The following is a 72,089-nucleotide window of genomic DNA, read 5'->3' on the forward strand; positions in this document are numbered from 1 at the left end:
GTTTCGTTTTTTGGAGGCTGCGTTTTTGGTACGTGGCATTCCCTGTTTGATATTTGTCTGTTTTTAAGCTCCCCAGTGGTGTTTTTGCCACTAACCGTTCCAAGGTGTCCTGTGTGTGTGTTTGTGAGTGGTGTGCACGTCTACGTGCTGTGGCTTTCGTTTGTGGAGGCTGCGCTTTTGGTACGTGGCATCCCCTGTTTGATATTTGTTTTTGGTTTGTTTCCTTTATTTGTTCGTTTTGCTTTCTGTTTTGTTTTTGTTTGGTTTAACGTCGCATAAGTGTGTGTGTTGGCAGTGCGCACATGTTCGTACTGTGAGGCTGCGTTTTTGTAACTTAACATTCCCTGTTTGATATTTATTCTCGTTTCTTTCTTATTGCCTTGTTCGCTGACCTGAGCACGAAGTCAAGATGAGGTATTGTGACCGGTCATTGTCCGTTGTCCGTCAACATTTGCATTGTGAACACTCTCCACAGTTGTGACCCAATCGATAAGAAACTTAGTCAGAAACATCCATGTAAAATGTAAAGAACACTATGAATAATGTAAAACATATCTGAAAACATCCATGTAAAAATGTAAAGCATACCTAAAATCAGTTATGTAAAAAAAATGTATCAACGTATGTGTTAAAATATCAGCTGCAAGCATAATAATATTGCAAGACGTAAATAAAAATATGAAATGTTAGATTTTTTTGATATATTCCTCCTATCTGCTTTAAAAACGATAAAATATTTCCGACTGAAACGTTTTCAAATAACTCTTTCAAAGATTGAACGTCATAATATGCACTGCGTTGTGTAGCAAAGTCCACACAGTCGATTAAAAACCCGCCCGCTTAGCTCAGTAGGTAGAGCGTCGGTCTACGGGTCGCGAGTTCGATCCTCGGGCGGGGCGTGTGTTCTCCGTGACTATTTGATAAACGACATTATGTCTGAAATCATTAGTACTCCACCTCTGATTCATGTAGGGAAGTTGGCAGTTACTTGCGGAGAACAGGTTTGTACTGGCACAGAATTAATGAACACTGGTTAGGTTAACTGCCCGCCGTTATATAACTGAAATACTGTTGAAAAACGGCGTTAAACCCAAAACAAACAGTCAATTAAAATATGTTTATTAGTTAGCGGTGTTTGACATGGTACACATTCGGGTTGATCTTCTTTATTCAAAAGATAAGAATGAGTCAAACGGGTATGACCTATTCGGCAGCGAGACTGCGAACAGTTCTGTTCCCTTGGTGCCATTCCGCTAGAGTAGATCTCTAGGTCAAATTCGAAACTTGATCATGTGGGTTCAAGAACTAGGTCACTAGGACAAATCAAAGGAAAAGCTTGTGAACAATCTAGAGGCCACAGTTGATCCAATCTTTATGAAACTTTGTCAGAATGTTTGTGAGGTTAGGTGCACCATAAACCGGTTTAAACTCCCCAGTAGTGGTTTTTGCAACTGACCGTTCCAAGGCGGTGCCCAACTGTGTTCCTGTATTTGTTTTTGTCCTTCTGTGTTTATTTTGTGTGCGTGCCTTTGGGGAGGCTGCGTTTTTTTTTTGGAACGTGGCTTTCCCTGTTGGATTTTATTCCTTGTTTTGAAAATCTCTAGGTCAAGTTTGAAACTGGGTTATGTTGGGTCAAAAACCAGGTCAGTTGGCTAGATCATAGGAAAAGCTTGTAAACACTCTAGAAGCCACAATTACACTCTAGAAGCCACAGTTGTGACCCAGTCTATATGAAACTTAGTCAAAATGTTTGTCTCGATTATTTCTAGGTCAAATTTGAAACTGGGTTGGGTGGGGTCAAAAACTAAGTCACTAGGTCAAATAAAAAGAAAGGCCTGTGAACACTAGAGGCCACATTTGTGACCCGATCTTTATGAAACTTTGTCAAAAAATTTTTCTTGATAATATCTTGGTCAAGTTTGAATCTGGGTCATGTGGGGACAAAAACTAGTTCAAAGGAAAAGCTCGTGAACACTCAAGAGGCCACAATTATGACTCAATCTTCATGAAACTGTTAGAATGTTTGTCTTGGTGATTTCTAGGTCAAGTTTGAAACTGGGTTATGTGGGGTCAAAAACTATGTCAGTAGGCCAGATCATAGGAAAAGCTTGTGAACAGGTCAGTTTTGACCCAGGCTTCAGAATATTTGACTTGATAATCTCTAGGTTAATCTGGAAACTGGGTCATATGGAATTAAAAAGTAGGTCACCAGGCCAGATCAAAGGAAAGCTTGATAACACTCCAGATGCCACGTTTATGATCTTGATGAAACTTTGTCAAAATGATGATCTTGATGATCTTTACCTCAAACTCGAATCTGGATCATCTGTAGTCAAAACCTAGGTCACCTGATAAACTCAAAGAAAACCTTGTGAATGCAATAGGGGCTGCATTTTTCATCTGATGTGTATGAAACTGGGAAAGCATGTTTATCTGCTTGAAATCTCGGAAGAATTTTTATCTGGGTCATTTGGGGTCAAGAACTAGGTCACCAGGTCAAATCAAAGAATAAGCCTGTTTTCAGTCTAAGGGGCATATTTTTATTCTATCTTCATAAAACTTCAGAATATTTGTTATCAAATATGAATTCTTGGATGATTTCAAATCTGGGTCACGTGGGATCAAAAACTAGGTCAAATTAAAGGAAAAGCTTTTATACACCCTAGAGGCCAATTTTTGCTTCAATCTTCCTGAAACTTTGTCAGAATGTTTGTTTTCATGAAACGGACAAGTTTGAATCTGGGTCATTTCGGATAAAAAAACTAGGTCATTAGGTAAAATCAAAGAAAATGCTTGTTTACACTCAAGAGGCAACGTTTTTTTTTTTATGTCCAATCTTAATGAAAATTGGTCAGAATATTTGTCTCTAAAACATGTTTCCACTGTTATGGTGTGTTACTCAGGTGAGTGACCTAGGGCCATCTTGGCTCTCTTGTTTTTTATGGCAGTACAAATCGTCTTTAAAATAGTAAAATATGGGAAGTAATCATTGTAGCCGATTTGATTTTATTATATTTTGGTTTTCAGTATTTCAGGGTTTCGTTTCAGACCTTAAAGGTTGTTTTAATATAAAACAAAAACAAGGGTGATTATCCAACGGAAGAGACGGTAATGGTGGTGAATTGAGTATATTCGTTTGTTTCTTGAATTTAATGCCAGTTTCATTTATAGATTTAATGCGGAAACCAAATAGTTTAATTTATTTTGATATTTTCTCGTAAGAGTGTAGGTATTTGGGTTTAAAGATGTTTAATTAGCAGGATTAGAAGTGTTTGCAGCTACTTTCAAAGCATATTGGAACGAGAGTTTTTCTCAACGTCTGTAGTGGGTTCGTTTACAAAGATCTTGATTATTAATAGTATCTTCAATTTGTAAGTAAGACTAATTTTCTTGCTAAACTTTTAACCTTACACTTTCTTGCGCCAACGTATCCAAATAACCCCCTCGGGAGTCTCAGCCAGTGCGCGGTTTCGAAATTATATTGGATCAATTCCCTTGCTTATATGTCGTTCGTGAATTATCGTCCGGAAAGAAAAAATATCAAATAACAAAAGGGTCATTGACCCTAAAACGCTCACCTGTGTACAAGGCTTCAAGTGTGTTTGTATAAGTACGGAGTTAGGTTTCTTCTATGTTAGCCTATATCATATACATGTCACACACTCTTTTGAACCTAGGGCAATAATTTGAACAATTATGGTAGAAGTTACAAATCTGATATCACCCGCAAAATATCAAGGCTCTAGCTATTATTGATCCAGAAAAGAAATGTGATCACGCCCCCTGGCAGCCATGTTTTTTGACAAGGACCATTTGTGTAAAATTATTCTAAAATCGGACTAGTAGTGTCACACAAGAAGATTTTTAAAGTTTCCAATATATACATATTGGGAAAAGTGACCACGCCCTCTGGCGGCCATGTTTCTTGACGAATCAAAATAATTTGAACAATCTTGGTAAACGGTCACACAAGGCCCATTTGTGTAAAAATTATTCTAATATCGGTCTAGCAATTTCACACAAGAAGACTTTTAAAGTTTCCACAATATACATATAGGGAAAGTTACCACACCCTCTGGTGGCCATGTTTTTTGACGAATCAAAATAATTTGAATCTTTTCTTGGTAGAGGGTTACACAATGACCATTTGTGTAAAATTATTTTAAAATCGGGCAAGCAGTTTCACACAAGAAGATTTTTAGAGTTTCCACGATATACATATAGGGAAAAGTGACCACACCCTCTGGCGGCCATGTTTTTTTGACAAATCAAAATAATTTGAACAATCTTGGTAGATGGTCACACAAGGACCATTTGTGTAAAATTATTCTAAAATCGGGCCAGTAGTTTCACACAAGACGATTTTTAAAGTTTCCACTATATACATGTAGGGAAAAGTTACCACGCCCTCTGGCGGCCATGTTTTCTGATAAATAAAACTAATTTGAACAATCTTGGTAGAGGGTGACATAAGGACCATTTGTGTGAAACTATTTTAAAATCTGGACCATCGGTTTAGGAGATGTCGTTTAAACACAAATGTTGACGACCGACGGAGGGACGAAGGACACCGAACACAGCGTGATCACAATACCTCACCATGAGCACTTTGTGCTCAGGTGAGCTGAAAACAGAAATACTGAGCAGATTGGCATATTTTTTATACTGCTTCTATTGGTCTTGTCTTTACTCGGTGATATTACCAAGATTTCGGTGTTTCCGTCCGAAAAATGCTTTTTGGATTGAAAGAGAACTGTGAATTGAGTACGTCACCTGTTTCCGCGACATCGAAATTAGAAATCGTCGTTATTTCTTTTTCTTTTATCCCTGGGCATGTTGTTGCATTTTGATAGTGAATCAGCATGACAGGTGTTCGTCATGGGTGTCCAGCCCTGTGTCTTATTAGGATTAACCCTGATATGGTAATAGCCTTTTTGGTATGGCATTGTTGGTGAAATGTGTCAGACCCCCAGGGCAGATGACATAATGTCTGGTAAAACTCAGAAGCAGAAGGTCCGGTTAAACCTTTGGACATTTTTCATTTAACAAATGAGGAAATAAATATTCGGTCTTTCAAAGCCCAAACCTCTATGGTCAAGTCTGTTATGGCTTGGTTCGTTTTGAGGAGGCTGCGCTTTTGGTGCGTGGCACTCCCTGTTTGATATTTTTCTTTGTTTTTTTTTTGTTACGAACATTTCTGATACGTCATTTATATTTCTGGCTGTCGTACCAATATAAAGCAACACTATATATCTAGCAGATAAGGATAATTATTGGCGTGACGGTCGTGAGGATAGCCTCATCCCGTATTGCTACATTGTCATTGAATCATTTTTTTCATTCGGTTTTCACGGAATGTTGTATTTTCAGGGTTATGAATCTCGAATTAGATCCAAGCCAAGACTTGTTTCAGGAGAGTCAAACTGTGAAAACTTCGAGACCAAGTGGCAGTGCCAGTCCAGATTTGTTTGTATCCTCTGGAGAAGAAGCATCCGTTATCGTGATAAGTGATAGCGATGCAAGTCCTCAGAACTGCTTTGAATTCCAGAATTTGATTTTTATGAGGTAAGCAGGGATATAGATCGAGTAACCATTTCCATTGCCAAAAAGATGTTTAACGTAAGATAGATGGGCATTTACTCCAAAAAATTAGGGGCCCAGCCTAAATCTAGGGGCCACGGGCGACTTGTTCTTTGCTAATTTATATCTCTGGTAAGCATTTACGTTATAAATGCTGTTTTTTTTTAAAAAATATCAAGAAAATTAGCATAATACCTACAGTACAGACTGTTGGAATTTAGCTATTATTATAATAATGAAACCTACTTTGTTGATATGGTACATTGTATGTGTTCTAGTGGTCCAAACAAAAAATAATACAGGCGCACTACAGCTGTAGGCAAAAAGGAATGAACATAGACAATAAATGAGTCACTAACTGTGTCTCAGTGCTGTAAAACTGTAGAATGTTTGGGGGAACTCTTCGGTTAATTGATTCAGCCAGGTAATTGTCGCCACTTTTCCAAAATTACCATAAAACGTGGCATTACTATAAGAAAAATTAAATCTCAACAAAAATTATTACGCAGCAAAGTACGGTGTTAAAAATTATTGTTATTTTTTCGCAGGCAAGTCCAGTGTTTACATCTTGCAAGAAATTGAAAAGAAAGCACTTTGTAAGTAGACCAAAATAAATATGAATTATTTTACTGGGGGTAAATCATGTACTGTAAATGGCAAATATTTGCAAGAAAAACTGACATTGCGAATACAAAGCGGTTTACACTATTTGGATGTTCATGTAGCAAGCGATGTATTCAGAGATTATTCAACTGATCGGTCAATTTGTAAGGAAAAGGGATAGAAGATTTGCTCTGCATAACTTTAATTTTTTTTTTAATTTTATGAACTGGACTGTCAGTAGTTTGCTTTGTTTGAATCTGAATTTTATTTAACTGTTCATCATTTGTGATTCTTGGCATATCACAACGGACATCTTTTCCCGTTAGGTTGAATGTTCTAGTTTATTTCTTTCCTGTGTTTTTAAACGTTGTTACAGACACTTTATTCTTTGGATGCCTCTCTAGTACATGCCTGACTGCTTCAAATGATGAAGTAAATGTTGTGTGCCAGTATTTATATTTAACAATAGAATCCTGAAGAAGAAATAAGTATCATCCTAAATCTATTACACATTCAGAAGTAGCACTCCACAACTGTAACATATCCTGCTAAACTGTAATGTTTTATAAAACCACGAAAAATTAGACCCGCAGTAATTTTTCTACCTCGTGTTATAAGTGCATGCCTGAAGACGGTTTTTATCGATGCAAATGAGCATAAAATACGGTTGAAGTTTCTTGTATTCAATTTCTTTTTGATAATTTTCAATCAAAATTTCGAATTTTGTCATAAAACGCTTGATAGACATCAGTATACTGTGTTTCGCATGTTAAGCCATGTCTCAAATGACGTACCTTTGATCTAGAAATACAGTTTTAATTTTTGCAAAAAAGAGATAAATTTTTACCATTTCTTTGGCAACCAAAACACCGCGATTATTATCCTTCAAATGCTGTAACGTTATCCAGGAATAGTGTAACAGTAGCATCCTAAATCTGTAACATGATATCCTCCATTACCGAGTCTCGTGTAACAGTTCATCCCCCGTATGTAGGTTCAGATATTGTAGAAATTTCTACATAGTAGTGTAACTTGTATACACTCTAACCTGTGCTAATGGTCACCACTATTTAACAATTTAGCATGCTAACATGTAGTTTTATTTGTAATAGAAATTACTGACAAATATATGCACTCTTTAGCTAGATTTTAGAACTTCCACATCATGACCTACTGTATATGCTTGATTGGTGATGGAATTAGAATATATTAACATCTGTAAGAAGTTGCAAACATACAAGCGGCAGTAATTAACTCAAGTGAATATGAAAATTATTCATTCCAGGTCTTTTATCTTGGCATATTCTAACAATATTTGAATATAATAAAAATACTCTTTGACACCAGCATAACACTGGGAAACCCCGCATTCATTACCAATGTCAAGGTCAATTGTATCAGTCAAAATTCAGAACTGACTTACAAGTACGTTTGTATTTTGCAACTTCTCCATACCATTAATATTTTGCCATAAGTCTATCAAAATTATTTGTAAAAAAAGGATGGGTAGTATGTAATATTTAAGGGGGACTTTGAAAGATTTATATAGCTGTCCGGTGTATGTGCGTCCGTCCATGCGTCAATCCGGATTTGTTTGTCCGGGCATACCTTCAACATGCATGGAGTAATCTTGTTTTGTATTAATGTTAACCTCAGTGAGACGGAGTGTCATGTGCAGACCCAAGGTTCAAGGTCACAGTTACGGGTCAAAGGGCGGGCTAGACATATTACCCGTGGGAATCTAGTTAAGATATTGGAGCTGATAAATGTGGTCGACTTATGGCTGGGTATTTACCATAATACCTACACTGCAGGTATAGTATCTTGTATCCATTCTTACAGGTATCTGTGAAGTCAGACAGAGATTTCACTTGCTGAACATGAATAAAGACTGTTTAACAAACTTTATAGAAGGAAATTCACTCGTTGTTGTTCACTTTTTACATGTAACACGCAGGCAGATGATGACACACCAGTTAACATAGATATGAATACACAGACAATTGAATCGGGTGGTTTAGTTATTGAAACTGAAATGCAAACTGAAAGTGATGAAACCTGTGTTCAAACTGTTTAATATACACAAAACATCATTTCAGTTACTGAAATGCATTGCACATTACCAAGTTTGAATCAGATACAGATTTTGAATCAGTAGACACTGTCACATTAAGTGATTCCACTTCAAACACAATCATAACTTTTGTTGAGATTAATAATATCATGTCCAGCCTAAAAGTTAGTGATTTACTTGAACGTATATGTAAGCCGGTAAGTCTGAAGCCGCTGCATTTTTATTTGAACAAGCAAAGGCGCTACAAATTCCATTAGCATCAGTTTCTCAAAATAGTGTGCAACTATTCATAAATCATTCAAAAACTTGAGAAAGAACATAAGTAAAAAATATGGACTGTCAAAATATGAAGAGTTCATGCTGAAGGAGGTAAAATTTTCTCAACCAGCTGCAACTAGTTATGTAAAGGGGAAAGAAAAACCTCAAAATATTGTTGCATTACAGAATACTATGGACACTTGGAAAGATATAAGTACGTCCCTTGCTGAAGAATTAAATAATAGCTTAGAGGGAGAAAAAAAGTACAAACAAAACTTCAGTTGAAATTAACGAAATCAAAAGGTATTGAAATGCTGACTGCTGAATTGAAAGCCACTAAATATAAAATGAAAACGTTGACAAAACTTAACAATGTATCAAATAAGAGAATACAAATTGAATTGCAGAACTGAAAAGACTTCGATTCCAGTTATGTTGTATGAATAAAGTAATAAATTCGGAAAGAGAAAAACTGAGGCTTTAACAGGTGAAAAACAATGATCTAGAAGCTCAAATTCAGTTGCTCAATGATACATTGTGTGAACTTGATGAAGAGTACAAACGTGACCTCAAAACATATAGAAATGTTAGGAAAGAAAATGGCTGATTACATATTTTTCTTGAATAAGAGAACAATGTGGGTGTTCGCCCCGACTTCATCTCGGTGTTGTTATGAAGACTGAATACTGTTTAAGCCGGTGCTAGGGGGCGTAGGCAGTGTTGCATTTTCCATTACTGCTCATGAACAGACTCAGTCAAACTGAGTCTGCAATTTCCACTTTTTGCCTTGTTCTCGGTGCTTCCGAGGGATCCACTTTCCAGATTTTGTTTTATATGATTCAAATAGGAATGTTTATACTGAAAAGCTTCTAAGATGTGTTTATTAGTTATTAGAGAACCATGTAGCTTCCAAACATATTGGACCTGTTATAAACACAGTTCTGTCATTAGTTAATAAACATGCCAATAGACTTCCTAGTCCAAGTACAGTACATAACATGAATCTTCAACGACTAGCTTTAACTCACAGGCATGTAGGTGAAACTGTTGCAAACCAGAAAGACACATATATACACAGACGAAACGTCTAAATTTGTAAATAAGGTTTGTGGATACCACGTGCCTGATAAAGATGTGAATTATTTTACATTGGGATTGAGAAATCTTGTTACAAAATCTGCGAGTGACACTTTGGATACGTTCAGAGAAATATTGCAGGATGTTGGCCTTGCCGCTAAAATGGTAGCAAAGCCTCACTTAAAATACTGACGAGTATATCCGCTACAATGTCCGACACAGAAATAAAGTTTAACTTGCTGTTACAGGAGTATAGATCAGCAATTATTCCATACACTGTCGAGAACTACGATCAGCTGGATGATGAAGGAAAGCAACGTGCAGAAGCTAATGAAATGAATTTCTTCTGTGTACTGCACTCATTAGTGTACTTTGCTGAAACCTGTGTAAAATCATTGTGTAAGTTTGAAAAAGAAATACTTCCTGATAAATCCCCAATATGCCAGGGGTCATACAACAAAGACGATGAATCTGGAACATTTAGACTTATTAGAACGGCAAGCAATGCATTTGCCCGAGGAGCCGATGAAAAGTCAGGCTGCAATCTTGCATTTGTGACATCAATCTCAGATTTCTTGAAAGAGAACAAGATATCTCAAGCTAGTACCCCTAAGAGGACAAAGATTTAATATTTTATTTCACAATGCTGGACAAGTCTACCTGCTTCATCAGAAAATGAAATAGAAAAAGTGGAAACTCCACAGGTAGTTCAACACGACAAGAATGAAAATGTTGCAGGAGTCTTTTCTCAATGGTATTACACTAAACAGATTAACTAAATCAGTTGCTTTGATCTGAATGTACCAACGTTCATAGTAGGATGCAAAGCACATGGACTCCTAAGTAAGTTAGTGAGCACCCCATTATGGAATCTTGTAGAGAATAAAAGTGTAAACATATTGGATATGAATAAGCATTAGCATTACTTAATGCTTAAGAATGGTCTCGAAGATGCTGCTTATTATGTTTCAGATTTTATGAGTGGGGAAACTTAAGCCGTTAGGAGATGTTGAAATAAAAGAAAATCATGTGAGTACGACAATGAATTTGAAATGTTTTATCGGTGATTCTAGTAGCTCTTGGAAACTATGTAAGTACAAAGTTCAAAGACTTTCTCCCTGGAGGAATTCACAGCGAGCCAACGGAATAGATGAAATCAGAAATGACAAGTGTCGAAAAAACAATAAATTTAGCGAGAGTATTTTCGCTCATTATGATAACCTGTTAAGCTTTAAACCACATATCAACACTCTAGCCAGTGGAGCATATGTTGCTTTTTCAATTGATAAGACAGGACAATGGCTAGAAGAAATGTGTGAAGAAGATTCAAATGCAATTGTTGCAGCTGCAAGAAAGGAAGTTGCAAACATACGGCGTAAGTTTAACCAGACAAATTATCATCAAAGAGAAGGGAAGAGAAAAACTACAAGAACAAAGAAGAGTTCATCAACACTCTTGTATTGTTATATTTTCTGGTCCTTCGGGATCATTGATTTCAACTCATTTAGATTTGAAAATTGAACACTGCTTAAGCCGGTGTTAGGGGCGTTGGCAGTGTTGTATTTTCCATTACTGCTCATGAACAGACTCAATCAAACCGAGTCTGCAATTTGCACTGTTTGCATTGTTCTCGGCGCTTCCGAGGGATCTACTTTCCAGATTATATTAAGGAGGCTGCAGAAGCCAGGAAAGTTCAGAAACAGGAAGAAATCACAAATGATGTGATATTTTATTGATTATGGCAGTCTGAAGAACAAGTGGACAGTATGTTATTAAGACATCAAATTCCGCAAATAATTCTCCCAACAAACGCTGTCAGATCTATGCATTTTCAAAAAAAGAAAATGGTAAAACGGTACAGTTGAGCGTTGGGTATTGAAGGAAAATGCGAAGGCATTAGTCACTCATACTTTCACTTTGCATAGAACATCGCATTATCTGAGAACCCGGGCATTGTCGGAAAGAGAGTACAAGTATGGTGTACATAAAGGAAAAAGTGACCACGCCCCCTGGCAGCCGTGGTTTTTGACAAATCGGAATAATTTGAATAATCTTGGTAGAGGGTCACACAAGAAGCATTTGTGTAAAATTGTTTTAAAATCGAGCTAACAGTTTCACACAAAAAGATTTTTAAAGTTTACACTATATACATATAGGGAAAAGTGACCATGCCCTCTGGCAGCCATGTTTTTTCACAAGCAAAATAATTTGAACAGTCTTGGTTGAGGGTCACCAAGAATCATTTGTGTAAAATTATTCTAAAATCGGGTTAGCAGTTTCACACAAGATTTTTAAAGTTTCCACTATATACTTTTAGGGAAAAGTGACCACGCCCTCTGGTGGTCATGTTTTTGACAATTGTTCTTTCCAGATTTTATTTGTTTGTTTTGGGTTTAACGACGTTTTTCAACAGTATTTCAGTCATGTAACGGCGGACAGTTAACCTAACCAGTGTTCCTGGATTCTGTACCAGTACAAACCTGTTCTCCGCAAGTATATGCCAACTTCTCCACATGAATCAGAGGTGGAGGACTAATGATTTCAGACACAATGTCTATTATCAAATAGTCACGGAGAACATACGCCCCGCCCGAGGATCGAACTCGCGACCCCGCGATCCGTAGACCAACGCTTTACCTACTGAGCTAAGCGAGCGGGTTGTTTGTTTTTTGTCAAATCAAAATAATTTGAATAATCTTGGTAGAGGGTCACATAAGGACCATCTGTGTAAAATTAATCTAAAATCGGGACAGTAGTTTCACACAAGATTTTTAAAGTTGTCACAATATACATATTGGGAAAAGTGACCACGCCCTCTGTCGGCCATGTTTTTTGACGAATCAGTATATTTTGAACGATCTTGGTAGAGGGTGACATAAGGACCATTTCTTTGAAATTATTTCAAAATCGGACCATCGGTTAAGGTATTAGGCCCCTAATAGAGTACCTCCTTTTTGAAGAATATTCAATTCCTACTATAACTCTACATTGACTGAAATTTTCAGGGAGAGGGGGCGTAGGTTCAAGCCCCATTGGGACCAAAATTCTTTTTTACTTCTGCCCAAGGTTATTTTTGAAAGAAGTGAGCAAAATTCAAAACAGACCCGCGGGTTTCGACCTTAAGTCATTAAATCCGTTTACTTGAGGCAGCCTAGAAAAATGATATTGACAGTTTTATTTTAAGTTTTATAATTGTTTACCAATAGTTTGATGTGTCTTTTATAAAAAATAATGGTATAATGCATTGTTTGCAAACGTTTTGTATAAAGGCCATCACTTTTAAAACTTTAAAAAGTTTATTATATTTTGTTGGATTCCTAGTCATGTTGGTATTCATGGAAACGAGGATGCTGATATTGCAGCAAAGAAATCCCTTTTATTATCTCCATCTAATTTGAAATTACCACATACCGATTTTAGGCCCAATATAAAGAAATACATTTTATCTAAATGACAATCGTCATGGAACAGTGCTTCATTCAATAAACTTCATGATATCAAACCTACTCTAGGGGAATGGCACCAAGGGAACAGATCTGTTCGCAGGGAGGAAGTTGTTCTTTCTCGTTGTCGAATAGGTCATACCCGTTTGACTCATTCTTATCTTTTGAATAAAGAAGATCAACCCGAATGTGTACCATGTCAAACACCGCTAACTATTAAACATTCTAATCGACTGTGTGGACTTTGCTACACAGCGCGGTACATATTATGACGTTCAATCTTTGAAAGAGTTAATTGAAAACGTTTCAGTCGGAAATATTTTATCGTTTTTAAAGCAGATAGGAATATATAAAAAAATCTGACATTTCATATTTTTGTTTACATCTTGCAATATTATTATGTTTGTATCTGATATTTTAACACGCACGTATATGCATTTTTACATGGCTGTTTTTGGATGTGCTTTACATTTTTACATAGATGTTTTTAGATATGTTTTACATTACTCATAGTGTTCTTTACATTTTTTCTTGGATGTTTTTGGGTATGCTTTACATTTTTACATCAATGTTTATGCTTTTCAGTTGGCGTTTACAATATGACTTCTTCTCGGCGATATATGACCGTTTTGTGTCGATTCGCCGTAAAACCCAACTCACTCACTCACTCACTCACTACTTGAGCTTGAGGAAATCTTGATAGAGGGTGACATAAGGACCATTTGAATGAAATTATTTCAAAATCGGACCATCGGTTTAGGAGATGTCGTTTAAAGTTTTTCGTGAGCAATGATCAGGTGAGTTTTTGTGATCGTTTTATGTCCGACGTCTGTCTGTCGTCTGTCAACATTTAGCTTGTGTATGCGATAGAGGCTGTATTTTTCAGTTGTATTTGGTCAGAATGATTGCCTTGGTGCAATCTAGGCCAAGTTCGAAAATAGATCATCTTGGGTCAAAAACTAGGTCACTATGTCAGATCAAAGAAAAACCTTGTGTATGCGTTAGAGGCTGTATTTTTCAATTAGTCTTCATGAATTTTGGTCAGAGTGATAACCTTGATAAAATCTAGATAGAGTTCGAAAATGGGTCATCTGGGGTCAAAAACTAGGTTACTAGGTCAAATCAAAGAAATACATTGTGTATGCAATAGAGGCTGTATTTTTCAACTAATCCTCATGAAATTTTGTCCGAATAATTGCCTTGATGAAATCTAGGCCAAGTTTGAAAATGGTTCATCTGGGATCAAAAACTAGGTCAAATCAAAGAAAAAACTTGTGTATGTGATAGAGGCTGTATTTTTCAATTGATCTTCATGAAATTTGGTCGGAATGATTGCATTGATGAAATCTAGGTCGAGTTTGAATATGGATTATCTGAGGTCAAAAACTAGGTCAGTAGGTTAAATTTTAGAAAAATATTGTGTTTGCGATAGAGACCGTATTTTTCAACTGATTTTCGTGAAATTGGTCAGAATGATTGCCTTGATGAAGTCTAGGTCAAATTTGAATATGGGTCATCTGGGGTCAAAAAGTAGGTCACTAGGTCAAATCAAATAAAAACCTTGTGTATGCGATAGAGGCTGTATTTTTCAGTTGATCTTCATGAAATTTTGTCAGAATGATTACCTTGATAAAATTTAGGTCAAGTTCGAATATGGGTCTTCTGGGTTCAAAAACTAGGTCATAACTAAGAAAATACTTGTTTAAACTCAAGAGACCACATGTTTAGTCCAATCTTAATGAAAATTGACCAAAATATTTGTTTCCATGAATCACTAGGTTAAACATGTTTACACTGTTATAGTGTGTTTCTCAGGTGAGCGACCTAGGGCCATCTTGGCCCTCTTGTTAGCTCTGGCGGATTCTGTGTTCAACCAAGCAAAACCGTTGAACAATTTTGGTAGAGGACCATTCAAGGAACACCCATGCCAAGTTTCATCAAAACCATTCAGTGGTTATGGTGGAGATGTCTTTTAAGCACAATTATTGACTACGGGCACAGCGTGATCACAATAGCTCACCCTGAGCATTGCTCAGGTGAGCTAGAAACTGAATTTTAGCATTTAAACATTTATTTTTTATTAACTAATTCTATAGAAATACACAAATAGCTGTATGCTCTTTATATTGCAAAATGTTCAATTTCTGGGCAAATCCTAAATCAAAGTATCAAAAAGCAAGTATTTCATTGAAATGAACTTTAATAAAAGCTATTTTTATCATTTAAGCCTGCTAGCAGTCCTACATGTTTTCACATCTTTTTCCCTTGACTTAAAAGGATTTTTCACTGTGATGATGACACAGTATCGAGTATGAGTTTTAGCACGATAATGAATATTACAAATGGGAAAAGATGGAATCAAGGAACAGCTTCTCTTTCTAGTAATCTGCTGTTTCACCGTTGATTAATAATTCAAGGACAAGGTTGAGATCCATGAATTCACGTAGTGTAACCTGTCCTCTAACTCTAGCTTTCTTGCTTGACATCCATGTTATATTTTAGAACTAATTTTATGCTTCGTCATAAATATTATACATTGTACACTTGTATACAACTTTACAACAAGGATGTATTGGTTAAAAACGTTCATTAGATTAGTACTGCCTTTGATAACATTTATAAACTTTCAGTAGTAATACTAAAGCAATCTTTTAAGTAACCATTTGATTGAGGTACCATCTCCTTATACGAATCATTATACTGACTGAATTCATCTTGCTATAGGTACCGCCTCGGTAGGCTAGTGGTAGAGCGTCCGCTTCGAGTGCGGGAGGTCGTGGGTTCGATCCCCCGCCGCGTCATGCTAAAGACGCAAAAATGGTACTAGCAGCTTCCTCGCTTGGCGCTCAGCATTAAGGGGATAGTGCTACGACTGGTCAGCCCGGTGTCAGTATAATGTGACTGGGTGGGGTATCATGCCACGTGTCTACGGCGCGATATTCCAGTGAATCAGCGCTATAAAGTTGGGCATTGTGCTCACTGCTACAAGCAGACACCGTCGTTTATATGACTGAAAAATTGTTGAAAAAGACGTTAAACTGCAACATACACACACACAAAAACATTATATCATGAGACATTAAATATATTCAATATAATTATTAAGATGTTCTGATCACTTGTTAAGTAATACTTAAAGACATATTCTGCTTAGCGAGCATTGTATTATTACACCTAACATTTGGCATAATATGTGTTACATTAACTACACAAACAAATTAAAATTGTTTAACATTTTTAGGTCCCGGGATATCCGTCATGGTACAACAATGCCTATGATGAAAACCAAGCCATATATTCATATAAGCTCATGGAAGATTACAGTGAAAAGAACTTGGAAGTAATAGTTTAAGGTTATAAACAGTTGAATTTAACAGATTGTGATTAAAATACCTGGACATCGGTGAACTTGTACCAAACCGTTAAATTATGACAGACACTTCGCTGACGGTTGTCATCTTTGAAACATCATAACTTCTTCTGCAAAAAAAGATATTTTCAAAAACAATACACCGATGTGTTTCTAATGAAAATACCTTTAAACTGGCGTATCCATTATGCCCATTAAAATAATTAAAAATGGCTAAGTTACCCCAACCCACCGTAAATGCAACGTGTATATAATATAAATTCAATCCTTAAGAACCTAAAACACATGTGTTCAATGCCTTTACAGAGGCTTAATTGTCCACCTGCCATTTTGTAGAAAAGCTGTATTATACCAGTATATCAGAATGATTTGCACGAAGTTAATGTAGGAGTAAAAGGGAGATCAATCTGGTGATGATGGATCTTTAAGCTGCAAGTATTGATAACTTGTCATATACAATGTATTTCATATATCAGTAACCTGAAATAACCCTTCATAACCAAACTAAATGCACATTACTCAGGTAAAGTATGATAGTCACTGGAGTGCTTTATAGTATAAATACAGCTCAACAATTTACCAAGACTATAAAGGAAATCATCAAGAAAAAGGTCAATCTTCAAAGAGGACCGGAAAACGCAATATTTCAAGAACGACTTGTACACACATTTCAGGAAAAACTTTTCTCATAAATGCATAAGACACCGATCCTGTAAAAATGGCAAGTCATGACTGTAAGACATGTTGAAAATTTCCAATCAAACTGCTGAATGGCAATCGTCATGGAACAATGCTTCATTCAATAAACTTCATGATATCAAACCTACTCTAGGGGAATGGCACCGAGGGAACATATCTGTTCGCAGGGGGGAAGTTGTTCTTTCCCGCTGTCGAATAGGTCATACCCGTTTGATTCATTCTTATCTTTTGAATAAAGAAGATCAACCCGAATGTGTACCATGTCAAACACCGCTAACTATTAAACATATTTTAATCGACTGTGTGGACTTTGCTACACAACGCAGTACATATTATGACGTTCAATCTTTGAAAGAGTTATTTTAAACCGTTTCAGTCGTAAATATTTTATCGCTTTTAACGCAGATAGGAATATATCAAAAAATTTAAAATTTCATATTTTTATTTACATCTTGCAATATTATTATGTTTGCAGCTGATGTTTTAACACACACGTATACACATTTTTACATAACTGATTTTAGATATGCTTTACATTTTTACATGAATGTTTTTAGATATGTTTTACATTATTCATAGTGTTTTTTTACATGAATGTTTTTAGGTATGCTTTACATTTATACATCAATGTTTATGCTTTACACTCGGCGTTTGCAATATGACTTCTTCTCGACGATATATGACCATTTTATGTCGATTCGCCGTAAAATCCAACTCACTCACTCACTGCGGACGAATACTTTAAAGCACAATTGTATACCAACAGTAAATCTACTTATCAATGTACATAACAGTATCTTTTTCGTACTTCCTTTAAATATTTAATACACACACTTGAAACATAATCTTGAAAGCTGAAAATTGTCAATATACTTAAGAACAGGATATCAGTCCTCTTGTACAAACTGACAAGTAAAAATAAACTTTGATAAATAGTCGGGAATACTTCGCTGAAAGGAACTGCTTACAGATTATAGTTGTGCAGTATGATTTTATTACTATCACACCTTTTACTGCTGCCAGGTAAGCATTTTTTATTAATATGAGTAACAACCACTGTTTTCAACTAAATGATACGGTTCTTTTTCGGTTTCAAAAAATATCCCAACATCAATCAAAATGCAAATTTAAAACCAGACTAAATGTTGAAATAAAAAGAATTATGCATATTCTTATTAAAGCGTTGTAATTATCACTGTAGAAGGATATAAAAAGGTCAAAATATCATAAAATGTGACTAAGTATATCCATCGAACTAACCAAAGCTGTTTCGTTTTCAGGTTCTGTTTATTGTGCTGATTCAATCAAAGGTAAATTATAAGTTTAATCTTATGTACCAATAAAACTATGTAATGATTCAGTCAAAAGGACAATATGGCAATGTTCTTTTATAATGTTCAGTTACGGTCGGAAATTAATTTCTTGTCGATTGCCTGTTTCTAAATCAGTGTGTAGGAAATAGGTAGGACATCAAATGCTCAGTCGTTTTCTCTGCTCTTCAATTTCATTTATTGTCATATTTCGCTGTGTAAAATTTCGTCTGATTTAGTTATGGTATTAAATGAAAAAGGTAAAATATATATTTACAAACAGGGTGATATTCTCATTATTTTTCAAAAAGCCATTACCCTAAGTGTGCCTTTCAACGACCTTTATTGACATGTAAGTCAATATCAAGTCAGATGAAAATGCGTTCTGTGAAGATAAAACCATTCTTCTAATTATAAACAAGAGGTGCGAGTAATCCACGGAAGCTGTTTTGCAAAAACAGTACCTTTTGAAAGCAAAATCTCATTCCTTATTACACGTATTTAGTTATTGAGCAGAAATCCGTTGGATAATTAGCACTAACAGCAGCTCAAAATAAATACAAATCAAAGTTATTTTTTCTTATAAGCCTGCTATACAGCAAGATTTGCGATAGTACCTTAAACATGACGAAAGGTTTACACCGGAAACCATCTTTGTGATGACCCTGGCGACTAAATATTCTATTTATTGTTACTATGGCCATGGACTATGACATCTTAAAGGCCTCCTATGCATACAAAACGAAAAACAATACCGGACCAGGACTGGAACCATTGCACGTCATCGGCTCTCCAACTTTTTTTATTCAAAACTGACCAATTGATCAACATATGTAAATAAAATCTGAAAAGTAGATCCCTCGGAAGCACCGAGAACAAGGCAAACTGAAAATTGCAGACTCAGTTTACCCGTCCGCTTAGCTCAGTAGGTAAGAGCGTAGGTCTACGGATCGCGGGGTCGTGCGTTCGATCCTCGGACGGGGCGTATGTTCTCCGTGACTATTTTATAAACAACATTGTGTCTGAAATCATTAGTCCTCCACCTCTGATTCATGTGGGGAAGTTGGCAGTTACTTGCGGAGAACAGGTTTGTACTGGTACAGAATCCAGGAACACTGGTTAGGTTAACTGCCTGCCGTTACACGACTGAAATACTGTGGAAAAACGGCGTTAAACCCAAAACAAATCAAAGCAGACTCAGTTTGATTGAGTCTGTTCGTGAGCAGTAATGGAAAATGCAACACTGCCCACGCCCCCTAGCACTGGCTTAAGCAGTATTCAATCTTCAAATCTAAACGAGTTGAAATCAATGATCCCGAAGGACCAGAAAATATAACACTGAGATGAAGTCGGGGCGCCACACAGCACTTAACACCCGATGTTGTGAAGTAAATAAAATTTGAAAAGTAGATTCCAGACAACTGCGTATCGGTGGAATTTTAGAAAAACTTATGCTGACGTTAAACTTTACCCTAATAACCCCATATTACAATCCAAATCTACGAATAAACCAAGTTTATTTTCAACACATCTGTCTAGACTTGACGCAATTAATTTATCGGCCCGTTCGTCCCAGGTTTTGAAAACCTGGTGTAAATGTGAATTAAGTATACTTACAAAGGGAGACCATGTTTTGGAAGTCAGGATTATGGGACATCATATGTTAACTTAATGTATAAGCTGATGGTTAATGTAAGTTCATATGTTTAATGTACATAATGTTTCCGGACAAGGTAAGTATTGTTTTGCCATTGAGATTATAAAATATTCATAATTTCTTTTTTCTACGTTTACTTAAATTTTCCACGTTTATTATGCCCCCTTTCGAAGAAGGAGGGGTATATTGTTTTGCAGATGTCGGTCGGAAATGTAGACCAATCCGTTTCCGGATGATAACTCAAGAACGCTTGGGCCTAGGATCATGAAAATTGATAGGGAGGTTGGTCATCACCAGCAGATGACCCCTATTGATTTTGAGGTCTGTATGTCAAAGGTCAAGGTCACAGTGACCCTGAATAGTAAAACGGTTTCCGGATGATAACTCAAGAACACTTGGGCCTAGGATCATGAAAGTTGATAGGGTGATTGGTAATGACCAGCAGATGACCCCTATTGATTTTGAGGTCAGTACATTAAAGGTCAAGGTCACAGTGACCCTGAACAGTAAAACGGTTTCCGGATGATAACTCAAGAACGCTTAGGCCTAGGGTCACGAAAGTTGATAGGGAGGTTGGTCATGACCAGCAGATGACCCCTATTGATTTTGAGGTCAGTATGTCAAAGGTCGAGGTCACAGTGACCAGGGACAGTAAAATGATTTCCAGGCAATAACTCAAGAACGCTTGGGCCTAGTGTCAGAAAAATTGATAGTTAGGTTGGCCATGACCGGCAGATGACCCCTATTGATTTTGAAGTCATTACGTCAAAGGTCAAGGTCACATTGGCCAGGAACAGTCAAACGGTTTCTGATCTTCTTGTCCCAAACCATAGGGCCTAGGGCTATGATATTTGGTATGTAGCCAAATCTAGTGGTCCTCTACCAAAATTGTTCAGATTATTTCCCTGGGGTCAGATATGGCCCCACCCCGGGGGTCACATTGTTTATTTAGACTTATATAGGAAAAAACTTTGAAAAACATTTTGTCCAAAACCACAGGGCCTAGGGCTTTGATATTTTGTATATGACATCATCTAGTGGTCCTCTACTAAGCTTGTTCAAATTATTCCCCTAGGGTCAAATATGGCTCCGCCCTGGGGGTCACATGGTTTACATAGACTTATATAGGGAAAATCTTTGAAAATCTTCTTGTCCAAACCACAAAGACTATGGCTTTAATATTTTGTAATGTAGCATCTTTAGTGGTTCTCTACCAAGTTTGTTCAAATTATCCCTCTAGGGTCAAATATGGCCCCGCCCCAGGGATCATATGGTTTATATAAACTTATATAGGGAAAAACTTAGAATCTTCATGTCCATAACTTACATCATTTAAATTTGGACCACATGTATAATGATCTTGACCTAATGACCTACTTTCACATTTCTGTAGCTACAGCCTTCAAATTTGGACCAATGCATAGGTTTGTGTACCGAAAAAAACTTTGACCTTGTTATTGACCTAGTGACCTACTTTCACATTTTTGAAGGTACAGGCTTCAAATTTGGAGCACATGCGTAGTTTTTTGTTTTAGAATAAAATTTGACCTTGATTTTGACGCATTCAAAAATGGCTCAGTGGATGGCACCAAGATCACTCTGTAATCTCTTATTAGGTTAAAAGGTTAAAGGTCAAGGTCAGATTAAACCAGAATGGTAGAGACTTTTGTTTACAGTGAGCATATATTTTCTGTTCCTTGTGCAATTACTGAATGCATCAAGGGGGGCATTTCGTGTTCGACGAGCTCTTGTTAAAAGATATTTTAAGATGATTTCAGCAAAAATCCCTCTAAGTACTGATTCTATTTTTAGGTAAGCAATTACATTAAGTCGCCTCCTATAAATAAACATTGGTTTAAAGTTTATGGAGAGATATGGTAAGCCCGAGATTTGTTGTTTCTTCTAAAAATTGATTAAAATATGTTTAAAGAGGAGAATTCTTTTTCTTATTTATAGTGAGTTTTGCTGTGGACGTACCGTTTCTATATGTGAGTCTGTTTGGAGAGGACGTTTTCATAAATGCCATTAAAACGGAAATTCCAAATTTGTTTGATGGAATTGAAGAGCATCATATCCACGATGTTTTCCTGTATGATGCAGATGGTAACATTTATTCTTAGCATATTTTAGGCTGGTCATTTTAACTTTCGGGTTGAACTAATTCCAGCGTAAAGTATTTAGTGTTGTATAAGTAGTATGTAAGGAAATAAAACACAGAAAAAAGTACTCAGAAATATCATTGCGCATTTCTGAAATTATTGCTACGCCGAATACGTATTGTGGCCTTTACTGCGGACCATATGTTGTATTGTTTTACTACTGGTATACTATAGCATTAATGTTTGCTTTAAATTATCAGACAATAAGATATTTTAAGATTTCTAGCAAGTGCTGGTACGCTACGTTTAATATTTTACCATCTGTGTCAAAAAGCGTCTGGGTGTCAAATATCAGAACAAAAGTGTCAAAAGTCAGAACATAGAATTTCTAATTAAATTCATACATATATACGTATTTCTGTAACAAACTCGTCGGCATTGGAGTTAAAACGGGTTGAACTAGTATCGTAACGTAATAAACAAGAGAAAAACGTTCATTAGGGATTCGTAAAACAAATACGTATTCACAATGTAACTGAAGGTGGGTGGGGTACTTAATAACGTCAGTATTTACTCAATATTCTAAAAGGAGTTACAGCAATTATCTAGAAAATGCTTCTTCAACCGCTATATTAATATGCGACGTAAGCATGCTAATAAAGAAATGATACTAATATCTCGTTTAATTGGTTAATTAAGATCTGAAGGTAACTACCGTTTAATACCACCTAATTTTCAGAGTTTTGCTTGAACTTCTTTTTTCGAGGACTTTTTTCTTGTATTGCGTATGATTACACGCTCTCGTTTAGCATTTCGGCATTCTTCGGTAGCTTAATGTGAATTTAACATTCCGTAAAGAAACGGAGATTGTCGAATTTAATACGAAGAATAAATAATTTGCCGAAGAGGCAATCCAAGCGACATTTCGAGCTCACAGGCGTGAGGGCCAAGTGATTTAAAGTCGGCGACCTTAATCACTAGGCAACAGGAGACCCACAAACTTTGTTTTGTAAGATTTAATTCATATTCAATCTGAAATACTATACTGACAATAAAATCTGTAAGAAGACCAAGCAAAATAATAACAGACTTGATTAGGTTGGATCAGTTTATGAGAGGTTAATGGAACGGAACAGCTCTCACGCCCTGTAGTACCGGCGTAAGTGCAATTCTGTTATACATATATTAAATGTACAATCTCACGCCCCGCAGCACCGGCGTAAGTGGATTTCTATTATATATACAAACATAAATTGTTTGTGATCGGGCCGTTTGGCAGGAAAATATCTACAAGTCTGATTTTATCTATTGTTGTTTTTTTTGTTATTGTTTTTTTTTTGTTGTTGTTGTCGTTGTTTTTTATTGCATTTTTTATATTTAAAAATGCTGAGTTTGTTCATATTACTTTCACAGTTTGGACTGACCAAAGCTCTTATTTTGTTGAAACTCGTGACCGGACCCTTTCGCTTTTCTATTCTTTGAATATTCACGCAGTTGTAAAGTTGTTAAGTTACTTTGACCATTAGCATGCCGGATGTGTATTTCTAGAGTACAAATTGAATAATTATTTATTTATTTTTTAATCCAGGGAAGATCGGGGCGACTATAGAAATAGATCCTTCCACTCCAAATATCAAGACTATACTCCTACTTGTAAAGACATTTGTCGAAAGTGGTGGAACAATACAGACAGACGTTATCGATGTAACAGCAATTCCAGGATCATACCAAGAGGAATTCCCAAACAGTAAGTCTGTAGCACCGATTTGTGACCTGTGTAGGCCCCTAGCCCTGTGTTATAGTGTGTGTGTGCGTGCGTGCGTGTATGTGTTCGGGTCTTTTTTTAACAATTTTTCAGTCATATAAACGACGATGTCTACTTGTAGCACTGAGCACAATGCCCGATTTCCTACTTTATAGTGCTTTCTCACTTGAATGTCACGCCCTATACACGTGGCATGATACCTCAACCAGTCCTAGCACTATGTGCTTAATGCTGAGCGCCAAGCGAGGAAGCTATTAGTACCATTTTTGAAGTATTTGATATGACGCGGCCAGGGATCGAACCCAAGACCTCCTGCACTCGAAGCGGGTGCTCTACCAATAGGTAACTGAGGCGGTGTGTTATTGAAAATGTCAAAGGTATGCAAACTACCAACATTACCATTAGCGAAGCAAACAGTATGTTTTGGAAAATTTTCATGGATATCATTCCATGATTCGATGCCATAGATTACTTCTTTAACTTGAAATTATGGCAAGACATTCCTTATTACTTGGGTAAGAATATTTATATTTATTTCATCGATGATCAATTCTCACTCCAAAATAAAACGCAAAATTTAAAAAAATCATCTTGAGATTTTCCAAGTTGACTGTTAGTATAATTTTCTACTTTTTTGCGGCCGTTTTACGGAATGGCGATGTCTGTTCGTCCATTCTCCCGTCCATCACCACTTTTCGTTTCCTGACTTTACATAGCCCCAGCTTTCAATCTTTACAGGATGATTTAAAACTATTTGAGGAGGTCCCAAATGTTTCTGGGGTCAACAGGTCTAAGGTCGAGGTCATAGTGACCCTACGACTGCAAATGGTTTCAGGGCACTTGTCACAAAATATAACAGCTACGGCTTTCAAACTTCACATAATGATTGAGTTCCGCTAGCGAAAGATTGGTCAGTAGCTCGAGTGTCATGGACACAGGGACTTTTTATTTGGTATTATTTTGTTTCCCAGCTTGAAGCCAAGAAGTATATTAGCTTTACCTTTTGAAGTTTACATACTGAACTATTGAGGAGGATCTTTATTATTCCCAGCCGAAGGCGGAGGGATAATGTTTTGGTGTTGTCCGTCCGGCTGTTCGTAATTGAAGAATTATTTCAGTTTGAATCACCAAACGTCACATAATTAACTTCCTTGATAACCTAGTGGTAGAGCGTCCGCTTCGAAGGCGAGAGGTCGTGGGTTCGATCCCCGCCGCGTCATACCAAAGACGTGAAAAATGATACCATAGCTCCCTTGCTTGGCGCTCAGCATTAATAGGGAAACTGGCTTCTCTTTGCTCATGGATTCCATCAGGAATGAGGTGTAGAACTTGCTTTACAGTCGACCTAAAATAAATTAGTATAAACTAACGTCGCATAATTATTAATTAGCACATGACCTTTGCTCAAGCTTAGCAGTATCCCCCTTGACCAAGTGAATCCAGAGCTTTCCCATATGATTTGTTTCAAAATAACTGAAAATGCTGATAATTTAAAAATTATTTCTGCTAGAGTCACCAAACCTCACATAATTATTCACTGGCACATTACCTATTGTCACATATAGTATCCCTTGACATAGTAAAAGCAGTTTCCCCCACTGATTTCTTTGAATAAAAAATGAAAAAGCTTATAATTCAAATAGTATTTCGATTAGAATTACCAAACCTCACATAATGATTAATTAGCAATAGATCTGAATAACAAATTGATGGGTCTTCATGAAACTTTACACACATATAGATCACTAATAAGCAGTGACGCATGCATAGTTTCGTCAAGATCACTTCATTACATAGATCTTAAATTATTTTAAAACTTATCAGTGCTCAGAAAACTCGCATAACATTGTACCCGTTACATGGTTCGTTTTAACATAACTTGTCTATAACTGGGAATTAAATATCTTTCAAAATACAGTCCCCACACTCATAAAACAGCTTTTTCGGCGGGGGATATAAATCTACCGAATTTACCTGTTTTCATTATTGTTTTCGGGTCATTAGGTCGAGGTCACAATAAGCCAGAGGCTTTGATTGAGAATAACTAGAAAAAGACCGCTATTGGTTTTAAGCTCAGTGGCTCAAAGGTCAAGGTCACAGAGACTTTGCTTATATTCTGGTATATTTTCCGTTTCCCGGGCTCAAATTCACGAAGTATGTTAGATACAGTGTTTAAACTTTACATGATGTGATTTTATTGAAGATCAATAGCTCAAAGTCACATTAACCCGGAGACTGAAAATGGTTTCTAAATGTAATTCATAAAGTCAAATAGTTACGGCTTTCATCAAAGTGCCACTAAAACGTCTTGAGGTCAATTGCCCAAAGGCGAAGTTTAAAGTTATCAAAATAGATTTTTTTTTCACTGTGATCACCAAAAAAGTGGTTTCTAGTTCCCATATATTTAGTAAGGATTGATTTTCACAAAACTTGATGTATAGTAAGCTTATATGAAGAACTGGCTTTTGATTGTATTTTAAGTCACTATTACTGAAAATAGAAAAAAGGTTAATGCTCAATATCTTGAGTTTGGGAATATAGCTTTTATCAAAGACAGAGGTTGGAAATATATTTGGGGATCATCCAGGAATAGGTCACTATTTATCTGCATACTTTGAAAATTCCACCCACTATGGTGCATTGGGCTATAAAGGGTTGGTCTAGTGTACCTTTTAAAATACGGAATGAACGGATCATAGTTAAAATCGCAGCCTGGGCCTTACTCTGTCATAGGGTCTTTGTCTAATGACGTGATTTACGTACTGCAAATGGCAATAGCACATCTACTTTTGTTATATCTGTACTTGTTAATGGCATAATTGGGGTCTCCATGGCCGAGTGGTTTAGGTCGCTGACTTCAAATCACTTGGTTTTGAGCCTAATTCCGGTCATTGAATTCTTCATGCGAGGAAGCCATCCAGCTGGTTTACGGAAGGTCCGTGGTTCTACCAAGGTGCCCGCTCGTGATGAAATAATGCACGGAGGGGCACCTGGGGTCTTCCTCCACCATTAAATCTGGAAAGTCGCCATATGACCTAAATTTGTGTCGGTGGGACGTTAAACCCAACAAAACAAATAAAATAATTGCATAATTGGATGCATTCAAATATGTACATTAAATATTAAAAATTATGTTTTAGTGTGTTACCTAGGAGAGTTCATTTCATTACAATTTCTGTATAACAGAACATGACCATTCTTAAACAGAACCTGATGGTGTGATGCAAACTTAAAACCTGGTTTTCGTGGAATTTCTTTTTTGTTTTCGTTTTTCTTTCCTTTAAAGTTCCGTTTCTTTACACTGCATCATACTATACCTCATCCTTATTCTGGCCAACTTCCCTACTCGAATGACGTATACCTTTATTTTCATTACTTTCAGTATTTTATTAATACTGTATCTTGGGATTCCATTGTCCACATTACACTTCCCTCTATTTCCCTGTATTTTTAACTCTCATATTGTTCATAGCAACCCTCTTCCACATACGTATACCCATCCTCTATACTTTTGCATACCCCTGTCCTCCTCTCTGCCCTGGATTGCTTTAAATCAAAAACATTTACTGTTCTGTCCTAATTTGATTGCGAAGGGAAGTATTATGCCCCGTGATGCGGAGCTCTTGTCTAATATGAAATAAGGCGATGCTTATCTGAATCATGTTGGCCATTGATTTTCAGATTTTATCGTGGAAACACGTGGTTTGAATACTGAGTGATTGGATAGTCCGTTCCTGTTTTTTTTTTTTCAATAAATTGGCTGTATGCTTTGCAATGATTTTTTAGCTAAAATTTTCATACAAGACCCGAAAACACTTCGGTGTTTGGGTTTCTTTGCACTTCTCTCTAATAATTATAGTCGGTTTGTTTAGTTTGTCGTGTCTGTAAAATTCCACAGAGAAAAAAATGCAGTGAAACACTATTAAGTATTCGGTCGGCATAATTGTCATTTATAACTAAGAATGTATATATAATTTGATTGAAGATAAAACTTACATAAATTTATGAAAATTGACTTGACCTTGACACCATTGTCTCCAAGAGTGTATATATAATTTGATTAAATATATAGACTTACGTAAATTTATGAAAATTGATTTGACCTTGACACCATTGTCTCCAAGAGTGTATATATAATTTGATTGAAGATAAAACTTACGTAAAATTATGAAAATTGATTTGACCTTGACACCATTGTCACCAAGAGTGTATATATAATTTGATTGAAGATAAAACTTACGTAAATTTATGAAAATTGATTTGACCTTGACACCAAGAGTGTATATATAATTTGATTGAAGATAAAACTTATGAAACTTGATTTGACATTGACACCATGGTCAAAACTTAACAACCTAAATTAATTTATAAATCTAAGATCAAAACTATTAATTTAGCATGGTTTTGCCAAAACTAGTACGTCTCATTTCACCATGATTAATACACTGTCAGAGTATATTTGTTCTGATTGAAAAAAGCTTTTATCTAATGACTTTTTATCGTTCAAATCATTTCTTGTGCTTTGATCTCAATCTTCACAATTTTGAAGATTTCATGAAAGCTTTTATTACATTATATTTAAAAGATCGGAAACCAAATCCAGGTCTATTTCAGTTCCAACAACTAAAAAGCCTGTACACAGTTCAGTGCGCACAGCATTTGAAAATATTGAGACTACAACTGAGGAGACAACACACAAAGCTTCTGCGGCCGGGAAAACGGAGAGGACAAAGCAGGTAGATAGGACAACCATGTTGATATCAAATATCTCAACGATCGAATCAAGCGCTACACACACAACACTTCGACAGAATGCTACCGATGTGTCAAAAGTGACAAAGGAATATACTAATTACACAGCAGCAACCACTGACACAGAACATTCAACAGAATACGAAAATGCTGGAAATTTGGGTATTTATATAGGCAAATAGGTTTTACGTATGTTGTCTAAACTATACGGAAATAGTTATACTGGAAAGTTGCTTCAAATTTCAATAACCAAATGCATACCAGAGTTATGCAAAACTATTTTGGCGTTTTCTTATTCCGTGATGTCAAGTTTTCATAAGATAAATGTCTATGCACAATTACAGATCGGTAAGCATCATCTTCGTAAAATAAATAATTTCTTTACAAAGCTCAATCTATTTAGTTTACTTTCTATCCACGCGTTTACTCATATCGACTATGAATGTCTATAAATTTACTCCCGATTACTTAACCTTTGTATCAGTTTATTGCAAGATCTGTTAGCAAATTATCTTTATTAATTTCAGGTGTATCGTCAGCAACATTGATAACGATGGCTGTCTTCACAGTGTTTGAACTGCTCTTCAGAATCAATATATATTAAAATGTTGATTTTTTTGGCTTTTCTAGTAATCGAGATACATGGTGACTCTACATATTATGTTAAGTAATCGTATATCCTAAAAAATCATGCACTATATACAGGTCGACAACTTTAACGTAGGCCTTTTTGTGCTCCCCAGATTTTTTTTCTTTTTTTTAGGTGGGGTCACTTAGAGTTGCCCTTGTCCGTCCATCATTCCGACCAACATTTGCATACTTAGATAGATATTGGAACAATAGCTAACTGTACCTCGATGTCATCCATTCCGTAAGGCTCTTATGTGGCTATTTTTCTTTAACGTGGAGCAGCCACATAAATACAAATATGTAGGAACGTCTGTCCGCCCATTCCAATCTGTGTTGTTCATACTTTGAAATGTATTTGACCCAGCCATCAAACCTTACAGGATTTTTATTCAGCACGGGAAGCATAGCCTGGCTCCCTGGCTGCATGGTTATTTTTATATAAATACTGGAAAAATTTTGTAAGAAAATTTTATGCCTCTAAAATAGCACAATTTTATCTGATGGCTGAACCTATGTTCGGAGCCAGGGGCAATAAAAAACCTCAATGTAGAAACAACCTTCTAGAGTTACTTCCCTCTTAATGAAGAAAACTGATATATGTAAAAAAGAACAAACATAGGGACGGGAGCCAGTCTACGTGAAGCTGTGCACCAGGAATTTTAATTTGGATCTGTCAGACCAGAGTTATGTTCCTTGACTTAGTCAAAAATATGCATCAAAAGGCGTAAGTTTGTGTCGCATGTACATAAAACGTTTTTGACCCAGTACTACGAAACAGTACAGGAACATTATTCAGCATGTGAATTTGTGCATCTGGGGTTTTGTTAGAGATATGACTTAGTCAGACCAGAGTTACGGCCCTTGACTTAGTAAAAATCTTGCATAAAAAGTTATGTCGCATATATTTAAAAGAATAATATATGACATAGGGTCATGAACACAGGTTTTTGTCACATTATCTCAAAAAGTACTTGACTTACGCGTCATAAAACATTAGGGAATGGCTACTTAGCATGTGAAGTTGTACACCTTGTGTTCTGGTTGTGATTTCAATCAGCAAGATTGGAGTTATGGTTCTTGACTTAGTGAAAAATATACATAAAGTGCAACAAAATCACATAGTCATGAAATCATGTAGGAATATTATCCAGCATGTGAATTTGTGCACCTGAGTTTTTTTTCACTTTGCAAGACCAGAGTTATGGCCCTTGATTTCGTCAAAACATGTTTGCATGTATGTCAAAATGTACTTGACCTAGAGTTATAAAACATTAAGCGATTGTTTTATAGCCTATAAAATTTTGCACCGGGTGTTCTCTGGGATTTTACTCAGCTAGGCCAGAGTTATGGTACTTAACAAAGGGAAAAATACACATAAAGTTCTTAAGTTTGTACTTCAGACATCTTAAAAATGTTTAAGCTCGAGTCATAAAACAATGTACAGTGATAAAAAGTGGGTGGCACCTGTGTCCTAGGGACAAACATCTAGTTAGTACTCTAGATATATGTGTTATTATTATTATTTCTGTTATTAAGAAATCGTGAATCTGAAAAATTAATGCACTATACAAAGGCCGACTTCTTTGTTGTACACTGTCTCCTTTTCCTCTCAACTGGTTGAACAAAAGTATAGAACGAAACGAAACCCATATAAGTACATATATGGAGTAACTTTGGCACTCGACGAGCAGTTATATATAACGTCCTGTATCATTTATTGCGAATTAAACCGGTTTTATTGCCAGTGTAAGATAAATGAATCCCTGTAAGAAGACATGAACTAGTGTTTTACACTTTCTGGTCCTTTCAGTTCACCCAATACATTGTATGTGTTTGTACTTCAATCGGTGCAAAGGGACGTGAGTGGCGAACATTCCATTACCTTACATGTGCAGTTACAATTAATCGCAGAGTAGGAATGATTATTTTTGGGGTACAGTCTTGGTTTCAAAGTATTTGATGTGAAGCAAATGTTTAAAATAAGATATGACTGTCACTTTATTGTTGATATCTTGCACTGACTAGATTAAATGTTCATTTCATTGAAGCATATTTGTTTGTTGTGTTTCATTGTTTAAACAAGAGCTCGTCGAACACGAAATGCCCCCCTTGATGCATTCAGTAACTGCACAAGGAACAGAAATTATATGCTCACTGTAAACCAAAGTTCTACCATTCTTGTTTAATCTGACCTTGACCTTTAACCTATTAACCTAACAAGAGATTACAGAGTGATCTTGGCGCCATCCACTGAGCCATTTTTGAATGTTTCAAACTTCAAGACTAGCTCAAGGTCTAAATCAATGTCAAATTTCATTTCGGTACAAAACAATGTGTAAGTGGTCCAAATTTAAAAACTGTTGCTTGAGAAATGTGAGAGCAGGTCACTAGATCAATTTCAAGGTCAAAGTTCATTTCGGTAGACAGAACTATGCTTGTGCTTCAAATTTGAAGGCTGTAGCGTAGCTTGAGAAATGTGAAAGTAGGTCACTAGGTCAAACTCAAGGACAAATTTTATTTCGGAACACAAAACTATGCAAGTGGTCCAGTTTTGAAGCCTGTATCTTCAGAAATGCGAAAGTAAGTCACTAGGTCAATCTCAAGATCAAAGTTCATTTCAGTATACAAAACTTTGCTTGTGGTTCAAATTTGCAGGCTGTAGCTTGAGAAATGTGAAAGTAGGTCACTAGGTCAAAATCAAGGTCAAATTTTATTTTGGAACAAAAAACTATGCATGTGGTCCAAATCTGAAGCCTGTACCTTCAAAAATGTGAAAGTAGGTCACTAAGTCAGTAACAAGGTCAAAGTTTTTTTCGGTACACAAACCTATGCATGTGGTCCAAATGTGAAAGCTGTAGCTACAGAAATGTGAAAGTAGGTCACTAGGTCAAGATCAAGGTCAACTCATGTCAAGGTTCATCTTGCCACTCAAAACTATACATGTGGTCCAAATTTGAATGATATAAGTTATAGACATGAAGGTTCTAAGTTTTTTATAAGTCTATATGAACCATATGACCCCTGGGGCGGGGCCATATTTGACCCTAGAGGGATAATTTGAACAAACTTGGTAGAGAACCACTAAATGATGCTAGATTACAAAATATCAAAGCCATAGCCTTTGTGGTTTGGACAAGATTTTCAAAGTTTTTCCCTATATAAGTCTATGTAAACCATGTGACCCCCAGGGCGGAGCCATATTTGACCCTAGGGGAATAATTTGAACAATCTTATTAGAGGACCACTAGATGATGTCATATACAAAATATCAAAGCCCTAGGCCCTGTGATTTTGGACGCGAGGTTTTTCAATTTTTTTCCTATATAAGTCTATATAAACCATGTGACCCCCGGGGTGGGGCCATATTTGACCCCAGGGAAATAATCTGAACAATCTTGGTAGAGGACCACTAGATTTTGCTACATACCAAATATCAAAGCCCTAGACCCTATGGTTTTGGACAAGAAGATCAGAAACCGTTTTAACTGTTCCTGGCCAATGTTACCTTGACCTTTGACCTAATGACCTCAAAATCAATAGGGGTCATCTGCTGGTCATGGCTAACCTAACTATCAAACCTAACTTTCCTGACACTAGGCCCAAGCGTTCTAGAGTTATTGCCTGGAAACCATTTTACTGTTCCTGGTCACTGTGACCTTGACCTTTGACATACTGACCTCAAAATCAATAGGGGTCATCTGCTGGTCATGACCAACCTCCCTATCAATTTCCGTGATTCTAGGCCTAAGCCTTCTTGAGTTATCATCCGGAAACCGTTTTACTGTTCAGGGTCTCTGTGACCTTGACCTTTGACATACAGACCTCAAAATCAATAGGGGTCATCTACTGGTGATGACCAACCTCCCTATCAACTTTCATGATCCTAGGCCCAAGCGTTCTTGAGTTATCATCCGGAAACGGATTGGTCTACATTCCGACCGACCGACCGACATCTGCAAAACAATATACCCCTCCTTCTTCGAAGGGGGGCATAAAATGTATGGGTGCAGGATCAATTAATTTCTACAGTTAAGATTTTTAAAATGGAGAAACTATAGTTATTTCCATACCAAAACCCGGGAAAGATAACGCAATCCCTAGTAATTATAGACCGATTTCCCTAACTAGTTGTTTATGTAAAACTCTACTGGTATCGAAGCAGTTTCCGTCATAAAATGAAGGTTTTTGAAATATATTTTTTCTTGAACGTTTCAGTTCTATAAAATGTTCCCGAAAAAAAATACCTTAGCTCTTCTGCTTTTCGAAAACATAAATATCGATAGTGTCTGGCGCATGTGATAACACACAAAGAGGCTCCAAAAGGGGTGTATAAATAGAGCTGAATCAGTCGACTACAGAAGCAGTTTCCGTCATCGATTTTTGTTTTATCATTTATGTACATTTTGACAGTGAATATGACTAGAAAAGCACCATCCGTGTTTTTTCTAATCTTTCTGGTGAAATTAATAAATACAAAAGAAGTTTGAAGGTTCACGTGTTTAATTTAGCGTGTTGTAAAACAACTCTATAAAATAAAATTCTTACCTGATACGATGAAAATGTCTTTACTGTTTAATATTTTGTATTGATGACAACAAATGATATGGTAACACTGTTCAAATTATATGTAACTATACTAACTAACATATGACTAGTAACAAGTTTAATAATCAGCCAGTCAACGGAGCTCTATTGACCACGATGGTGGTATTCTACAGTGCTGGTTTAAACTATAAAACATCTGTAACATTTTACAAACAATTAACAAAAGTCTGTCAAGAAAGAAAACAGAAACTTAATATCACAAAAGATGTTGTCAATTTAAAGATACACCACGGTGTTCACAGTTTAAAATTTGCGTAAAGTCTAAGGTACTGACATTCATATTACGTCCATTCAATAAATCTACTCCACCTCGTACAGACGAGGAAAACAAGCCTTACAGTACCACCTGACATATTCATCATCTAGACTTTCCCTTATCACTGCCTTTTCACTGTCAGACAAACATTCAAAGTGATACCAACCGGTTGTTTTGCACGTGTCATTGTCACACCCATACCATTCAATTCCATACATTTCATCATTAATTCGTCCTCTTACATCACAGACCCCACACGTGTATTTCTTCTCTGCCAGTTTTCCAATTTTTTCCTTTCTTTCCTTCTCTTTCAACTTCTGCTCCTTTTCAGCTTTCTCTGCCTCTTTCCTTCTTCGTTTTTCAGCCTTCATTTCATCATCCTCTAACTTCTTCTTGCGTCTAATTTCTCTCTCTTCATCACGTACTTTTTTCTCTTCCTGTTTTTTCATCTGGGCATCCTCTCTTTCCTTCAAATACATGTAACATCAAATATCGAGTCAACAGCAACAACAAGGAAAAAGGACAGGGTATGTGCAAGCTTCATTACCGCCCAATGCGCAGGTGCCCTCGGGACGGATATTTCAATCCGATTCGTAAACACATGGCAGATATTATTGATCATATACCTGTATAATTTTTGTGAAAACTCGATTTGTATTTCACAATTAAATATAACAGGCAGAAAAAATATCCGTATTATATCCTTTAAATTCCGTATTGTACCTTCTGTATTGTATGCTACAGGCCTACTTTCATTAATATGCATAACCTGCCACAGTTCTATAAACAGCGCACATGAAAACTTAACTTAGTTTCATTTTAATATCGATTAACATTGAAGATTCCGTTCCTTTACAAAGCAACAAACCCTGAAACAAAATGTAGATGTATATCATAAAAGAATCATTATAACTGTAGCCAGATCTGGGATATTGTATTCGGCCCTCGTGGATTTTGCAAAGTCGGATCACATTCAGCGCTTGCACGCCTCGTGAGATCCAACCTGGCAAAAATCCACTCGAGCCGAACAAATCCCTTTTCCATCTACTATTAACTCTATTATAACAGTCTCTTTATTAGTAACATTCATAATTTCCCGTGCTCCAGAGAAGCAAAAAACATGCGTTATTCATCTGTCTCTTGTAACCTTTAATCGGTACTATTCTCTTTCAGTAGATTATGAACTAGGCAGACTTTTGTGTTAAGTTTACTTCTATTGTTTGACTAAGCTCGGTTAGATTTTTAAGCAGTTCTATCTTAAAACATCATTCTATATAAAAATAGTGAAATTTCATCAAAACAGTATTTTCTGAGAAAATTACAAGATGCGCTCAAAGCTATTCAGTAAATTTTACTTAAGAACAGTGTGTGCGTTTTACTCTTTGTCATACTAACTTTGATACTCAAACTACCTTTAATACTTGCAACATCTCGTCTCCCGATATCACCCTGCCGCTTGTAACAACTCTGCCCATCTTTTTCTTCTCTGACAATGGTTTTGCTGGTGGCGGTACAAGAACTTCTGCCAGAGAAGCTGGCACGACTCCCCTTTTTACTAAATGATTCTGGCCGATAAACTGTCCACAGGTTTCGCACGTCTGAGTGGACTCTTCTGATTCATCACACACAGTGTCACCAGCAAAGGTAGACGGAATAAGTTGACTCACGTCGATTACCTCAGGGTTGACTGGCATTATGCCAGCAAGTCTGAAAGCTTCTTTGACTGTTGTCGGGGGTGTACTGTCAACTGCATAGCTCAGTAGTACTGGCAGTCGAGACTTACTAATGGTACAACCTGGCCGTGCAAAGCCAACACTTGAAGCTAGTGTGTCAACTTTTTCCTTAAGTGGTCCGATAACAAGGACATCGAGTGGCTGCAGGAAGTGTGTTGTATGCGAAGGTAACCCTACCAGAATAACACCCTCTGTTCTAGCTTTCTCAATCAAAGGCAGAGAGATGTGAGAATCATGACTGTCCATGAGAAGCAGCACCGGACGAGCTCTCCCGCAGTTAGGCAAGAATGCTTTCTCAAACCACTCAAAAATAATTCAGAATCCATATATCCACTTTCTGAAGTAGCAAAAAGCCATGATCCTGAAACATTAAAACAGCGGGATAAAAAAATACTGACAAATTGACCAAAAGCAGCTACAAAACGTGTAATACAAAAAGGTTTCGTGCTAACTTGCTATTATTTGAAAATAAAGTTCAAAAATAAAGTGACCGGCCGGCTTACTGACACGTGTAAGTTTAGTAAAATTTGAGAACATCAAAGGTTACTGAGAAAATAAACGGGAAGATAATGTGTTAGTTAAGAAAATACTACCGATACCTGGCAAGCCATCCTTGTAATTGCGATGTGGCATTCCACCTTTAAAAATCACCATGGTTGGGATAAATCTCCCGTCTGCCGAAACACATAGCCGTGAGGTGATCAGCTGTCATTACTTTCTGCTGGAACACGTGACCTGTCCTTGGCCCTATAACTTTCCCGCGAGCAGTTTCCTTACCAGACCAGCCGGTTTCATCACAGTTGTAAACCTAAAATAGTTAGAAACGAAGAAAGATATAGATCTAATTTTCAGTTGGTTTTTTTTTTTCACATCGGAATCGAATATGTCACATAATACAAATAGTGCCACTAATATTAAATTTCGCTGGTAGTGAAATACATTTATCTGTAAAATGACGAATATTTAAATATTTGCGCACCTGTGATGGTTTATCTAGTAAACCATGCTTTTGCAGCGTATCAGACCAGAACTGAAAAAAGCCGTTGACGACCTTCTTATTGGACATTCTGCTCCTACCCCTGTCGCGGTTCTCAGGTTTTCTGAAGGCCAGCTGTGGACAGTCAGCTTTAAGTTTCCTGAACCATTCGTCACTTGGACCTTTTGCTAAGTTAAACAACGTTGTACGACCTATAAACCATTTAAACATGCGTAACAAACGAAATGTTATAAACATGCGTAACAAACGAAATGTTATAAACATGCGTTACAAACGAAATGTTATAAACATGCGTTACAAACGAAATGTTACAAACGAAATGTTACAAACTGTTAAATATACTTTAATCAATCAAAATAATCTTTAACCATTTGTGTTGAATTAGAGGCTGTCAGAACTGCAATAAGAGACAGGGTGTAACTGAAATCAGTTTTCTAAGTACAAAACAATAGAATATGAATATCATCAGGAAAATCCGTTAGGCCTAAGTATTGCATTTAAAAAGACGCTGTTTTTTTATTATTATTTGCCAAAATTGACACATTTTACATCTTCAAAAAAGTTTAAATGTACCGGAACGTCGTACGATCTCCTGAACGTAGCATCGAATCATTCGTCTGGTCATCGGAAACCCTTGTCCCGCCATGTAAAGTACGAACGCCACTAGACCATCCGATTCTTCCTGAGTAAGCTGTTTTTGTGGAACTTTCTTTGACCTGGTTTCAGGATTCTTTACATGGTCGGTAAGTGTTGTCCGAGGGAGGCCATGTTCTTTGGCAGCCTGAGTCACAGTTAACTGATTTCTTTTCACGGCTGAAACTGCTCGGGAAAGATCTTCTTCTGTGTAGTTTTTTGGCATCTGGAATATATGACAATGTTCATTCGGTAAGACATCTTGAATATATGACAATGTTTAATCGGTAAGACATCTTGAATATATGACAATGTTTAATCGGTAAGACATCTTGAATATATGACAATGTTCATTCGGTAAGACTTCTTGAATATATGACACTGTTCATTCGGTAAGACTTCTTGAATATATGACAATGTTCATTCGGTAAGACTTCTTGAATATATGACAATGTTCAATCGGTAAGACAGTAGATAGACTTCTGGCGAGTTTATGTATCAACTGTAATAGGAGTTCTTGCATGAAAGAAAATAATATTTCTAACTTGATTCTGAATTTTGTTTAATGCCATTTTTAGCTCACCTGAGCAATGCTCAGGTGAGTTTTTCTGATCGCTCGATGTCCGGCGTCCGTCGTCTGTCTGTCAACATTTAGTTTGTGTATGCGATAGAGGCTGTATTTTTCAATTAATCTTCATGAATATTGGTCAGAATGATAACCTTGATGAAATCTAGGCCGAGTTCGAAAATGGGTCATCTCGGGTCAAAAACTAGGTCACTAGGTCAAATCAAAGAAAAACCTTGTGTATGCGATAGAGGCTGTATTTTTCAATTGATCTTCATGAATATTGGTCAGAATGATTGCCTTGATGAAATCTAGGCCGAGTTTGAAAATGGGTCATCTCGGGTCAAAAACTAGGTCACTAGGTCAAATCAAAGAAAAACCTTGTGTATGCGATAGAGGCGGTATTTTTCAATTGATCTTCATGAATATTAGTCAGAATGATTGCCTTGATGTAGGCCGAGTTCGAAAATGGGTCATCTAGGGTCAAAAACTAGGTCACTAGGTCAAATCGAAGAAAAACCTTGTGTATGCGATAGAGGCTGTATTTTTTAATTATTCTTCATGAATATTGGTCAGAATGATAACCTTGATGAAATCTAGGCCGAGTTCGAAAATGGGGTCATCTCGGGTCAAAAACTAGGTCACTAGGTCAAATCAAAGAAAAACCTTGTGTATGCGATAGAGGCTGTATTTTTCAATTGATCTTCATGAATATTGGTCAGAATGATTGCCTTGATGAAATCTAGGTTGAGTTCGAAAATGGGTCATCTCGGGTCAAAAACTAGGTCACTAGGTCAAATCAAAGAAAAACCTTGTGTATGCGATAGAGGCGGTATTTTTCAATTGATCTTCATGAATATTGGTCAGAATGATAACCTTGATGAAATCTAGGCCGAGTTCGAAAATGGGTCATCTGGGGTCAAAAACTAGGTTACTAGGTCAAATCAAGGAAAAACCTTGTGTATGCGATAGAGGCTGTATTTTTCAACTGATCTTCATGAAATTTAGCTAGAATGATTACCTTGATAAAATCTAGGCCGAGTTGGAAAATGGGTCATCTGGGGTCAAAAACTAGGTCACTAGGTCAAATCAAAGAAAAACATTGTGTATGCAATAGAGGATGTAGTTTTCAATTGATCTACATGAAATTTGGTCAGAGTGATTGCCTTGATGAAATCTAGGTCGAGTTTGAATATGGGTCATCTCGGGTCAAAAACTAGGTCACTATGTCAAATTAAAGAAAAATCTTGTGTATGCGATAGAGACTGTTTTTTTTCAATTGATTTTTATGAAATTTGGTCAGGATGATTGCCTTAATGAAATCTAGGTCGAATTTGAATATGGGTCATCTGAGGTCAAAAACTAGGTCATATCTAAGAAAATGCTTGTTATATCGCAAGAGACCGCAAGAGACCTTGATGAAATCTAGGCCGAGTTCGAAAATGGGTCATCTCGGGTCAAAAACTAGGTCACTAGGTCAAATCAAAAAAAAAACTTGTGTATGTGATAGAGACTGTACTTTTCAATTGATCTTCATGAATTTTGGTCAGAATGATTGCCTTGATATAATCTAGATCGAGTTTGAACATAGGTCATCTAGGGTCAAAAACTAGGTCATATCTAAGAAAATGCTTGTTTTATCGCAAGAGACCAATTTTTTGGTCCAATCTTAATGCAAATTGGTCAGAATATTTGTTACCATGAAATCACTAGGTCAAACATGTTTTACACTGTTATGGTTTTTTTCTTAGGTGAGCGACCTCGGGCCATCTTGGCCCTCTTGTTTCTATTATATTCGATAAATGTTTGTTATATAAAACATTTCAAACAACTATGTAATTTAAATTTACCGTAATTTATCTCTTAAATTATAGACCTTAATATTTATTTTATTTTGTTGGATTTAACTTCGCACCGACACAATAAGCCTAGATTTCGGATCTTATCATTTTTCAATAATATAATTTCGGTATGGTAAAATGTAATTATTTATGAACATAATTCAAAAATTCCAGGGCTAAACGCGAAGCTAGTCTATCTGCTTCTGTTTCTATATACACTTAGACTAGTTTCACGTTGAGCCCTCAATATGTTTAAAATAAAATATGAAAATAGATGTAGGAGGTTAAGAAGAAAAAAGGCAAATAGTGGGATTCGATCCTAGAGTATCATGTGTACTAGGCAGGCGTTCTACCGATTGAGCTTATCGGGCAATTACTAATTTGAGAGATTTATACACACAATTCACGAACTTCACGAGACGCAGTGACGCGTTGTCGGATACTACTAGCCGACGGATACTGCTTCGATACCAGTAGAACGTATGATTTATTCTAGACTAGTTTGGTATCTTGAATCGCAAGGCCTAATTACGAACTTGATGACTTAGGTTTAAAAGGTCGTCAACATACACATGTATATCACAATTTTTATCTGATACACATGTATATCACAATTTTTATCTGATCGCAATTTCAAGAGTACGTGTTGGTTATACAGGGCATTCCGCAAGGTTATATTTTATGTCACACTTTTTAACATCAAAATTAATAATGTTTGCTCCGACGTAAAAGCAAGAAGAATATCCAACTGGGAAAGCCACGTTCTAACAACGCAGCCTCCCAAAACGCGCACACGATCATCACACACACACACAAGGACAAACCAAATAAAGGAACACAGTGGGGCACCGCCTTGGAACGGCCAGTGGCAAAACCCCCACTGGGCAGCTTAAACCGGTTTATGGTGCACCTAACCTCACTCCTGCCTGCAGCACGTCCCAGTCACAGGACAGTGTAATAAAAGTCTCCCCGCAAGTTGATACCTTAACATACGCAAAGGCAACAGAATAGAAGGCATGTAATGTAAAACACAAAAATGCTCATATATATATATATATATATATATATACATATATATGCAATCCTTAAGAACCTAACACGCATGTACTCCATGCCTTTGCAGAAGAAACACCCTTAAGGGCCCGACGAAGTAAGCTTTCAACTGGCGATGTTCGAAATGCATCAAGAGCGATACGAAGACCTTGATTATGGATGGTATCTAAATTTATAAAAAGATATTCTTGCTGAACCATAAATATCACAACCGTAATTTAGCTTGGATCTAAGCTCTATAAAGTCGTAATAAAATAGAAAATGAAGGTCACTCAACGTGACAAAAACGAAAATGATGCAGACTCGGTTTGACTGAGCCTGTTCATGGATGGTAGTGGAAATTCATGCTACTGTCCACGCCCTCTAGCCCCTGGTTGAGCAGAAAACCTAACGATCGGCCCCCAATCAGTATTTGAAATTACCTTTAAACGATTAATATGACTTGAAACATTTGGTTTTCAGATATTTTATATGTGGTATAGAAGAAAGTGTTTTATCAAAAATAACACCAAGAAACTTTGCTTTGTCAGAAGTGTTCAATAACGTTGTGTGAACGTACCATGAAGTTTGCTGATGGCAGTAAAATTGGACAATAAAAGGAAAGTACGTTTGATTCTTTTGTAACGTTGATTTGCCAAAAACACATATAACTGTGCAATGTAGAAATGAAAACATACATATGCAATTTGACATGAAGAATGAGATGATGTGAGAATAATTAAAGTGAGATCGATCGTATCTGGCCAATATGACAGCCAAAAACGTGTACACTGAATTAGCGGCCAAAGATGTGTATTGGTATCCACACTCAGAAAAGGATACATACGTGTAAACAATCATACATCACCTCTCCGGGCTCTACATCAAGATCCCTCCTCTCCAGCTTACGGGCCGCCACCCAAGACAAACTAGGGGCTTTATTTTCGGGGGAGTCGCACCCCTCTGCATGTATAGATACAGCTGGCATTTTCTATCTCCCCCGCCGGCAAGGGGCCTCATCAAACTGATATAAATTTGCCCATATTTTCACTGTAATCAAGTTTGCGGACGATGTGTAGAGAACGTGGACTTGGTCGGTAATTCAATGGTCAATTTCAAAATTTAAGTTCCGATCTGTCCAATGTATTTTGTATCCATGACACAACTTAAGACTATTCAAAGTATTGACTAAACTTTGATTATAGGACGGTTATGAAGAGACGACTTGAGGAGTGGCGAACATTAATCCACACACCCCTAACCCCCCCCCCCCCCCCCCCCCCCCCCCACACACCACACACACACACACACGTGTATTTACCCCATCACACTACAGATATTAGGTCTAGTACTTTTTGTAGTCATAACGATGCTCGGTTATTTCACTAATGCAGTTTTGTAAGTATTTTTAGCTTCATTGTAAAATCTCTCGTACGAAAAGTCTTTAAGTGACCGCTGTTGTTTACTCTATAGTCGGTTGATAAAACGTTCAAGTAGATGTATGAGCACTTCAGTTCATAATGCTTTCTTAGCTTTTTTATTTTAAAAGTGCAAACAGATTCTACATGCATTGAAGAAACATATATTTGAATAGACAACAGTAATGTTCAGACATCAAGTGACGGTTTGGTTGTTTTTTTTTATATTCCCAAATACCTAAAATGAATTAATACTATTAACACATAGATATTTGTTTAGCAGCAACAGTTATTAAAAGTGTATCGAATAATAAGGTATGTTAGAACTACTTCAATATAAAAGTTCTACTTTACAGTGTTTAGAAATCAACATGCACATAGAGAAGTCCAGGGAATAAATATTCAGATAATGTTAGAGAAGGCTGCGAGTTAAAAAGTGTGACATAAAATATAACGGGTCAATAGGTCAGATTAATACTTGTGACATACATGTACTTGTTCAACTGATCCAGATAAAAAAATTCTTTCAGCACGCTCTGAAACAGCCTCTGCTATTTTTTTTAACTATGTAACTTTTATTTTTTCGAGATACTTTTATCGAGATATCAGTATTGTTTGCAGATGAAGAAAAGTCAGAATGTTTCATGTAAACATGCAGTTCAAAACTGTTGTTGTGCTGGTGTGATCAAATGATCAGTGCTATGGCTGTCTTACTGAAAAGAGTAGTTCATTATGTACAGAAAAACCGTGTTTTAACGTTATTAGTACACGAAAAATGCTTACAGGTTCACGAGGGTATAGCCCGAGTGAATTATTCTGCCGACGTAAAGCCGATTTTTGTGTATATTAATTTAAGTAAAACACGATTTTTCTAAACATTATTTCAATTCTAATATGCCCTTTATCTAAAACAGTAGGAAAAATATAGGTAGCAACACAAATATTGACGTCACTGCACTTTTACATGACTGTTTTAACAGAATTCCAAGTTCTCATCACTGGCTTTGTTTTTATTAATATAATTGTTTACAATATTGATATGGGAAAACATTTAAAATTATACACCTAAAATTGCCATCATTGATGTTATTGAGTCAGTTGTAAAATAAAAAAGTGGAAAACCACATGCTGCAGGCTCGGTTTGATTGAGCCTGTTCATGGACGGTAGTGGAAATGCAAGCTACCGTCCAAGCCCTCTAGCCCCGGGTTGAGCAGCACTCAACATTTACACATGTTATAAGTACCAGAATATAATTCAGAGACATCCGCAGATGTATTCATACGGCGGTGCACATGAACCGTCAATGATGCACAGTGTATTTCTATGAAAAGCGGCGTATGATCCCCGGATAAAACATGTTGAGTGTTTGTGGTACTTACCATTAACTTTTTGTTGTCTGTTGTTTGTTTTCTTTTTCTTACATTTTTTTCTGTAAGGTCCTATTTTAAAAATACTGCATTTTAACGAGTTAAAGCCAAAAAAAAACAAGGGTATATATCAAACTGGGAATGCCACGTTCCAAACATGCAGCCTCCCGAAACGAAACTCATAGCTCGCAGACGTGCACACTGCCAACACACACATTCACAGAAGACAAAACGAACAAATAAAAGAACACAGTGGGCCACCGCCTTGGAAAGGTCAGTGGCAAAACACCTGGGGAGCTTAAACCGGTTTATGGTGCGCACTCACTTACCCCCACCCAAAAACAAAGACAAATATCAAACAGGGAATGCCACGTACCAAAATCGCAGCCTCCCCAAAACGAAACCTACAGCACGCAGACGTGCACACTACAAACACACACACACACACACACACACGTGGACAAAACGAACAAACAAAGGAACACACATACACGCGCACACACACAAAGCCTACACAAGAGGACAAAACGAACAAACAAAGGAACACAGTGGGGCACCGCCTTGGAACGGTCAGTGGCAAAAACACCACTGGGGAGCTTAAACCGGTTTATGGTGCGCACCCAACCTCACTCTTACCCCCACCATGTTCCAAAGACACGGGACAGTGTAAATAAAAGTAATCCCCTCCAGGTGAATCTCTAACACACGTAATGGAAACAAAAAGGCATGGCATGTAAAACACAAAACCTTATTGTTATTCAATCACATGCATATATATAAATATGCGGTAGTAAACAATGACCAGAAAACATCAACAATCGTCCGACTTGTGAATCATTTTGTAAACAATCGATCAAAGTTGTAGTGTTAGGGGCCGACCATTTTATTTTGTGGGCATTGGGACGGGAGGCTGGGATTTTACTTGGAGCTAAGAATTTGTTTTGTCTTCTGTGGAAGTCGGATTTTTTTCAGAACTTAAAAGCCAGTTTTTTTCAGAGTGAAAAAAAAAGGTTTAGATCTCAAACAGGGAATGTCACGTTCCAAAAACGCAGTCTCCCAAAAACGAAACTCACAACACGCAGATGTGCACACTACCAACACACGTACACACACTTGCATACATTTAGCAAATACAAGAAGACAAAACGAACAAATAAAGGCACACAATAGGGCACCGCCTTGGAAAGGTAAGTGGCAAAACACCACTGGGGAGCTTAAACCGGTTTATGGTGCGCACCCAGCCTCACTCTTACCTCCACCATGTTCCAAAAACATGGGACAGTGTAAGTAAAAGTAATCACCGCCAGGTAAATCTCTAACACACGCAACGGGAACAAAAAGGCATGGCATGTAAAACATAAAAATGCTCGTGTATAATTATATAAATAGAAAAAGAGGAAACTCCACCGGACGCTCAACACAACAAAAACGAAAATGTTGCAGGCTCGGTTTGATTGAGCCTGTTCATGGACGGTAGTGGAAATGCATGCTACCAAAGATAATGTTTTTTTTTTCTCAAAATATTTTTTATTATTATTATTTCTGTTATTAAGAACTAACAAGTGCGATAAGTCATACATTCTGTATTGAAAATAACTTGATTAGAATGACATATTTCGATTTATAGGAAGGACGTACACGTCATAGTGTTATAATAGAATAGAAAAAGTGGAAACTCCACAGGTCGTTCAACACAACAAAAACGAAAATGTTGTAGGCTCGGTTTGATTGAAGTCTGTGGGAATACATTTGGTGTCCTTTAATCTAAATCTGCTGTCACTATATGTGACAAGCCATGACAAAATGGTCCCAAATGACATTTTTATGGAAACTGAGTTGTTCACATATTCTGAACTGTAGATGTGTCCTGAACACAAGTTCAAAAAATCATGTACTTACATCATTTATTTAAATTTCATATTTTTCCATCAGTATTAAATGTATTTAACACAATTACCACTGATGATAATGTTAACTTACTATGAATATTCTATTTCATATGGGACAAAAAGTCAAAATTCAAGTTTCCATAGCAACAAAATACATCAAAATTGCTAAAAAATCAAGTCAACAGAGATTTCAGCCTACATCTGATGCAAAAAACAAGATAAATTAAAACATTCCACTGCTGTACCAGTATATTAGTTCCCTGGAATTAAAAGAACTTGTATATTTCTGATTTATGTTCATCCAAATAATATCTTAAGGCAATTCTATAAATATTCAAATTTATTTTACTCTGATATGAAAGCATACATACTTAATGCCTAAGTTCTGTTTCCATGGCAACAAGACTTTTTTGTAAATTGACAAATTCATTTTTATAAAGGATTTTCTAATTTTACATAATTTTTTAAAAAACATATCATTTCAAACATATTCATCCTGGTAGTTTTTTTTTTCAACTTAGTTGCATTAAATATTTCCACATTGTATATTTTCCCACTAAAATATTAAATACCTAGATGATCACTTCAAAGGTAGAACATTTCATAAAATATCTTGACTTCACTCTTAATATATATAAATAAATTGTGTATGTGGAACTACATTCATAATTAACTGCCATGCATTAATAGTCCATTGTTTAATAATAATCTACTAGTGTTCCAGAGGAAGAACATACTTATACTGTGTTCATTCAGTGTGTACTATATTTAACCATAGCATAGTAACTGTTATGTTGGTACACATTGACTTGTAAATTCAACTGTGTAGTATTTGTTCATATTTCAAATATTAAATTTGGTCTTTAACCTTTAAAAAAGTACAAAACACTTCAAATTAATTACTACACGTTTCAGAAAACACATTGATCTGATATTTCTCTGTATATATTAAAATGTTATACACATTTTTCATTCACTTTTCATTTTAAACGCCTAGTTTTAACTTTTGACGGTTTTTGGTATTGCTGGGTTTTGGCACACACTGCTGTTGTCGCAAAGTGGCGCTATCTCATTATATAAGTACCACTGCCTACAGGCATCCAGCTCAGAATGGTAATACGATTCGGAAATTTTCCTGCGATATCAATACCCTGTGTAAGAATATCAATCTCTGTCTCAATGCTGAAGTTGTAATCCTTCACAAATACAACACCGGGTCTTGCAGAAGACATTCTGTAATGATAAATGTATCAAATATTAAAGACAAGGCATTCTCATATTTGTTTTCAATGCTGAACAGCAGTTCATAAGACAAGCCGCTTTACTATTACACTTATTTACATTTGGATCTTTAGTGCAATGGCAACATCTTTTCATGGAAAGATTTAACAACATATTATACTCCGTAAAGGCAATCATTTTGGAATATTTCATTCAACAAATAGTTTTTAAGCCTGGTTTTGAAAATGAACTGAATGACCATTATGTTATTTCTGTTGTCTGTTGTAGTGAGCAAGACAATGTCATCAATCTGACTGTTTGGTGAATGCATTTCAATGTGTCCAGTTATGTCTGGTCAATAGTAGTCAGTATTTTTACATGCATGAAGCAGTCTTGTTTTCATAATTAAGACATAAATACAGGCAACAATTTCTACGAGTGTCATGCATTTATCTAACAATCACATTTAAGGATTTAAGGTTACTTACAATGTGTCACTTAAAGTTTTACACTGAGTAATTGATTCAATGTGTAATACATCTAGTCTCTACAAATTATATCAAATACTTAACCTACCTAAAATGATGATACTTTCTCAAATGTGGTATTGGTTTGAAAAACTGCTTCAGGAACTCTGCCATGTCATAAAATACCACTGGTTTGGTTGAATCCTCTACTATCTGGGGAATGTTGTGTCCACCACGAGAAGAATCAGAGACGGTCTTAGAAATATCTTCTAACGTTTCCGCTGTTGAGTGACGCCAACGTACCTAAATGATTTGAAAATTCTTAGTCTATGTAGCACAAACTGTATTAAAATACCTTCTAAGGGATGAAAAATAATGTTCTCTAAACTTACATTATATATAAATGCAACATAACTGGTTCTTAAAGTAAGAGTGGTCTCGATGCAAGCTATCTCTTGAACAGTCATGACTTATGCAGCAAGGTTTATGATTACCTGGTGATGACACAAAAACACATTCTTGCTATTAAAAGAAGCTCAAGAATAATATATGAAAATATGTTCCTGCAAGCCTGCTTCATTTCTGATGTCTGCATTCTTTTAGTTTAGGAAAACTGATGATTTTATAAAAAGGGATTTGACAAAATAATCCCTGTTTGGGGGTAGTATACGCCATTTTGGGTGTCCTTATTTTGACTAAATAACGGAGGACTATTTAAGAAATGGTCGAATTTGTAAATAAATGCTAAGGTTATGACATGGATTAATCCATGCATTGACAAACAAACGAATAAAATACGTAAGCTATTATTTCAATTTTATTCCAAGTGCATTATATAAACATGGATTAATCCATCTGCAAATATAATATCCATTGCTGATAATGCCTTTACAATAAAACTCCAATATTTATCGTAGATCTTCAGGTAACAGTGCATGGATTAATCCATCATTCAGTCCCAGTCATTTCCAAATAATTTCTACAAAATTAGAAACCAGTACAATCTTAGGCATGGATTAATCCATCATACAATCAGCAAAACTCTAATAAACAACGCAATCGACTGAAATCAAGAATTGTTCCAACTTTATCTCATTTTAGTTTGATCAAATACATGATCAGTCCACTTCAAGTGTAATATAAAAGATGGATTAATCCATCCTTTCAGCTTGGATTGTTAATACAATGCCATTACTGACTGTGAAATGCACACTGTAGGTTTATCTAAAATGTAAAACCAAAAACATGGATTAATCCATGCATTGACTTTATAAGAAAATCAGTAATTCTACCGGACAGTGCCAGCATTTATTATAGAAAAAGATGGATTAATCCATCCTTTCATCTTTAATTGTTATTGCAATGCCATTACTGACTGTGAAATACACACTGTATGTTTATCTAAAATGTAAAACCAAAAACATTGATTAATCCATGCATTGACTTTATAAGAAAATCAATACTTCTACCGAACAGTGCCAGCATTAATTATAGAAAAAGATGGATTAATCCATCCATATTCTATTTTTGTGGAAAAATATTGTTCCAACTCTATCTCATTTTAGTTTGAACAAATACATGATCAATCCACTTCATGTGTAATATAAAACATGGATTAATCCATCCTTTCATCTTGGACTGTTATTACAATGTCATTACCGACTGTGAAATACACACTGTCGGTTAATCTAAAATGTAAAATAATAACATGGATTAATCCATGCATTCAGTCTTTAAGGAAACCAATATTTCTACTTAACAGGGCTAACATTAATTACAAAAAAGATGGATTAATCCATCCCCATTTTATTTGGTGAAAAAAATATTGTTCCGACTCTATCTCATTTAGTTGAACAAATACATTATCAGTCCACTTCATTTTTAAATATAAAACATGGATTAATCCATCCTTTCATTTGGACTGTTTACTGACTGTGAAATACGCATGTCGGTTTATCGAAAATGTTAAACAAAAAACATGGATTAATCCATGCGTTCATCTTATTATGTGAAAATCAATACTTCTACTAAGCAGTGCTAACATTGATTATAGAAAAGGATGGATTAATCCATCTCTATTTTGTGTAGTGGAAATATATTGTAAGACCGTCTAAAATGTTAAGAAAAAGGCATATATTGATCTGTCCATTTACTTGTAAAAACAAATGCTAATATTGACAGAAAAAGATGGATTAATCTATTCCAATTTTATGTTTGTGAAACGTCTCACAAGCAAAATCAAACACAAGGATTAATTCATCTTTTTTTCTATCATGTTTTCCATAATTGCTACACACATTGTTCATGTTGATATCGATAGAAAAAGATGGATTAATCCATTCCAGTTGCTGTATTGAAAAACCCCATAAGCAAACCGTATGAAACGTTTCAAATTTATGTAAAATCATAAAACACCGGGATTTTTTCCATCTCTTTCTACTTCCAAGTTACCAAACCTTTTTAAATTCAGTGTATTAATATAGAAATTATAAATTAATCCATCCCTTATTTTTATATTGAATTCTAATGTACTTTTCTTGTTGAAACACTCTTACGCTACAATGACGTCATGTTAACGTGCGGTAACTTCAATGTTTAGGTTGCGACCAAGAAAAAGCGCTACTATATTGTATCTACTGTTTTAGATTAAGGGCATATTAGAATCAAAATAATTTATAACAAAACCTAGTTTTAACACTGTTTATACATTCGGGCGATAATACGTCGTAAAAAAATCATTACGCCTGACGTATAAACGCCCATCCTGCATGAATAGTGTTAAACACTATTTTGCTATAAGTTATTTCTTAAATAAAAGCACATTCGCGGATCACATTAACTATATAAAATCAAAGACACGGATTAATCCATGTTTTCCCAAGTTTTTACACTCAATGTTGATATTAATTGAAAAACAAAGAAAAAAGATTTATCAGTCTGCATTTATGATTTACTTACAGTATAAAAACATTGGCTTACCATATCAAAATAAAAATGAAAAAAATCAAAGACATTGATTAATCAAAGATGGATTAATCTATCAGCATTTCTTTTAGTGCAAAAAACAACAACATTTGCTGATCTTACCAAATAAAAATTTAAAAAAAAGACATGGATTTAATGCGATTCTTTCACTGGTTGTTGGTGCAGATGGAATTTCCGGCCGAGGCTCTGCCGAGTTACCGCGTAAATATATACCCGAGGGCCGGATATCTGCACCTAAAACCAGTGATATAATCTCTTTCTTGCAGATATCATATTTAGAAATAATAAGAATAATAATAAAATCTATCGAACGGCTTTCTTTTAGAACTATTTCATATAGCAGCGTATTTAAATAAAATACGGGAAACCAACGTCCATAAATATAATATAAATTACTACATAAATCTTCTACATATAAAAAGGTAAAGGTAAAGTTCTTGTTTATTAAAAGGGCCAGCCAATTTGGCTTATGGTACACCTTTATTGTGCGTCCCAATCGCCTCCAAAATCCTATTACTATGCCAGGCGCCAGGCGGAAAAAAGTCGGTAACCATTTAACTAGCTCGCGGCTCACGAAACGGCCTTTTCGGAACGAGTCCCATTACAAACATTCTACGGACGAACGCTCCCCATGGGGCTCGAACTTTCGCGGACGCCTTAACCACCAGGCCACGGTAACAGATATATATATATATATATAGTTCGTAGTACGTCATTTACAGCACGAGAGTCACCCAGGGTATAAGATGGATTTTTCCAGCTGCGGTAAAAAATACCGAAATTCCCCGTCTGGTAAATAATCTCCAAACTTTCTTCATTGTACATTCAGTTTCAAATGATTTCCAAAAAATTTTCAACAAATATTAAAACCAATAGAATCTTAAGCTTTGCATTTCAAAATCTGCCTTAATTACATGTGTATAAATATTTATTTCAACGGCCCGGCGTTTAAGGCCTAGATCTTGGTAGTGGGCCAAGTGATTCTGTCTTCATTGATACAGTTGGGGCTGATGGACTGTTTCTAATAAACTAGGGTCAAGTCAGTCTACCTTAATGTACTGTATCAATTAGTAAGAAGGGGAAACAGTGAATTTTATTTTAAAAACACGTAATACATATTTGTGCATTTTTGTGAAAAGAAAAAATTTGTTTATTAAACATCATAATAAAATAATAAGAAACCTATTTAGGAATACGTTACAATTTTCATTAATGGTTTTTAGGGAAAAAATCAAGTTTTTATTTTCTTCGAGTTCTTTTTGAAGATGTGCACTAATTAAAAATCTTATAAAAATGTAACATTTACTCATCTAAAAATTTTGTTTTTAATGCTTGCAGAATATTGTGAGTAAATTTGTCTCAGATTGAAAACCTAGATTTTCAACAACAACAACAACAACAACAACAACAATAATAATAATAATAAAAATCAACATTCATCGAAGGAAAATCAATTTCTTTCAACTCTACTACACACGTCTTCACGGTCTAGCTGGGACCCCTTCTGTGCTAATTACCCTCTAATCAGCTACTGTTACATAATCGCTGTTAAGCAACAGATAAGAGGGGAGTTGTTAATTAGATTGGGGGGACACATATATAGTATGGATCTAGGCCTCTACAATGCAGTAGCTGGATTAATGCGCATAATACCACTTTTATGAATTTTGTACATGTATATAAATGTAATGGATGAAATAAGTACCCGCACGGTTATAAAAGTTCATCCTCATAAATCGCAGATGAAACGACTACTGTTTCAGTTAGACTGTGTTTTTTTCTGACTATTTATGTAATGGTGGTAACTTTGATTGATATTGGTTTATTTATCAACTAGAAGTAGTACCATATATAGTTGACGTGACTATAAAAATGTTATATGTGTGTATACTATGTATATACGTTACAACGATGTACGTATGTACATGTTGAAATAAATTATATGTTCTGTTCTGTTCTGTTCTGTTCCTCTACAAATTCTCCCATGCTGTATTGGTCAAGATGGTAGAAGTTTTTTTTGTTTGTTTTTTGCCGAGGCAATCTGGGTTCGACTCCCGGCTGAAACTGCATGTTCTAAAGTTGATTAAATGGCCAGGTTTCATTTAAAAAACAAAACAAAAAAAACCCGATAATTTTAGCCAAAATCTGGAGCCCAGACCCTCAGATATTGATAGAAAAAGATGGATTTTCTGTAGTAAAACACATTCGTGGACTATTTCAAATGGAAGCCAAAGACATGGACTAATTCAGTCTTTCTTTTTGAGCATTTCCAAAATTAAAATAAAAAAACCCCCACATTCACGGACCATCACAAATTCAAAATCAATTATTTCGTACCCACCCATCCTTTCTTGCACTTTTCAAAAAAAATCTGCATTCAACTTTGATATTCATTGATAGATTTTTCATTACAAGCAATTAAGAAGGATTTATATAATATCATTTTCTTTACATTCACAGATCCTTACATACGAGAGAGCGCTATACAGATGGAAAATAATTTTTAATCAATCCCAATCGCAGACATGTTGTAAAAATTTATCCTTCGGCCATTTCAAAGGCCAAACGTTTTACATTCTTTCAAACTTGTACAAGTTAAATGAACGCTGATATTGACGGAAATAGATGTATAATATAAATATTTCAAAGACATGAATAAATCCATCATTTCTTCTTGCGCGTGTCCGAACTTTTTTGCCACTTAATGTTAATATTCGATTTAATCCATCCCTGTTGTTAAAATCAAATGCATGTATTAATCCACTCTATTGTCTGCACTTTTACAACACTCTTGCATACAATGCAAAATAATTATAATAATATGTCAACATCCAAAGATTCGAACAAACACGCTGTCCTTCATTCAGTTGATAAAATATCGTCTGCAACCATCTTGATGATATAGTATTTTGATTATTAGGTAACAGCAGTCATTCAGCATTTACTTATAAAATCATTAAGTGAAATTTGTGTTCATATCCTTTGATGTTTTTTGTTTCCAAGTAATTCCGCAGATGTTTTAGGTATACGGTGTTCCAAGATTATTTTTTTCCGTGGTATTTTGTTTTCGCGGTACTGATATTGTTCATGATCATTAACATGTTAACATACTTTTAATCAAATGTTACATAGGCATTAAACTGATTAATCCATCTCAACAGTTTCAACATTAATTTACATTAAATCATACACATTAATTATAAAAGGCAAAGTACCCTGCGCCGCTAACCGAATCGTCCAATCAGCGGGGACACGCTTGTGTGTTTATCTAGCCCGGGGCGATAACATCCGTTGAAGTGACCGCACTCTAGAATACACTGTCATTAATTCTTCAGTGGAAGACTTGGACAATAGGGTAAGAACATATTTGATTTATAATTATCTTTTAATTTTAATTAACAGAATTAGAAAAAATATGAATAGTGCGTTTAATTCTTTTTTTTTTTTAAGAACACATCATTAAACATATTTTTGTGCCTCTGAAACACGAGTTTCTTCATGTAGATCTTATGAATTGCTGTATAACGAAATAAAAGTGAATGGAGAACATTTCAACTGACTAAATTTTGAAATATCGATATGAAAAATCCAGAATATAGCCGGAAACAGTTCATTCATTCATTCATTCATTCATTCAATCAATCAATCAATCAAAATTCATTTAAATATCATTTCATTAGTAATCGACATCAAACATTGATGTTACAAGGGTTTGAAGTAAAGTCGAAGAAAAAAATTTATCGTGCAAAAGTTTTTCATGAATGCCATTGGAATTAAACGAGAAAAAAGTTGCAAGGAAGAAAAAAGCAGCCACAGTACCGATAGAAAGTTTCATTTCGTATAAGCAAATTTCTTTACAAATGAATTGGGCGACACAGACATTAATTAATTCATTCGTTCAAAACTGTAATCTCAAAAAATGCATTAATGAAATTTAATATATTTATGATATTTAATCTTAAGAAATTGGGTAATCTAAGCGTCATATTATACTGTCAAAATAAAGCTATTTCAAGACTTAAGTGTAAGCAGTTTTGATGTATACGTAATATTGTTTCGAAGTATTATATCAAAAATTGTATCTGTCACTACGAAATAAATTAACACACCCACTCCTTTGTTTACCTAGGGTCTATATATTTCGGAAGACTTGCATGAACAATATATATCTCGCGGGAAGGTCTATATGTGCACGTAAACCGGTATTCTATTACACTAGCCAGACCTGTTCACGTGCACTTGGAGACATGCGCACGTGCATCACAAATTATCTGAAAACAGAGGTCATCTGTTGGTAAATATTTGAGTAGGTCTGTAATTCCGATCTTGTAAAGAACAACAAAAAAAAGCACTGTCAACTAGAATCATTCCTTTCATTTTAACTACCACTGATTAGGCATGTATACAATATTACATAATTATTTTGAATGATTGGCAACTCCAGTACAGAATAATGTATATTAAATTGGTTCCAGGATGAAATACCGAAGCTGAATGTTACTCTGCATAATATCTTAAATTTCATTTAGGTTAATCTATGAGATTTGGATACTTTTAGGTTTTATTAAGTACTAGTGCGCCTTCCAATTTGCAGCTTCATCTTCTTTACAACATTTATTCACCAGTCGGCTGTTACTGCAGTGTATTTTTCTTTCAAAATTACATGATTCCGAAAGAGTGCACTTGTGATACACAGTAAAATGTGCATTATATACAGGGACGAATCCAAGATTAGGGCGGAGTTACTAGGGGACCCGTGATCCATGAATATGCTCCCTCGGACAATTGTTTTTGATGTGTAATTTAAATAGTGCAATCTCATTTTAATCTGGGCGCGACTATTTGAGGCATAAAAGCAATATGAGCTGCGCCATGAGAAAATCAACATTTTTACTTTGCGACCAGCATGGATCCTGACCAGTCTGTGCATCCTCGCAGTCTGGTCAGGATCCATGCTGTTCGCTAACGGTTTCTCTAATTGCAATATGCTTTGAAAGCGAACAACGTGGATCCTGACCAGAATGCGTGGATGCGCAAGCTGGTCTGGATCCATACTGGTCACAAAGCCACCATGTTGGTTTTCTCATGTTGCGGCTCATAAGATGAAGTTGAGACTGTCGTTCCTGTCCCTACATTTCAGCGATTATAAATTTGCGAGCGAAGTAAACCAGATATATCAATTTAGGACATGAATTGTATGCTTGCCCGCCCGCCCCCTCCAACACACACATACACAAACATGCACAAGGTAATAATTTTTCAATACGGGCGAAAGAAATTTTCATTAAGGAATAGCTTATACAAAACCGTGTTTTAACGCTATTTATACAAGATAGACGGTTGTACGTCTGGCGTAACAGTTTCACAGTCCGACCGCTTAGCTCAGTAGGGGGCTCAGATCTACGGATCATGGGTCGTTAGTGGATCCCTGGACGGTGCGTAGTTCTCCGTGACGATTCGATAGAAGCATTGTGTCTGAAATCATTCGTCCTCCCACTAAGATTAATCTGTGGGAAGTGACAGTTAATGCTGAGAACAGTTTTTACTGGTACACTGATAAGGCTAACTGCCCTCCGTAACTTAACTGAAATACTGTTGAAAAATGACGTTAAACCCAAAACTAACAAAAAGTAATAATTTCACGAGGGCGCAGAGTTAACCGGACATCGACGGCCTTTAAGTGTAAGAAAGACCTGCCGACAAGCTTCATTAAACACCTCAGGCGCTCCGCGCTCATGGTGTCACATGCAGAAAGACCTCGTACTCGGCTGATAATCTATACTTTAACATGTTTTTAAAAACATAAAAAATAAGTGTTTTCAAAATGATCTGAAATAAATCAAACATAAATATGTGTTTTCACAATGGCCTGAAATAAACATGTGTTTTCATAGTACCATGTAATAGATCCAAAGATTGTCGTATTAGCGAAGGCCAGAAGGCCACAGGGACATGACGTTCATTGCGATCATTTTAAAATGTTTTAAAAATTGAAATAATAGAAAAGTTTGAATGTATGTACATTTTGCTCATTATCAAACGATATCAAAGTGTTGCCACAGTGAACATATACCTCCAGGCAAGGAGTGGAGATACTACCTCCGTACTCGTGCTCTCGGGGTTTTAAATCCAAGGGAGACTAATAATACACTTGATCATGTCATAAAAGCATTGCTATAGCTTAAGTTTTTAGCTATGAAATTTAGCAGCTTACAGTTAAATATTTCACAAGTAGTTTTTTAAAAATTAAGTAAAGCTTTTTAATTGATGCGAAAAGTTAAAGGACTTGAATACTGGATGCCTGTAAAAAAATTTAACACAAAAAGATTAGACGGTTATGACGATTATTTTACTTGTCTATAAAACACGAAGAAAGAAACATCAAATAAAAATCGTTTTAGATTTAAAAAAAAGTCCTTGCAAAAATATTATACTGACTGCGAGACTGAAAATCAAAATCTTAATTTTAGCAAACACATCATTTTCACACATTTGGACAAAATTAAAACATTAAGTTAGAAAAATATCGATCGGAACTTGTACAGTCACAGAGAATAAGGAAAGTATAAAATTATTTTTTGAAATAAAAAATAAACCTGTCATGTCACTGCCACATATTTCATCAAAATGTACATGAGAGAATTATTTTGCGTTTTAAAGTACAGTAGTCCTAAATCTAGGTAATCAAGTAGCCAGATAATGGCGGAAAGAAATAATCCTCCATTTTTCCCCAGTAAAAGTGGCATTTTCGTGTTTTATATAAGACAGGTCCTTTTTTTATTTCATTGTTGACCTATACCCGACATTTTGGTAGCATTTCAAGGAGTTTTTTTTTTTTTGCTTTTAGCTTTTAAAGAAATGTAAATAAACATATTTACACATGTATTCTTACCCACAATTTAGAACTTTGTCAGTTTGGAAGATATTCCATGGTGTAGACATGTCAGACATTAAATCTTTGACATTAGAAGATACACAATATCTACTTTTCTTGGTGTTCTTTTGTGGTTTATAGGTCATTTAGGAACATAAGGCTAGTGATCCTTTTCTAAAATGGGTCTGGGTATATTTACAGCTCGCAGAAGATTGCTAATTTGTATAGAAGATACAACTTTTTACTATTTTATACCCTTAAATAAGTCCTAACATTGCAGACAGGTTATGGAACACTAATTAAGCAATAACGGGAGACAGTTATGGAACACTAATTTTGGGCAAGTATCGCTACGGAGCTGGGGTAGGTTTGGTTAAGATTACATTGTGGATGTATTTGTGACATTCTTGATAGAAGCAAGAAGAAGTGTAATTAATTAATTTATTTGCTTGTTTATTTATTTTGGTGAAGTAAAACTACATTTTAGTAGGAGTAGTAACAGCAGATCACATCACTGCAGTTTTATGTACTTTAAAGTAAACAATTATGATGGTAAAATCTTTCTTGAAAAATCTTCACCCTTTTTGTCTCAGTTTGAAAGACAATTCTTAAATGGAAGAAAGGACTGGCCCGGCTATGTGTGACAGGAGTATGAACACATTGTATTTAATATGGAATGTTATTTACAGTTTAATGAATTATAACCATAAAACGCAAATGAAGTTACTATCACTATCTAGATAGAAACATTTTAGATTAATTTGTATCAAACTACAGTAGGAAAATTTAATGATTTCTATTTTCTTTTTTCGCGATGGAATGGGTATGGTGCGTAATTATACTAAAACTATGTCATCCCTTCCCATACCAGATTTTATTCATAATAATTTTCACACCGGATCATTTTATAGCCTTTGTCAATCTCGGTATCTGTGAACTGTAAGATCACGGAGTCCGTTATTATAGATTTTAATGCGTGTACATTATTTCAGGTTGACACACGATGGAAATATGCTTATGTGAGAAGTTTCCAATAGTTTGGCCTGGATATTTACACGTTCCGGGGTATTTAGCAGATACTGACAGACAGCCTTTTTTATCATTCAGAAGTTCGTCAAAAGTCAGAGATGAACTACCGGGGAACCATGGTAAACCTCTGGTATGCGAGAATGGCAGACTGATATTCGTATCTCAACAGATTAAATTACACTTATGGAGAATCAGATCATGAAACTGAATATTTCCATGGGTTTTATCGTTCATAACTCTACTCTTCATAGCAGACGGCAAATAGAGAAGTCTATAGATCTTATAAAGACATTTTTGCATGTCTTTGAATAACGAAAATCTGAAAAAAAGTGATGCTAAATTGATTTGATGCGTAAACGGCGCAGGGTTTAATGTGTGAAATGTTGTGTATTACTATAATTGAAACAAAAAATCAAGAAATGCATGCCTAGTATATTACTGATCATTTTCTGCTGATTTCATCTAGGCAAAAAGGAAAATAATATATTATCGTATGAAAAGCTGTATAAACTGAACAATCCGAGCTGAAACAAAACAGAAAGTTTTACAGTTTGATATTTTATCAAACAGGGAAAGGGAAAGCTTTGTGTATGAGAGCCATCGTCAAACAATTTTAACGCTTAAAAGAATTTTGAAAATCGACGATAGGATATTGGTCACACGGCAGTGTAAAATCTAAAACCAAAATAGCCAGCCATGGTGGCAGCAATTAGAAGGGTGTATAACCTCAATCACTGATGAAATATTTATTTACCAATCAGCCTTAAACCTAGATTAATTTCTAAAGCCCATTGAGTTTATGACACAAAGAATGCGAATTTTCTTCGTTCTAATTGGGAAAAAATGAGAAAATATTTTTGGACTGTTATGATTATTTTCCATTTAAACCAACCAAACATGTATGAGTTGATAGAATAATCTATCCTTTTTTCTTGAAAACCTATTTTACTGTTTTCAGATTTTTTATAGAGGGATGGATTAATCTCTGCTGTAGCATAGAAATCATGTAAGGTACGCGCAACGAGAAAGGGTGGTTTGATTTAACATTTGAGATTGTCAGCAAATGTTGTTTGTTTTTTCTCACTACATGAAATATGGATAGAATAACCAATATTACCATTGCATGTAGAAAATTTGGAAAACGTGTTGGAATAAAAGATGGATTAATCCGTAGCTTTGATTTTACGACCGAGACTGTTTTAGAATTGCTTCCACTAAATGAAAAATGAATCCACCTTTTTATCAATATGTGCATCGCATGTAGAAGTTTTTGAAATGTACAAGAAGAAATGATGGATTAATCCATATCCGCGAACTGGTTTTCACTACATGAAATATTTCGAATTACTTTATCTTTTATCAAGTTTTGAAAACTTGAACACCAAAAACGCATGGACTAATCCATGTTTTGCATATATATTTTAGGCGGTCTTACAATTTGTTTTTATTATATATAATAGGGGTGGATTAATTCATCTTTTTATCAATATGTGCATCGCACGTAGAAGTTTTTGAAATGTGCAAGAAGAAACGATGGATTAATCCATGTCCGCGGACTGGTTTTCACTACATGAAATAGTAACGGATTACTTTATCTTTTATGAAGTTTTGTAACTTGCACACCAAAATGCATGGATTAATCCATGTTTTGCATATATAGTTTAGATGGTCTTACAATTTGTTTTCATTATGTTTAATAGGGGTGGATTAATCCATCTTTTTATCAATATGTGCATCGCATGTAGAAGTTTGTGAAATGTGCAAGAAGAAATGATGGATTAATCCATGTCTGCGAACTGGTTTTCACTACATGAAATTGTTAAGGATTACTTTATCTTTTATGAAGTTTTGTAACTTGCACACCAAAATGCATGGATTAATCCATGTTTTGCATATATATTTTAGATGGTCTTACAATTTGTTTTCATTATGTATAATAGGGGTGGATTAATCCATCTTTTTATCAATATGTGCATCGCATGTAGAAGTTTGTGAAATGTGCAAGAAGAAATGATGGATTAATCCATGTCTGCGAACTGGTTTTCACTACATGAAATTGTTACGGATTACTTTATCTTTTATCAAGTTTTGTAAACTTGCACACCAAAATACATGGATTAATCCATGTTTTGCATATATATTTTAGACGGTCTTACAATTTGTTTTCATTATATATAATAGGGGTGGATTAATCCATCTTTTTATCAATACTTGCATCGCGTGTAGAAGTTTTGGAAAAGTGCATAAAGAAAAGATGGATTAATCCATGCCGAAGAACAGGTTTTCATTACATGAAAGAAAAAGTAATTTATCAAGTTTTGAAAACATGCACTAAGAATGCATGGATTAATCCATGTCTTTGATTATATAATTTAGACGGTCTTACAATGTTTTCTCATTGCATATGATAGGGATGGATTAATCCATCTTTTCATCAATATTTGCATCGTATGTAGAAGTTTTGGAAAAGTGTAACAGGTTTTCACTACTTGAAGAAAATAATTTATCTTTATCAAGGAAGAAAGGATGGATTAATCCATGCTTTTGACTCTACATATGAGATAGTCTGCTAATGTGTTTTCCACTACAAATATTGGGATGGATTAATCCGTCTATTTCTATATTAACATTGCTTGTAGAAACATGCGCGAAGGAAGGAGGAACATATCTATGTCTTTCATTTTCAATTTTAGCATTGACTTTACTACATGAAACGGAGATGGATTAATCCATTCTTTATATTTTTTATCAATATTTGCATTTATATGTGCTAGTTTTCAAACATGTACACAATACAGATGGATTAATCCATGTCTTACATTTCCTGCATTAGATAGGGATCCATTAATTCGTCATTTTCTACTATCAATATCAGCAGTGATTTGCAGATGATTCGAAAACATGCAAAATAAATGCATGGATTAATCCATGTTTATATATATATCATACCAGGTTTATATTACCATGATTATGACATATATCAACAGTCCAAATGAAAGGATGGATTAATCCATGTTTTATAATGAACATAAAGTGTAATATTTCTTAAAGTATGGAATTCATTTGGACTGAATAATGGATTAATCCATTCATTATCAGTAATGAATTATGTATTCGCAGATGAATTAAACCATGATAAAATGGAAATTATAGCTTCTTTTATTCGGGGTTTTGCCAATGCATGGATTAATCCATGTCACAAATTCCGCGTTTTTTTTTGCAAAGTTGACAATTTCCAAAATAGTCCTCCGATATTTGGTCAAAATAAAGACACTCTAAACGGCGTATACTACCCCCAAACAGGGATTTTTTTGTCAAATCCCTTTTTATAAAATCATCAGTTGCGAATGTAACAGTGGGTGCATGAAATAAAATTTTAGTAGGATAACAACTAATACCTTCCACAGGCCAAAGTGCCAGTCAGGACTGAATTTTGTGTGCCCAGCTTCCATCAGGCTGTACTCTAAGGCATCATGTAAACCCACCATCACATGCCACATTCCATAACTAAATTAAAGGTGTATTGAAATAATTATTTCTCAGAAAATAAGATTTTATTTTAGTACCCTAGGGTCCTCATTATATAACAGAGCATCACTTTATTTAAATAATAAAATGCTACACAGTTAAATTTGTTACATCTTCAGCTAAATCTTTATACAGTATGTTTATAATGTTGTGTACTACTAAGTATGCAATAAAGAAACATACCGGTATATGAGCCGGAAACCTGTGACTTTTCAGAATGAAGTGTAAGAAGATTATGTGATATTAAATTGTTTAAAATCAATATGTGACAGTGTACTTGATAATGATATTCATTTATTAAAAATTCTTACCTTATTACCACATTGTTTTTATTTTGTCCAGTACAGTTGTCCATATGTAGTGACACATTCTTTTTACCATAGCCATGATGTTGAAAGTGGTGGTGTACCATGGAAACTACACTATTTGCACCCCTACCAACAGCAACACTGTACATCTCATCCACAAAGCAGAAAATTTGTGAGCCTTAAAAACAAGAACAGTGTCTGTAAGAAATGCATTCAAGTTCTGATAAAACATAAACAATGACCAAAACTATCATTTCTCATAAATAATGCTTCACAACAGCTTGCAAATCAAACTGAATGCTTAGATAACATGACTTACTTTAGATAACTTCACTCATCACTAAATATCAATAAAATTATCACAGTAAATTCCAATATAAATTTTAAGAAATTTACTCGTAAGGCCTGAAGCTCTGATTCCTGGGGTCATGACCTGTTCGAAGAATGTGAACTCATTGTATTTTAGATTAGTGTTTTGGAATTTCATGTGAAACTGATACTGACAAAAACATTTTAGGATTCTGATAGCAAATGTAAACACTAATTTTAAAATCCTATACCTGAAAGATGTTGATATTGAATGTAAACACTAACTTTAAAATCATATACCTGAAGATTCACAGCAAACTCCAAAGCAACCGCATTTTCGTGGTGTCTTGAAGTACAAAGGCCCTACTTGCTGCGCATAGTGAGGATACAGCACCTGTTGGGCATAGCCAAAACTGTAGTGTATCTGTAAATCCCTAACTGCTGGAGGTTGTCCTGAAAAAATACAAACAAGCAGTTTTTATTGAGTACTTGCACAATTATAAATGAAAAAAAAAAAGAAATATGCATTTTATAATTTGTCCACCAATAGTGAAAATGAAAAAAAAATGCATGCATTATTTATCGTCCTTACACATTTTACACTTCACTGCTAAATATAAGCATTTTAAGAGGTCTATATTAGTTGGTATTACAACAAAAATTGACTGTAACACTTTAAAACATCACTTTTTTTCTTGTTTTATTGTACTATATAATTTTTTTTCAGCTGTCATATATGTGCATAATGGTTGTGGAACTATACACATCTCTGACAGAAAAAAAAATTGTACAACATCTACCTCTGTTTTTTTCTTCAGCAGACAGATCTGCATATTGCTGCTTTGTACTTTCAACTTGAAGTCTGTAATGATCTCCCTGACATTTTACTTTATTTATGTGATCTTGATAAACATGCAGTTTTTCTAAACTTCTGTTCCTCTGTAAGATTTCCACTATTTCTGATACTTTGTACATACTTCTGGCACTTAAGACAGAGATCAGTTGATGGTTTCATAATGAGCAAACAGGGACATTGTTCCAGCCAGATTTTTTAAAATTCTGACAGGTAGACATTCTTGAATGCATTTTCCTCTGCCGCAGCACAGTAAAGTGCATGAATATCTGCCTTGTTTCTGTCTGACGGAAGAAGTATATATTTTTCATTTCTAAAATTAGACGTTCTCCCTGGTAGTGGTAAGCCATTTTGTGCTCCATAGGAAACAAGAAACTGCTTTATGTTCTGTGCGTCAGCTAGAGTGAGCGCATGTTTAGGGGACTTGCCAACATTACCATGAACACGTGCACTCAAGCCGTCTGTGTCAATTGACCTTGCTATTCGATCGACAGTCTTATGGAAGACACCGTGTGCAAAAGCAAAAGTTTCTCGACATATCTTTTGGCCATGAAAATAATAATTTTGTCTGATTTTCTCTCTAATTTTGGACCTATCTGTGCTTACTCCAGTATTCCTATTGTGATACAACTGAACCTTTATAATGATGTCAAGTTCATCTCTGGATTTTTCTAAGCAAGACTGGCGGTACCTTATCAGTTCTGACCACTCAACAACACAACTACAAGGTTTGCCATACAGGCGTACACAACCGCAGCCTTGCGCTTTAAATTTATTCTGTTTTACAACTTCTTCATTATCAGTTGGTAATCAATCAGACTGATCAATATGAACAGGTGCAGAGTTTTCATTTAAATCATCATCAGACTCGTCCAAATCTTCATCACTAATACTACCTTCACTGTCCGAATTTAGTACATTTCCGAAAAAGAGTTGATCAACTTGTTCAAGTTCATTTGCAAAATCTGGCTCGAAAATTTCATATGGAATGGTACTTATAGAAGATGCCTGACTGGCTTGACTACACGTATATTCTGTCATATTTAAAACTTCTGGAGTACACAAAAGACGAAGAATTCTGACATTTTGGAATTTTGACAGCAGACAACTGTCAACACCGCCATTTTTCGCTTCCGTTTCTCAATTACCATTGATAAATCAAAAAACAATAAATTTGTGATCTAAATATTGAAGGAAAATGTAAACAAGAGCACCGCCTTGCGGGTGCTGACGCTCATCTGATTTTTTTTGTGTAATAGAAATATTGTCCTACCCATGATTTTCTAAGTCTAAAAAGGGCCATCATTCTTGCAAAAAGCAGGATAGAGTTATGTTTCTTGATGTACAGTGTCCACTTATGATGGTGAAAAACTGTTGCAAGTTTTAAAGCAATAGCTTTGATAGTTATGAGAAAAGTTGACTTAAACATAATACTCAACCAAGAAAATGATTTTCTAAGTCCAAAAGGGGCAATAATTATTGCAAAAAGCAGGATGGAGTTATGTTGCTTGCTGTACAGGGTCAGCTTATGATGGTGAACAAGTGTTGCAAGTTTCAAAGCAATAGCTTTGATAGTTTAAAAGAAAAAGTTGACCTAAACATAAAACTTAACCAAGAAATCTGATATTTTCTAAGTCCAAAAGGGGCCATAAATCTTGCAAAAAGCAGGACGGAGTTATGTTTCTTGCTATACAGGGTCAACTTATGATGGTGAACAAGTGTTGCAAGTTTTAAAGCAATAGCTTTGATAGTATAGGATAAAAGCTGACCTAAACATAAAACTTAACCAAGAAAACTGATTTTCTAAGTCCAAAAGGGGCAATAAATCTTGCAAAAAGCAAGATGGAGTTATGTTTCTTGATGTACAGGGTCTGCTTATGATGGTGAACAAGTATTCCAAGTTTCAAAGCAATAGCTTTGATAGTTTAGGAGAAAAGTTGACCTAAACATAAAACTTAACCAAGAAATCCGATATTTTCTAAGTACAAAAGGGGCCATAAATCTTGCAAAAAGCAAGATGGAGTTATGTTTCTTGCTATACAGGGTCAGCTTATGATGGTGAACAAGTATTTCAAGTTTCAAAGCAATAGCTTTGATAGTTTAGGAGAAAAGCTGACCTAAACATAAAACTTAACCAGGCAACGCCGACGCCGACGCCGACGCCGACAACCGCTCAAGTGATGACAATAACTCATCATTTTTTTTTTCAAAAAATCAGATGAGCTAAAAAAGATTAACACTTACCATTTCAATCACAATTCCGCTCTTCACTTTAAATATCCGCGTATCTGAGAGCAATTACTGCATGTATTTCTTTGACCCAGTTTCATACATGTATTCACATCGTTAATGGCGTGTTGATTTCAAAGGGAAATAAATCGATAGTTACTCATTATTTGTAATACTTCAGTGCTAGTGCGATAACTTAATCCTGAAACGTTTAAACTTTAAACCTCTCGTTCGAATCCATTCATTTTATCACCAAAAGCTGTCGTTTCAAAAACGAATGCGACTAAATACAGAGTTGGTGCACCTGTGATAAATTCCAGACTATGGTATTTACCGGATGCAGACGCTTGGAAGTACTCTTCAAAGGAGGTAATCACGTGATCAGTTTTGGCGGTCAAAATGGCGGTTTTTCAAGTTTTTTTACTGGTTGTATTTACGATTGTTGTTGTGGCAGTAAGTTATAACCAGATTTGTCATTTTATCTTAAATAACTCGAACTTACAAAAAATGAATTTCAACAAGCGCATGCTTATTGTATTGATCCGTTGATTACTCTGTATGGCAGTTCAGAATCTTGAAGTTTAGAATCAAAGAACTAAAATTGTAGAATAAATTTATTTTTATAGCCCTTTGTTTTAATGTAACATATTGATTATTGTCTAATATTTAGGGCTATATGAACATGCAGTATGAAGTATCCCCACCCCCTCTTGTGCATGCAGATGCACCCCCCTCCTCAACACACTTCTAGTTTTGAGACATTTGACCCCCCATTTCTCGTATTTCCATACACAGGCTACCTCCATTGGCATTAAAGGCATCATGCACTGTTTCCAAACCCCCACTTTTTGAAAATAATTTTGCCCCCTGCTGGATACATATAACCCCACCCCTCTCACCTTAATATTAAATACCCCCTAAAAATTCTCAATATCCACATAACGGATAAAATCCCGTTTTCCAGTATTAACCACCAATAAACGCCCATTCCTGGTTTTACGATGAGGGGGGTATCGGCTAGAGGTGCGCGGTATTACTGGTATACCTGTAACCGTGGTACCATTTTCCCGTGGTACAATACCGCGGTACCACCAGGGAATACCGGTATTTTATCAACATTATCCCAACTTCTGTTTATTTTTAATTTATATTGTCTATGTATCCTTCCGTAACAGCAATTAACACCATGCATGATTTTCTGATTTATATCTCTGGAATTCCCATGCTACTATGATTAGTTTCCAAAAATAACCACCCAATGGTACAATTAAACATGTATGATTGACCGCATGATCCCCAATCAAAACCTTCGAAAACCTCCAGATTATTCCGTATAGATGGATGACGTCATGGGTGCACTTGCTTTTACTTTCGAGTCTGGTAAATTCGGCGAGTCCCGACTTCTTGTTTAAATGATGATAGTTTAAAATATTTCGGTATGTATTTGCATGTATTAAAAAGAAATATTATGGAAAATGTTGAGTCGAAATTTATTATTATTTTTTTTAAAATGATTTAATGAAGCCTTCATACTATTAGTAAACGTTACTGGTTTATCAAACGGGTGCACGAATTGAACTTCAAACAAGCACGACCTATATATACATGTGACCCAGTGCTTCCCCAGAGACAATACGGCGTCTTCCGACGAATACACACTGGTAAAAAATACTAAGGGTCATTAATGTAACTAGTCATTAGTCAAGTTAATATTCCATTGAATTTTTTTTCTGTAATTATAGTCAAGTAACTAGTCTTCATCGTTGCTCATAATAAATAAAGTATTTTTGAGAGTTTTTTCAATATTTTTATGACCACTACCATAGCTGTAAGTCTTACGATAAATATGGTGGTATATCGCAGTATTTTTTTCAAGGCGGTACCCAGCCCTAGGTATCGGCCATTACGCTACATGGCGGTTGTGTTTAGATTATCCTTTTTTCAAGTTTTAAACAAACAAAATGAATAAAAAAGTACTGCAGATTATCAGTAAACATTGTTGTAATTAAGATGTAGCAAAAATATTCTCAAAGTTTAATTTATTTTTGAAATTTTATCTTTTATTCTACACTGCTGCTTCCGTGGCTCGATAGTGAAAGTGTGAAATTATTCGCAGTTTTCATGGTAAACAGATTATTTTTTCAAAAAAAGATGTTCCCGAGGTCGTAGAATAGTATTTCCATTGTGAGAAAGTAAGAACTTTCCTAAATCCTTATCTTCTGGCAAAAATAATCGCTAATATTGTACACGGTCTTTATATCAGTTAATCTCGCCAGTCCCCCTGACCCTGTTTATGGAAATACTGGAATACAGGATTTATCTGTAATGTCGATATGGTCAATACCCTGATTCATACCAGCCAGCTCCCTCTAACCCCAGTATTTCAACTGACATTTAAATTTGGGGGTGAAAACTAGAGTTTTTCTTGCACTTTTGCACCCCCTCAGTAAGAGATATATATGTAACAGCTGTTTCCAAAACTGGGGATGCAAAGTGCCATTCTGGGGTTGAAAACCCCCAACTGGGGGTTTCTGGGAACACTGCAACCCTACCCACACTATCCCTACTCCCATTTATCTGTAAAGTCATCCACCCCTGCCCAGCTTAAGGAAAGCTTCCCCAACTGCACCCCTCCTTCACTAGCATCTCATACCCCCCCCCCCCCCCCCCCCCCACCTTCCCCTAGTCCTTCCATGTTCCCATTTTTCTGTGAACTACCCACTTTTTCCAAAGAAATTGCTTCTACATGTGGATGGATATGTTCTTCAATAGCACTGCCACAGTTCAGTCTTGGTTACGTTAAGGGAGATGTGTCAGTCAGCTGGTTAGCTCAGTGGGTAGAGTACTTGTCTATAAGCAAGGGGTCCAGGGTTCAAGTCTTAGACTGACTGTACATTTTTCTCACCCTTTGGCATTTGATGCCCAATTTGGTGCCTTTGCATGGTTGTTTGGTCAGTTTTACGAAACAAGCAAAATTATGTACGTCCAGAACTCGAGAACAACTTTCCAATTTCCAGGGTATATTGTATGGAACACGTAAGGGGAGAAAAATGAAATACTGCACAAATTTCTAAATGTAAAACTGAATGGAATAAAGGAAGAACATGCATAAAGTAAACAGGAATGTAAAGGCTGAGAATTGTTTTAGATTCAGGGCTTTTCATCAGGAAATTGGGAAGAGGCCTTGGCCTTTCAAAGTGGGATATTTATGCGCGGTAATTGTTCATTTTGGGAAAAATTATCAACCGGAAGTAAACATCGAAAGATGAAGCAAATTTATCTCCCCTGAAACTTGGACAAAAACTAGGCCATGGAACATAATGTATTACACTGGCAATGTGTCACAACTGGTTCTGTGGACTGTTAGGCTATAGTGCGACAAAAATAGATACCAGACAAACACTTCCTCTGGAAATACTAAAATGTAAACAAAATCTTAACCATCTGTTGCATGATTTGGGGAAGTATTACCTTGCATTTTGGGAAATATCTCTGCCTCAGTTTGGAAAAAATAGTATATTTCTGGATTGGGAAGAGGCCTTTTATAGGCCTCTGTTATATAAGGATGAAAAGCCCTGAGATTGAACAGAATATTGTGCGAAGAAACTGGATGCGAATAATAAGCAACCCTCTCTATTGACTGTTATATTTATTTTTTCCTTGTTAATTTTTTTTTCCAGTTTGTACCAACATTGACAGCCCTGATCTTAGAAGATCATGCTTATGTAAGTTCTTTTTATTAAAATACTCTTTTTTAGCTCACCTGTCACTACTTACCGGTAATTGAGATATTTCACTTATGTAACATGCTTGTAAAAATTGCGGGGTTCAAGTCTTGGACTGACTATACATTTTTATCACCCTTTGGGATTTGATGCCCAATTTGGTGCATTTGCATGCTTGCTTGGTCAGTTTTACGAAATAAGCAGTATTATGTACGTCAAGAAATCGAGAACAATTTTCCAATTTCCGGGGTATATTGTATGGAACAGACTAAGTCACGTAAGGGGAGAAAAATGAAATACTGCACAAATTTCTAAATGTAAAACTGAACGGAATAAAGGAAGAACATACATAAAGTAAACCGGAATGTAAATGCTTAGAATTGTTTTAGATTGAACAGAATATTGTGTGAAAAAACTGGATGCGAATAATAAGCAACCCTCTCTATTGACTGTTATATTTGTTTTTTCCATGTTATTTTTTTTTTCCAGTTTGTACCAACATTGACAGCCCTGAAGTTAGAAGACCATGCTTATGTAAGTTTTTTTTATTAAATTACTCTTTTTATGTTTTTTGTGAGCTAACAGTTGTGCTATTGTTTTACCTTTGTAGAGGCTTAAACATTCTTCTATTACTATTATAGTATCTCTGCAACTATTTACCGGTATTTGGGATATTTCACTTATGTAACATGCTTGTAAAAATTGCTACAGGTCAATTGATGTTGTGAAGTTGATAACTACACTTTTTACTTTTACAATATTCTACCTGCAATACCATAAGAATTTTCCAATCATTTCCACTTTCCGAATAACATATTTATACAGAAATAGTAATTTACTGTATGCAGTACTTTTAAGGAAGCATTTGATAGTTTTGTCCATTGTCCACTCAGTACATTAAATCAGCTTTATAATTTCATATCAATTGATAAATTAAAATAAATTGTATGAATTGATGTTATTCCGTAAAGTTTGTCAAAAAACTGCTAACACATAGAAGTACCTGTACCTTTACAACTATAACAATAAACATATATGATGATAAATTGATAAAGTTACAGAGCATACATGTGGAGGAAATAACGCCTCATCAGTTTGCAGAGGAAACCGGCAATGTAAGTGTATCAGACAACAACCTAATTGAAGTAAATGAGTCTTAATTCAGTTTAAGGTACAGTTAAATGCCCTTTTAATAAATACTACTGCATTAAGATGATTGATACCATTTCTTCCGATAGATTGTTGGAATGAATATTCTGTGTAAATGAAATATTGCAAATAGGAGTAAGGAAAATCTTCGAGTATGATGAGAATTTGATGATAGATATGTCAGTGCACAAGTGATATAAATTGAAAGCTGCGGTTCAAGAAATATAACTCCATCCTGCTTTTTGCCAGAATTATGGCCCTTTTGGACTTAGAAAATCATGGGTAGGAAAATTTTTCTGTTATGCAAAAAAAATCAGATGAACATCAGCACCCGCAAGGCGGTGCTCTTGTTTAGTAATGTGTTTTATTCTTTGTTCTGATACTTTGTTGTTAGTTTAATTTGCATATAGTATTCACATGCATATAATTTATCCTGAGTTTGAAATATTTTCCAGGTCTGAAGTCAACTGAAGCGATACCAGTTATTAATGTAAAAGTCACATTGTTACTTTTTTAGCTCCACTCTTTGGAGAATAGGGTGGGCTATACTACTCGCCCCGCGGTCGGTGTGACCCTTATTGGTAAAGTCATATCTTTGTTACTATTGCTTATATCAGACCGTAACTTCACATAAACATTGACCAGTATGCAAACAAAGTATGTACAGGGACTGGGCCGCTTGTATCCAAGGTCAAAGTCATCAAGGTGTTATACTTTTGTTATTTTTGAGGTTAAAGTTTTTTGGCAACCTTTGTTTTTTTTTTTGTCATAACTTTGTTACTTTTGATTATACTGTTAGTTCTTATAAACATTGTCCAGCATACAAACATAGTATATGCAGGGGCTGGGCCCATTATACCCAAGTTCAAGGTCACCAAGGAGTTATACTTGGAATTATTTGCATGTTAAATTTTTTCGAAAGCTTTATTAATAGACATATCTTTGGTACTTTTGTTTATAATCATCATCTGCATGTGTGGTTACATACCCCATAACTCTAATTGTATTTTTGACAGAATTATGCCCCTTTTGTACTTGTAATTATTTTGCAATCTTTGCTTTCTGGATATTACTTTAATGCAACATAAGATAGACTTGAAAAATAGAAAGTATCTTTATCTCCATCATCTGCATGTGTGGTAACAATCCCCATAACTTTTATTTGTAGTTTTGAGAAAATTATGTCCCTTTTACACTTAAATTTTTTTAACAAACTTCATTTTCTGGACATAACTTGGTAGTGTATAAGATAATGACTTGAAACTCAAAATATATCTTTACCATCATCATCAGCATTAAATTTTGTTTTAACAATCCTAATAACTGTAATTTGTGTATTTGATGGAATTATGCCCCTTTGTGCATCTTCTTTTTATAGTAGAGGTCTCTTATTCAGACATATATTGATTTTGCTGTCAAATCCCCGTATAGTGGAGCGCGCTGTCATGCGGACAAGTCTATCAAGAATTCCTTGTATCCTGTAAGGTAGTGGCTCATAACATATGTGAAGAGTCTAAACAAACCAGGTAGTTGGTTACAGACAGGTGCACATGTATGCATTGAAATAAATGTAGGAGGTGCATTTAGTTTATATCTTTAATTTTTATTTTCAGTTGACTGGAATTATGACCAACCACACATATACAGAACCAGAATATCATATTTCTGTAAGTTATTTAAATTTACATCTAGCAGATTGTTCATGATTGTTAGGAATTAGACCGCCTCGGTAGCCTAGTGGTAGAGCGTCCGCTTCGA

The 72,089-nt window shown here is 35.6% G+C and overlaps 1 protein-coding gene and 1 long non-coding RNA gene across 2 annotated transcripts in view; both read left to right on the plus strand.

Moving 5' to 3' along the window:
* Positions 1 to 17,927: 17,927 nt before the first annotated feature.
* LOC123549364 (uncharacterized) lies at positions 17,928 to 31,364 on the plus strand. Its single transcript, XM_045337391.2, has 6 exons — positions 17,928 to 18,127; positions 18,385 to 18,414; positions 22,028 to 22,174; positions 23,759 to 23,917; positions 28,550 to 28,849; positions 29,215 to 31,364. Exons 1-6 carry the CDS (start codon positions 18,091 to 18,093, stop codon positions 29,289 to 29,291), a joined length of 750 nt encoding a protein of 249 aa, XP_045193326.2. The 5' UTR covers positions 17,928 to 18,090; the 3' UTR covers positions 29,292 to 31,364.
* A 37,046-nt stretch (positions 31,365 to 68,410) lies between these two features.
* Positions 68,411 to 72,089, plus strand: part of LOC123550256 (uncharacterized) — a 6,272-nt gene continuing 2,593 nt past the window's right edge. The window contains exons 1-2 of the long non-coding RNA XR_008371294.1: positions 68,411 to 70,297; positions 71,945 to 71,998. This is a non-coding gene — a long non-coding RNA (uncharacterized LOC123550256). The remainder of the gene's footprint in view (positions 70,298 to 71,944; positions 71,999 to 72,089) is intronic.

Source organism: Mercenaria mercenaria, chromosome 6 (assembly GCF_021730395.1).
Source record: "Mercenaria mercenaria strain notata chromosome 6, MADL_Memer_1, whole genome shotgun sequence".
In the NCBI taxonomy this organism is placed as follows: Eukaryota; Metazoa; Mollusca; class Bivalvia; order Venerida; family Veneridae; genus Mercenaria; species Mercenaria mercenaria.

Coding starts and splice junctions, on each gene's coding strand:
- LOC123549364 (XM_045337391.2), top strand. CDS start 18,091: ATGATTTTATTACTATCACACCTTTTACTGCTGCCAG. Junction 18,415..22,027: donor TTGTGCTGATTCAATCAAAG/GTAAATTATAAG, acceptor TCTTATTTATAG/TGAGTTTTGCTGTGGACGTA. Junction 23,918..28,549: donor CCAAGAGGAATTCCCAAACA/GTAAGTCTGTAG, acceptor GGTCTATTTCAG/TTCCAACAACTAAAAAGCCT.